The 71,916-nt window shown below is 40.0% G+C and overlaps 4 protein-coding genes and 1 long non-coding RNA gene across 8 annotated transcripts; 3 read left to right on the plus strand and 2 right to left on the minus strand.

Annotated features, from left to right (window-relative positions):
• Positions 1-14,861: 14,861 nt before the first annotated feature.
• LOC114270835 (KH domain-containing protein At4g18375-like) lies at positions 14,862-18,730 on the minus strand. 4 transcript variants are annotated; one of them, XM_082883589.1, is made up of 5 exons: positions 18,017-18,727; positions 17,343-17,423; positions 16,651-16,802; positions 15,318-15,377; positions 14,862-15,192 (listed from the first exon to the last, which is right to left on the minus strand). In XM_082883589.1, the coding sequence occupies exons 1-3, from the start codon at positions 18,233-18,235 to the stop codon at positions 16,725-16,727; spliced, it is 378 nt and encodes a 125-aa protein (XP_082739715.1). In that variant the 5' UTR covers positions 18,236-18,727; the 3' UTR covers positions 14,862-15,192; positions 15,318-15,377; positions 16,651-16,724. The 4 variants fall into 4 exon arrangements, 2 of the variants coding, with proteins under 2 accessions (XP_082739715.1, XP_082739717.1); XR_014338336.1 differs by lacking the exon at positions 17,343-17,423 and having other exon boundaries at positions 18,017-18,700; XR_014338337.1 differs by lacking the exons at positions 17,343-17,423; positions 18,017-18,727 and adding an exon at positions 17,226-17,322.
• Positions 18,731-28,738: 10,008 nt separating this feature from the next.
• LOC145798130 (protein FAR1-RELATED SEQUENCE 5-like) lies at positions 28,739-29,053 on the plus strand. Its single transcript, XM_082885610.1, has one exon. It carries the CDS (start codon positions 28,739-28,741, stop codon positions 29,051-29,053), a length of 315 nt encoding a protein of 104 aa, XP_082741736.1.
• Positions 29,054-29,059: 6 nt separating this feature from the next.
• On the plus strand, positions 29,060-31,094 carry LOC145798131 (protein FAR1-RELATED SEQUENCE 5-like). Its single transcript, XM_082885611.1, has 3 exons — positions 29,060-30,694; positions 30,781-30,912; positions 31,020-31,094. The coding sequence occupies exons 1-3, from the start codon at positions 29,060-29,062 to the stop codon at positions 31,092-31,094; spliced, it is 1,842 nt and encodes a 613-aa protein (XP_082741737.1).
• Positions 31,095-33,234: 2,140 nt separating this feature from the next.
• On the minus strand, positions 33,235-35,439 carry LOC145796693 (uncharacterized). The gene is made up of 3 exons (XR_014337183.1): positions 35,245-35,439; positions 33,634-33,785; positions 33,235-33,547 (listed from the first exon to the last, which is right to left on the minus strand). It is a non-coding gene; the product is annotated as an uncharacterized LOC145796693 (long non-coding RNA).
• A 1,834-nt stretch (positions 35,440-37,273) lies between these two features.
• On the plus strand, positions 37,274-38,757 carry LOC145798132 (uncharacterized). Its single transcript, XM_082885612.1, has 3 exons — positions 37,274-37,443; positions 37,601-37,966; positions 38,364-38,757. The coding sequence occupies exons 1-3, from the start codon at positions 37,274-37,276 to the stop codon at positions 38,755-38,757; spliced, it is 930 nt and encodes a 309-aa protein (XP_082741738.1).
• Positions 38,758-71,916: the final 33,159 nt, after the last annotated feature.

Consider the following 71,916-nt stretch of genomic DNA (forward strand, 5'->3'; position numbering starts at 1 on the left):
GAGGTAGGAAATCATGTTTTCTTAAAAATATCACCTAGGGGGGTTTGATGAAATTTGGAAAGAGTGGGAAGTTATCTCCTATATTTATTGCGCCTTTTGAGATCCTTAAGAGGATTGAAGGGGTAGCTTATCGTTTGGCCTTGCCGCGATAATTTTTCGGGGTTCATGATGTGTTTCATATTTGTATGCTTCGGAAGTATGAGCTGAATGAGCCGGATCCATCTCACGTGTTGGATTGGACCAACTTAGAGGTAGATGAAGATACCTTGTATAAGGAGAGACCAGTGAGAGTCTTAGATACTTGAGACCAAGTCTTGCGAGGCAAGACAATTCCTTTGGTAAAAGTATTGTGGCGATATCACGGTATTGGGGAAGCAACTTGGGAACGTGAGTTGAAAGTCTGTGAGAAATACCCGGACCTATTTGTTAATGTTTAAGCATGTATGAAAACGTTTGTTATGTTGATTTAATGCAAACATTATATATGTTTTGAAAATATGAATTGTATATTCAGTATTAAGAACTTGTTTATCATGTTAATCAGAATGAATGACCGGTGGATGGGTCATGGTATTAGAATTGATTGATTATCACTGTTTCAATTGGTTTAAACCTTGGTTTTAAAGTTTGATTTATAATTTCGAGGACGAAATTCCTTAAGGGGGGAGGTTATAGTGTTCCTGGTTTAGACTCGACCCGTTGATGTTTTGAATTCGGGTTTTATTTGTCTTATTTAGATATTCATACCGTGTTTCTCATTATTTTTCATTGAGTTTGAGTATTAAAGTGTCTTGATTGTGTTTGGAATAGGCTGGTTGCTAGTTAGTTCAAACTGTTGTTGTCCAGAATTTGACCTCTTCACTCGAACGAGCTTTGTGAGCTCCTAGAACTTTTGCAGGCCTATAGAGATACTAGAGAGGTAGTGTTCTTCGCTCGAGCGAGATTTCTTGCACTCGAGCGATGGTCTTTTGTCCGTAAAACTTTTAGAAGTGTGTATTCTGTGCTCGAGTGAAGCTTTCTGCGCTCGAGCAGAACAACTTATTGTGTCTGGTCGCTCGAGTGATAACTCTTGCGCTCGAGCGAGCTGTGTAACGCCCTCAAAATAATAACATTAAACCCATCAATATAAACATGCATTTATATACAAAAGATCCACATTCTTCAATTCATCAGAGTACTTCATTACAAAAGTATTACATGTTAACAACAAAAGTAAATGCCCTACGGGCTTACAGCTTTCCAAGTTAACACTTGGTTACAAAAGAGAGTACTAACTCAATTACATATTAAGCCCTTGGCTTGAATTTACATGTAATACATCAAAAAGAAATAAGACAACAAAAGTGTATCCGCCTCTAGCCTCCCAAGCTACGTCCTTGGAGGTGGCATGCTACCTGTACCTGAAAATGATGTTCCCATATAGGGTGAGCCACAGCCCAGCAGAGATATACTAAACCAACTATGAACAATGACTAAAAGATTAGCAATTGATAGATGGCCAACACTGACACATCCACATATATCACGTCACAATTTCATAACACACGAGTCTATGTCACTTTTCATTTTCCATCTTTATTTAATAGATAAGCATATTAGCTATACCAACACATCAACAGATAAGCATATTACACACCAACAGATAAGCATATTAACTGTATCCACACTTCACTAGACAAGCATATGAGTTGTATCTACACTTCTCAAAGATAAGCCTATGAGCTGTATCTTCACTTCTCTAGACAAGCATATGAGCTGTATCTACGGAGTTCATCTCCCATCTCCTCCCAACACTATCCAGTTTGGAGGTACATCCCCTATCTTCCCCTAAACCGCGGAGTACATCCCCCATCTCCTCCTCTACACACAATGCATATAAACACAAAGGTTCTATACACAATCAATCAATACATAAAATTAATGTATTCTATCCGCCGTCATGCTCCATTGCGCATTCAATCGATTAGTTTTAATTTACCTAATCATCATGTATTGTCTACAACAATCAAGACTATCCTCCACCGATAGCCCAAAACAGTTATTTCTAAACAGAACATAAATGCACAAAATGGATATTAAATCAACATTTCAATTAGGTGAGCGATAAACGATCCAACTACACCCTCTAATCCCTTCCCTTTCCAATTTCCACATTCTCATTTCAATCCCTCATTTCCAACAATTAATTGTATAAATTAATCAATCAATATAATTAGGGCATTTTCCATAATTAACATTTCAACCCTTCACGGTTTCATTTTCATCAATGTTTCAACATTTAGTTCATTCCTTCATGCCAAACATGCATTTAGGTTTTATACAATTAAAACCCTAACTTTTCTAAAATTACACAAAGGCCCAAACTCTCTCAAAATTACCCAACAACCCCCAACATATCGAAATGCCAAAATTTAAAGACAAAACTCATAAAGAGGAGTAGGATATCCCTACCTCGAAGTTAGAGCTCGGATGGAGAAGAGACCAAAACCAAAGTGCTCCAAAAGCCAAGATTTTCGGATCAAAACGACGCCCTCGACGATCAACACAACTTTTGTGAAGACCAAAGGTGAGGAAAATACCCTAGCTAGATCAAACCCTAGAGAGAAGGGAGTTTCTAGAGAGAGGGGCTATCAAAAATGGGTTTTAGAAAAAGTAGGAGACAGAAAGGAAAGTAAAAAGTGATTTAAAATCACCCAGCGGATAACTCATATACACATGACCCGCTCGAGCGGAGAACACAACGCTCAAGCGCCAAGAACAAAAATCTGGACACGCTCGAGCGCAATAAGGCCCGCTCGAGCTCTAAGACACAAGAATAAAGCACTTCCGCTCGAGCGCGAAAACCAATCCGCTCGAGCGTAGATTTCCCCTTCCCAGAACTTATACCCAGAAAGTACTACCCACTCGAGCGCCAACAAACCCGCTTGAGTGCTACCGCTCGAGCGTAAACAAACCCGCTTGAGCGTAAAAATCACATCTGCAGAAGTTTTGCAGGAACACGAAATACTGGAGGTGTGCAATCCCCGCTCGAGCGCAAGAAGACCCGTTCGAGCGGATCGCCTAAAAGCTGGACAACAAGGAATTGAAACCAAGGCCTAACCAACCTGTAACAACCTTGCTCAAAACATCCTAAAACGCAATCAAGTGGAATTAAAGGATGACAACAAGATAGATACCACTACCAACTTCACGGAACCGAGTCCGGAATACAACAGAACAGTAAAAGGGACAACCGGGATCGCTATAACCTCCCCCCCTTAAAGAATTTTGTCCTCGAAATTAAACACAAGTTTTTCAAAAACAGGTTTTCTCCATTCTCAACAATATTACAACATAATATTAAACATTTCGACCCATTACCAGTCAATTCCATCTCTTTTCAAGAGGCATTTCACAACATATATTACAAGTGCATTATCAACATGCAATTTTCTTTCATTTCCAACCATTTCCAACATACATGGTTCACAGTTCATATCATAATCAATATACATGATACAACTCCAATTCTACAATATAGCCAACATATGCAATATCATAATCAACTCCTATATCAAGGTAAGTTCTACAACATACTTCCATTAAACCAAAACATTCACAATGTTTTACAACTTAAGACATATACAATGCTCTTAAAGTTCAACAATATTATAGAATTTCATTACAAAATTACACGTCAACAAACAAGTCTGGATAATTCTCACGGACATCCGCCTCACGTTCCCAAGTGGCTTCCTCCACTCCGTGATGTTTCCACAAAACCTTTACTAAAGGGATGGTCTTGCCTCGCAGGACTTGATCCCTCCTATCTAAGACCCGAACCGGTCTCTCCTCATACGAGGCACCCTCATCTACCTCCAAGTCGGTCCAATCCAACACATGGGATGGATCCGGCTCATACTTCTGAAGCATACTAACATGAAAGACGTCATGAACCCAGGACAATTGCGGTGGCAAAGCCAAACGATAAGCAACCTCCCCAATCCTCTCAAGGATCTCAAAGGGACCAATAAACCGAGGGGATAACTTCCCACTCTTCCCGAACCTCATCAAACCTCGCCTAGGTGATATTTTCAAGAAAACATGATCACCTACCTCAAATGCCAAAGGCCTCCTCGTACGGTCGGCATAACTCTTTTGGCGACTTTGGGCTATAACAAGCCTCCTACGGATAATCTCAACTTTCTCGTCGTCTCCCTAACCAACTCCGGACCCAACAAAGGTGCATCACCCACCTCGGCCCAACAAACTGGAGACCTACACGGTCGGCCGTACAAGGCCTCAAACGGTGCCATACCGATACTAGACTGAAAGCTGTTGTTGTAGGCAAACTCTACCAATGGCAAGTGCCTCTCCTACGTCCCACTGAAGTCTAGGACACATCCTCGAAGCATATCCTCAAGGATCTGAATAGTACGCTCGGACTGCCCGTCAGTCTAAGGATGATAGGCCGTACTAAAGGTCAACTTAGTGCCCAAGGCACTCTGCAAACTCTGCCACAACCTAGTAGTAAAACGAGGATCTCTATCTGAGACGATCGTCACTGGGACCCCGTGCAATCTCACTATGTCCCGAATATACAAGTCGGCGAGATGATCCACCGAATCTCTCACGCGCATAGGAATGAAGTGCGCCGACTTAGTCAACCGGTCTACAACCACCCAAATGGCATCACTACCCTGCTGAGTCCTCGGAAGACCTACAACGAAGTCCATAGTGACATGCTCCCACTTCCACTCGGCAATCGGCAAGGGTTACAACAAACCCGCTGGCCTCTGATGCTCGGCCTTCACTTGCTGACAAGTAAGGCACTTAGACACGAAAGCTGCCACATCTCTCTTCATACCTCGCCACCAAAACTGGCGACCCAAATCCCGATACATCTTAGTACCTCCGGGACGCACCGCAAGACGTGAATGATGAAACTCTCGGAGTGCTTCCTCTCGACAAGACTTCGGCACAAACAAACGGTCTCGGTATCTCACACTTAGGTCGCGATACACCGTCAAACCCTTCTCAACCTTCCCACTGGAGATCTTCTCTCGGAGGGATTCTACCTCAAGGTCACCTCTCTGTGCCTCTAACACTCTAGTCACAAGTGTAGGCTGCGCAACAACAGAAAACAAGGTCACAGTCTCAACAGATTCGCCCAGAAGCAAATCAAACTCACCAAGCGCACCCAACATCTCCCATTCCCGGATGGCTATACAAGCTACATCAGTAATGGATTTCCTACTAAGGGCATCAGCCACAACATTGGCCTTTCCCGGGTGATAGTGCAACTCAAAATCATAGTCCTCCATGAACTCCATCCATCTCCTTTGCCTCAAATTCAAGTCTCTCTGTGTAAACAGATACTTCAAACTCTTGTGGTTCGAGAACACCTCGAACCTCTCACCATAAAGGTAGTGCCTCCAAATCTTCAAGGCAAAGATCACTGCTGCTAACTCTAAGTCGTGTGTGGGTAGTTCTTCTCGTGTATTTTCAACTAACGTGAGCTATAGGCAACTACTTTCCCCTCTTGCATCAACACACAACCCAAACCCTCTCGTGAGACGTCACAATAGACTGCATAACCCAACCCCCTCTCCGGAATAATCAAGACCGGAGCAGTGGTCAATCTAACCTTCAACTCTTGGAACGACCTTTCGCAAGTCTCACTCCACACAAACTTGACCCCTTTCCGCGTCAATCTAGTCAACGGCGAAGCTAGCCTGGAGAAATCTTTCACAAATCGACGGTAATACCCAGCTAATCCCAGAAAACTGCGGATCTCAAACACACTCTTAGGTTGTGCCCAATCTTGCACTGCCTCTACCTTGGATGTATCAACAGACACCCCTTCCTTGGATACCACATGGCCTAAGAATTTGACTTCCCTTAGCCAGAACTCACACTTCCCAAATTTGGCGTACAGTCTATGGGCTCTAAGTAACTCAAGCACCACTCGCAAGTGTTCCTCGTGCTTCTCCTCTGAAGGCGAATAGATAAGAATGTCCTCCACGAAAACGACCACAAATTGGTCTAAGAATTCCTGAAAAATCCGGTTCATCAGATCCATAAAGACTGCCGGTGCATTGGTAAGCCCGAATGGCATCACCAAAAACTCATAATGGCCATACCGCGTACGGAATGCCGTCTTAAGAATATCCTCCTCCCTGACCCTCAACTGGTGGTAACCCGATCTCAAGTCTATCTTAGAGAAACAACGGGAACCCTTCAACTGGTCAAACAAATCATCTATACGGGGCATAGGGTACTTATTCTTGACCGTAGCCCGATTCAACTTCCGGTAGTCTATACACAATCTCAAGGCACCATCTTTCTTTTTAGCAAAGAGGGCCGGTGCTCCCCACGACGAAGCACTAGGGCGAACAAAACCCTTATCTAGCAATTCCTGGAGCTGAATCTTCAACTCACTCAACTCGGCTGGGGCAAAATGATAAGGTGCCATAGAAATCGGCGTTGTGCCGAGCACTAAATCAATAGAGAACTCTATCTCTCGGTGAGGTGGCAAACTAACAAGGTCCTCGGGAAAGACATCCGAATACTCACAAACCACCCTCAGCAACACAAGCTGGGTCTCACCACACTCACCACTCTCAAAGCTAGCAAGTAGACCACTAAGCTCACTCTGCCCTCGCGAATCATACCCTGGTGGCAAAACACTACCAACCTGGTCCCCCAAGAAATGAAAACACTCCCCGCTTAAGGTACATACGGTAACCCTCTGGCGGTAGCAATCAATAACAGCTCGGTATGACGATAGCCAGTCCATACCCAAAATAACATCAAAACCCTTCATAGGCATGACAACGAAAGGAAAAGGAAGCCTATGGTTGGCGACCTCTATATCACAACCCCTAACACCTTGTTTCAAGATCAACTTACCACCAACAGGCGATACTACACATATAGGAGATGCCAATAGTGCTAACTCCAACTCCAACATAGATGCAAATGCAGCAGATACAAAAGAATGAGACACACCCGTATCAATCAACACACTAGCAATCGAGTTGCAAAACAGAAAAGTATCTCTCACTACTAATGGAGCCGGTACTAGATCTTGCGCGGTAACAGTATACACGCGCCCTGTAGGCCCCTGATCCAGCTGCTCACCTCTAGGAGCAAAAGACTGCTACATAGACTGGGATGACGAAGCTCCCAAGTTGGCCCTCGAGGCCTGTGCAGACTGAGCTGGCTGAAAACTCTGCGTCTGCCTAGAACCAGACGCTTCCGAAGTGGCACTCAACTGCGGGCAAAACCTCATCAGGTGCCCGGGCTGACCACACTGATAGCAAGACAAGGATTGGCCCCTGTCCTGACTCTGGCCCTGAGGTCTAGCTGATGAAGAAGCAGCTCGCTGACCCCCTCCCTTCTGCGGGCAAACCGAAACCTTGTGACCCAGCTGGCCACACTTGTAACAGGTGAAATCCCCTTGACTACCTCTCCCGGAACCTGCAATCGGCACTGGAAAGGTCGACCTAGCCAAACCACCCTGAGATTGCTGAGGGTTAGGACCCCTCTGTCTCCTGCCGTCACCCTGACCATCTTGGCTCCTCTTGGAGCCTCTCTGCCCCTCATCCTCCTCCTGCATAATGAGCTCCATATGAGCTGCAGCATCCACCAGCCGTCTATACTCTCGGATGAAAGATCCACCAACCCTCATCTTGAGGCCTCGCCTCAACTCCCACTCAAACTCGAAGCAACGGCGTTCCTTGGACTCCACCAGTTCTGGTGCAAACCTGGACAGACTAGTAAAAGTGGCCTCAAACTCGGCCACTAACAAGCCCTGCTGTTTAAGCTGGCAAAACTATTCCCTCAGCTTCTCCCTTGCAGCTGAAGATAAAAACTTATCCTAGAAAGCATTCACAAACGCCTCCCATGCACCACCAACACTGCCCTTCTCGTACTTCCACCATTGACCTGCATCTCCCTTCAGTTGGAAGGATGCCAAGGTCACCTTTAAAGCCCGTCCTCGATGCCAAGCATCTCGAACATCTTCTCCATTTGTTCCAACCACTCGTCAGCCTTAAGTGGCTCTTTCGGATCTCCAACAAACTCGTCCGGATTAGACCGGAAGAACTCCCTCTTCAAGAAAGAAGGCCCTGCCTCAGCTGTCTGATTCCCTGCTCTGAGAATACCCAAAGCTTCTGCTATCTCTCGGGCCAAGGCACTCATAGCCTGCTGACCCGCTGGCTCGGCCACATTGGCCTGGCCAACTCCCTCCTACACTGCCGGAATATCATCCGGTAAAGGTACTTCCTGCCTACCACGCCTACCACGTCCTCGTCCTGACATCCTAATAAAGGTAACCAAGACTATTAGCACATTCACAAATGCGCCGAAGCTATAACACTCGCGTCCTAATGCATGGACAACTGTAATTCATTCCACGTAAGCACATAAACACATAAGCACTTACGAATTTCATTTCTGGATAATGATAGTCCCGAGGCATTACTAGAGTTCCGGTTAGAAACAACATTGATCAAGTGCCTGTCCAACAAGACTCACAGAAACCCAAGGATCCAATCAACATCCTAGAAACTAAATCCCATACCCACATAGTCACATAAGCATGTTATCAATTAAGCACATAGCATATGACACTACATCTAAGTCTCTATCAAGCGAGACAAACCCATTGTGATCCTAATCACTTCCCACGTACCCAAGGTATTCGAACCCGGTATGCTCTGATACCAAGTTGTAACGCCCTCAAAATAATAACATTAAACCCATCAATATAAACATGCATTTATATACAAAAGATCCACATTCTTCAATTCATCAGAGTACTTCATTACAAAAGTATTACATGTTAACAACAAAAGTAAATGCCCTACGGGCTTACAGCTTTCCAAGTTAACACTTGGTTACAAAAGAGAGTACTAACTCAATTACATATTAAGCTCTTGGCTTGAATTTACATGTAATACATCAAAAAGAAATAAGACAACAAAAGTGTGTCCGCCTCTAGCCTCCCAAGCTACGTCCTTGGAGGTGGCATGCTACCTGTACCTGAAAATGATGTTCCCATATAGGGTGAGTCATAGCCCAGCAGAGATATACTAAACCAACTATGAACAATGACTAAAAGATTAGCAATTGATAGATGGCCAACACTGACACATCCACATATATCACGTCACAATTTCATAACATACGAGTCTATGTCACTTTTCATTTTCCATCTTTATTTAATAGATAAGCATATTAGCTATACCAACACATCAACAGATAAGCATATTACACACCAACAGATAAGCATATTAGCTGTATCCACACTTCACTAGACAAGCATATGAGCTGTATCTACACTTCTCAAAGATAAGCCTATGAGCTGTATCTTCACTTCTCTAGACAAGCATATGAGCTGTATCTACGGAGTTCATCCCCCATCTCCTCCCAACACTATCCAGTTTGGAGGTACGTCCCCTATCTTCCCCTAAACCGCGGAGTACATCCCCTATCTCCTCCTCTACACACAATGCATATAAACACAAAGGTTCTATACACAATCAATCAATACATAAAATTAATGTATTCTATCCGCCGTCATGCTTCATTGCGCATTCAATCGATTAGTTTTAATTTACCTAATCATCATGCATTGTCTACAACAATCAAGACTATCCTCCACTGATAGCCCAAAACAGTTATTTCTAAACAGAACATAAATGCACAAAATGGATATTAAATCAACATTTCAATTAGGTGAGCGATAAACGATCCAACTACACCCTCTAATCCCTTCCCTTTCTAATTTCCACATTCTCATTTCAATCCCTCATTTCCAACAATTAATTGTATAAATTAATCAATCAATATAATTAGGGCATTTTTCATAATTAACATTTCAACCCTTCACGGTTTCATTTTCATCAATGTTTCAACATTTAGTTCATTCCTTCATGCCAAACATGCATTTAGGTTTTATACAATTAAAACCCTAACTTTTCTAAAATTACACAAAGGCCCAAACTCTCTTAAAATTACCCAACAACCCCCAACATATCGAAATGCCAAAATTTAAAGACAAAACTTATAAAGAGGAGTAGGATATCCCTACCTTGAAGTTAGAGCTCGGATGGAGAAGAGACCAAAACCAAAGTGCTCCAAAAGCCAAGATTTTCGGATCAAAACGACGCCCTCGACGATCAACACAACTTTTGTAAAGACCAAAGGTGAGGAAAATACCCTAGCTAGATCAAACCCTAGAGAGAAGGGAGTTTCTAGAGAGAGGGGCTCTCAAAAATGGGTTTTAGAAAAAGTAGGAGAGAGAAAGGAAAGTAAAAAGTGATTTAAAATCACCCAGCGGATAACTCATATACGCATGACCCGCTCGAGGAGTGAACACAACGCTCAAGCGCCAAGAACAAAAATCTGGACACGCTCGAGCGCAATAAGGCCCGCTCGAGCTCCAAGACACAAGAATAAAGCACTTCCGCTCGAGCGCGAAAACCAGTCCGCTCGAGCGTAGATTTCCCCTTCCCAGAACTTATACCCAGAAAGTACTACCTGCTCGAGCGCCAACAAACCCGCTCGAGCGTAAACAAACCCGCTCGAGCTTAAAAATCATATATGCAGAAGTTTTGTAGGAACACGAAATACTGGAGGTGTGCAATCCCCGCTCGAGCGCAAGAAGACCCGCTCGAGCGGATCGCCTAAAAACTGGACAACAAGGAATTGAAACCAAGGCCTAACTAGCCTGTAACAACCCTGCTCAAAACATCCTAAAACGCAATCAAGTGGAATTAAAGGATGACAACAAGATAGATACCACTACCAACTTCACGGAACCGAGTCCGGAATACAACAGAATAGTAAAAGGGACAACCGGGATCGCTATAAGCTGTGCGTATATCAGTTCGTAGAAAGGGCATTTTACATCACTTTTTCATCTCTTTCTCTTTCTCTCTCTAAAACATTTCCAAACCCTAAATTGAGACCCTCTCTCTCTAAAACTTATCCTCTCTCTACAAATATACCAAGATCTATCCATTTCTCCACCCTACTCCATTTGTTAAAAAGTTAGAGCTCACCTAGAGCTTCGTTTTCATCCGAATAGAGTTGGGTTTCGACTTCATTTGAGTTTTATCCGTGTGTATCTCGTCTTCTAGCTTTAAGGCATGGATTCTCTACATTCTTTTATGATTTTTAACTTAGCTATTTGTTTTTATAAAACAATCTTGTGATTTTGGAGAATTTTGAACAAACCTAGGGTTTTGGTTTAAAATCAAAAGAGGGGTTTTCAATTGGATGTATTGAAAATGGCTGTGGGGTTGGAAATGAGGTTGAGTTGCGATCAAACTATTGAATTTGATACTTGGAATGGATTTTGGAAGAAAAAGGGGTTTTATCCTAAATGGCTCAAATATTTATTTTGTATAAATAAATGGAATTGATGGTGAAAATGTGCAATTGGAGGGATATTAGTATGGATAGTGGAGTTGGATATGTATTATCACTCACATCTTAAATTTTGAGAAGTTTATTGTATTGGAGATTTTATATCTGTTTAGAGATATCTGTTTTGGGCTATTGGTGGATGATAGTTATGATTGTTGTAGAAATTACATGAGGATTAGGCCAATTGAAACTAATTTCTCATCCGCGTGCATTGAATATTGTTGCTCATTTAATACATTGCAAATGTATATGAATTTGAGAAAAATGGGTGAATGTTGGAAAGATGTGTGTATCACCAAATTAAATTGGCATGTGTGTCTAGGGTAAAAGTCTCGAAAAACACGCGTATACGTAGGTGCTGATTCTAGCGGACAAAATATCCGTAAAATGGCAATAGTAGCGCTTGTATAGGCTACGTTTACATGGGTGTCGTTTGACGATTTTCCGCGGACAAAATATCCGTGAAAAGTTGTACTGGTTTCAGAATTTCCCCCTTGTTTTCTGCTGTAAAAGACATGATTTAAGAATTGTGATATAAGCTGATCATGTCATGGTTTTTGAGAAAGAAATGTAAACGTTTTGGTCATAAGCATTGCATATGCATTTCATTCTTATATCTTTGTTAAGATTCGTATATTGTGTTGGGTTATTTCTACTGAGCTTTGGCTCACCTTATATAGGAAAACCATTTTCAAGTGTTGATGAGATGCCTCCCCTAAGGCAGTAGCTTGGGAGGACTGGAGCAAAGGCTTAATTTTGTTTACTTGTTATTATTTTGTGCAAGCCTTGGGCTTTATATGTATTGGATTTAAATCCATTTGATGTAACCAAGTATAGTCTTGGAAAGTTGTAGCCTTCAAGGCATTTCTATTATTTGTTTAACTTATATTTCATATTTTTGTTGTTGACACATGTTATAGATTTAGGATTAGGATTTATGAATGTATATTCGTATGTGTCACCATTTTGTACAACTAAATCTTATGTAATAGAATGACCTTGTACTTTGATTTATATTGTTATTTACTTACTGTCATGGATGGTTTATTGTATTTGTTTCAGGGCGTTACATAAGCACACTTTTTTTTTTTTTTTTTTTTTTTTGCCCTTACTCAGCTGTGTGTGTTAGAATAGAGGCGTTGAAATAGTGCTCTATTTGTAGGAGTTTGAAGGTAGCATATTTTTATTTATTTATTTATTTTGTTTTTGGCAGACTTTTTTTTTTTTTTTGAATTGCGAAACATTATCTATAAGGCATAGGCCTTGAGTGTAAGTGGGTTTGGATGTATGCCTTAGCATGCCTCTCTGTAGCCTCCTTGGGAAGGAAGGTGGTCGAAATCCTTCGCCAAAATCTGATTTCATTTTTGTTTTTGTTTGTGTGTGTGCACAAAATAAAATCAATGTATATATGACTTATTCACTAGATGTTTTGCTTCGTACTATCCTCTGACTAACTTAGTTATTATTTATTTAACTCATTTAGTTTCTATAATTGTATTTAGATATAGAAATTTAATCAAAAAAAGATAATTAAATTTATTTAAAGGAGTTTAATATTGGTATTAATCATGATGCTATCAACATTATAATTTAATAATTTAATTATCGTTATTAATTGACTTAATTTTATTATTAAAAAATTAATTAGTTGTCTAAAAATTCAAATTCTTATAATGTTCTTCCTTCTTTCACGATTCCAGTATGGTTGGAGTTTGTTACTCTCATGATTTTAGCATGGTTGGAGTGTATTCCTCTTCTTACCTCTCGTGTGAGTGTGTTTGGATTGTATCCATTTGTTTGTTTCATTTGCATGAGACTTGCGTTACCACTTGTCATATTGCATTGCGTAGGTTAAGAAAAGAAAAACAAGAAAAAAAATTCAATTTCAATTGCATTAGCATATCATTTGCATAGTTACAACTATCATTGTCGCATCACTTGGCTGCACTCTATTCGCATCCACATTTGATTACAACCAATTTTCGTCAGTTTATGCTAGCCTCTTTCGTTTGGGTTGTAAGATTAAACCAATCGGTTTTGTACTGGCCCCTTTTCAGGATGATAAAAACTATCCCTTTCTTGGGTTGGCAGTCCTAACCTCTACTGATTGATACCTCCATTTTCTTGGATTGTTAGTTAAGACTATCCATCGGTTAATGCCTCCCTTGTTTTGGGATTATAGGTTGAAACTATTCCTTGGGTACATCTCATTCTCTTATATGAATGTGCTTGGAATGTATCCTTTGTTATGCTTCATATTACTTGTTGCATTGCATTATAGATAGTGAATTTTCAAAATTCAAACGGTTTTGTAAATCGTGTAAGTCCAGCTTTCAAAATTTTATTTCAATTGCATATCATTTGCATTCTGTCCCTGAATTACGCTGGTTTGATACCTTGTAAGGGGATATGTAGGCAACCTTCGGGTTCAATCAACCGCATTTGTATCTTGTTTGTTTGCCCAAGTTTTATGGCCTTGTCAAAAGGGTCGTCTTCGGGTTTTGACATTCAATCACATCATGAAATGATTTCGAGCTTTGTTAAAAAGGGCAACTATAAACACCTCATTTTGACTAGCCTTAAGACTTGGGCACTTTCTTTCAAAACCCGATGATGAAAATTGGAATGTACTATTTTACGAATTTCTTAGCAGAAAAGTCAGATTTAAGCTTTAATTCTAACCCTACACTCATTTTGGCCAAATTATTTTAGACCTATTCAAAATATTTTTTTTCTTTTCTAGAAAATTTAACAGTTTTCAAAAATCGGGTCTGTAGACACTCCATTTTGATCGGCCCTAAGACTTGGGCACTTTCTTTTGACCACCCGATGATGAAAATTAGAATATGCCATTTTATGAATTTCTCAGTAGAAAAATCAGATTGAAACTTTAATCCCAAATCTTACCCATTTTAGCACTACAAAAAAAATTGTTTTTTGCGACGGCAAAACGCCGTCGTAAATACCCCAAACGCCGTCTCAAAAGCTTTTTGCGACGGCAAGTGGGGGTCGCAACAAAAGGGGTTGCAAAAGGGTTTGCCGTCGCCTTTGTTTTTGCGACGGCAAACTTCTGTCGCCAACAATGGATGAAAATCTGAGTTTTTTGCGACGACAAAATTACCATCGCTAAAAGTGTATTTGAGACAGCAACCTGAGCCGTCGCTAATGACTATTGTCGACGGCAATGATACCGTCGCTAAAGGCCTTATTTTTCAATTCAATTCCGTACCTTTTGCGACAGTATAGGTACCGTCGCAAAAAGCCTGGTTCAATTTTCTTTTTGAGACGGGGTGTTCTGCCGTCTCAAAAAAAATTAAAAAAAAAAACCCTGTATTAAAATTATTAAAAATATGAAAATAACCTGTATTAAATGAAAAATAACTAAAAAAAAAATCGATAATTACATAATAATATAAATACATACATAAACAAAAGTTGACACATGATGAAAATTCATAATGTTGTTCCATTCATAACAATACATAAATAAAAATTCATAACAATAAAAATTATACCACTACATAATGTCGCATAATACATACATAATGTTGTTCACAAATTTAAATAACATAAATCAAAATCAAATTTGCAGCATGAACTGCTTCAATTTGAACTACAATCTCTCTCTCTCTCTCTCTCTCTCTCTCTCTCCAAGTAAAACATCCACCAGAAACAGAATAACAAGAAAATTCAGGAGGCAAGAAACTATTCTCCATAACTTTTAGGTGAGCTCAAAAAACTCCTGGCAGCATCAAAACTCATTTCTTCACACACCTACATGAGTCATTATTTTATATAGATAAATAATAACAAATAAAAAAAGTCCAATCAGGAAAGTAAAATATTAGCGTTTAATGGAGGACAAATTTTATGATTCTTCGATAGTAGAATATGCATACAAGTTTCTTGTGAATGCTTCGAAAAGCCTTGCAAAATTGTTCTGCCTTTGCTGCACCCACCTGTAACATGTGCACCAAAAGTTAGTTGTTATGCCCATTTTGCGTTAATATTTTCTTTTGCTATTTTCTGACAAGAGCATGCCCAGCCTCAGGTTTTATTATTTTATTTGGACACCTGGCTAATGCCAGCCCAATATCAAATAACCTCACATCCACTATAAGTAAACTTTGGGGAATATGAGCTTGCATGAATGAATTCCCAAAAATCCCTTCTGTCAGATCTCTATCCCTTGTTAGCTTAATAAGATAAAACTTTTACAAACCTCATATTAATAATAGCAGAAGCTAAAATGGCAACTAACTTAGGGCTAGGCCATGAGCAGGCCCAAGCATGATCTGAACTTAGGTTTGGGATTAATGTGAAACAAAGTGTAGCACAATTTGCAAGATGATATGTCATTGTGCCATTTAATGCTTCTACTTTTTCCAAGACGACATGTTCCGCTAAATCAAAGACCAAAATGCACTATCACTTCTCAACCCATGCCCTTTTCGGTTGTCTTCTTATTCATGTTACACCTTAGTTCTACCACATCCCCACCATCAAATTTATTGGTCTTGAATGCAGATGAGCAAATCATCCCAAATCAAGCATTCTTTCATTATGTTAAACCCACCCACTCAAAATGGTTTCATTTCTACTTTTATAGTTGTCTCAACAGTCCTCCATCTCAAATTCCCCTCCTTAAACAGGATCAATTTGTGAAAATGTTTTCTGACTACCTAACATGATATCAAATAGAATAACCTGGCATGTAGATAAATTAAATAAAAAAAAGACCCAACTAAAAGGGTGTTTCGTATAGATGCTATATCTATATGGGCAGTATCTATTCACTCTCATTACGAATAATCAACCCATACATCGAAAACAATCATTATAATTTAGCTATGTTGGTTGATTGTCTTATTTGATATTCATTATGAATATTAAATATGCTATTACGATTTTTTGAGTAAACATAGCTCCAAAGAGATGAAAAATATGAAATGGAAACTCTAACCAGAAAATTGAAGCAATAATAGTATCATCGAAAAATTATATGCTAGTTCTCCTGAGATAAGAATGCAAATTTCATATAGAATGCTTATGTTCCACACTAAAAGTATAATGAAATGTGGTTGTCAAGGAGAGTTAACTTCATAGCAAAAAAAAAAAAAAGATTGCTATTTATAATTTCCATGCACACAGTGATCACACATTAAATTTAAATACTGTGCTGTGAGTATATTTATTATGTTCATAAAGTATGACCACCACAAGCATTCTTACCTTCTTTTCTGCAGCCATCTTTAATTTCGCCCAAAATGAGGGTTATTGAAGAGTCTTTCAATATAGTAAAAAACTCATGGCCATAATAATACTAACCCTCCATACATCTTTGACGAGTATGAAGACAAAGATCCATAGCCATTGTCTCCCATCTATCAAAAGAGAAACAACCACTCAAATAAGAACCACAAGAACAGGGGTGGAGTTAAAAAATTAATTAAGTGGATAAAACAGTGAAAAAATTAAACAATAAAATACCGACATAAACACTAATGCAGGAAAAAGAGCAGACAATAAATTTATTTAGCACATAAATTTCAGTAGATACCAAACAATTTTTCAAATTAAAAAATTCAACTTTTAAAGTTTTCAGTAGTTAATTTTCAGTTTTAGGAAACAATGCCTAAGTAACAAAATTAAAAAAATATAGAAAAATAAGCAAGCACATTGCCATAAATGTACCAAAGAAAACTTGTAACTGGAAAAAAAAAAATGAATAACAAGATCTAAAAATATCAAATGACCATAACCCCAAGGAAATAACAAAGAAATTAAATGCCACAACATTGACATACTGATAAAGATTCATATCCATAAAGGCTGCCTGAAGAAAGCATGCCTAAGCCATCTCATTTATGATTGAACCACTTTTTCCAATTATACAACCAATAAACAAGAAGCCGGATAGTTACAGTGTCATCATCTTCGTCATTTATCTTCCCTTGCAACAATAAAATCGCTTGAACTGCTATAGATTTCATGTCATCCATGGACTGCCAAAAAAAGTGGTGCAAAAATATCAAGACACATGGAATGAAGAATACCCTCAACAGCAGGTTTCCCAACCCAACAACTCAAAACATGATCCAACATTAAATAAATGGATACAGACAAATGATGGTATTTAGATGCCATTACATACAGTCATCAAAATAAAAATAAATGGGGCACAATAAATGAAGTAAAAAACAATTCTTCAAAAAAATAATGCTGTTTTGCATCAAACACTCTAGAGTTGCAAGAAACACAAGTCGTGCCTCAGCAAGTTAAAGAAGTCATGACACAACCATCAAGTGTTAAATATTTGTAAACACATGTTTTATTGTAAAGGTATTTTACAAACCCATGATAGCACGTAGAGATGATCCAAATGTACATATATATATATATATATATATGTGTGTGTGTGTGTGTGTGTGTGTGTGTGTGTAGTAACTTGATCTGGGTCACAATTCCCCAATCAAAGTTAAAAAAAAGTGAGGAAATCAAGAGGCAAAGCAGTTTCTCCCTGTCCTCCTGCTACCTTTTGAGCACTTGACAAAGAACTCAGAATATAAATAAAAAGGAAGCAGAAAGAAAGCTACACCTCTGTTGAGGTGATGGAGATGATACATTCATCACGATCAGCCTTATCATCAACCTCAATACGAGCACCACTGGCCTGTCTCATACTTTTGATTGAACCCCCTCCCTTGCCAATAACGCGACCAATCATGTCAGAGGGGCACAACACTCTCACAATTAACTCCTCTGAAATTGCAAACAATGCTCTCTTCCTTTGTAGTTTGTATTGACATTTATTCATTGGTAATGGCAAAATTTACATCACAGTAAACAATAACCCATACAAAAAAAAAAAAAAAAAATCCAGGCTACCAACAAACCAAAAGAAAAAAAACAAAACAACACAAAAAAATTGGTTACAACACATTAAACAAAACAAGAATTCTTGAGAGAGACAGAAAGAAAACTGTGAGAAGACAACAGTTTCAGACAAACAAGGTTACAACACATAAAAAAATTTTAAAAATAAAAAAAAAAAAAAATCTAGCAAATAGTTTATCGGATACAAATCCAAAGAGCGAAGAGTCTTTCAATAAACAAAAAATACAAATTGTAAGAACTTAATATAAACCTAATTCGCGAACGCTGATATACTGTTGGAAAACCTAGGAAACGATCGTACTTGCAGATGAGAGAATCCAATTGAACAAAAACCCTAGGCGAAGGGAACACAAAGATGCAAAACCAGAGAGTGAGATTGATGAGATGAGAGAGCGAGGGAGACAGATCAGATCAGAGAGATATTTGATATATATATATATAAAACAAAAAAAAACAACGATCGGGGCGAGAGAGAGAGAGAAAGACAGAGATTGAGAGAGAGAGTTTACCTGTGAGTAGATCGACAGTGCGATGATTGGTGCGATGAGATGAACAACGAGAGAGTCAGAGAGTGATCAGTGCAGATATGAAGAACAACGAAACGAGAGAGTGAGAGAGAGAGAGATATTTGGTAGAAATTAGGGATTTTGGTTCTAAGAGATTGGGGATTTTGAGGGGCCCGGGAATGGAAAAAAACGGGGGAACCGAGCGGGCGGGATTGGGAAAAATAATAATAATAATAATAATTTTCATCATAAATGAATATTTAATGAATGAAAAATTATTATTATTATTTTTTATTTGGTAGAAGTAAATATAATATTTTAATGAAAAATATTTTCTATTAAGAGTGATGAGTGAGAGAGAGAGAGACGGAGAGAGAGAGAGAAACAAACAGACAAAGAGAGAGAGATAGAGAGAGAGGCAGAAAAAGAGAGAGAAACAAGAGATGAGCGAGAGATAAAAATTATTATTATTTGTTTCATATTTATTTTAATGAATAAAAATTATTATTATTATTTTATTTGGTAGAAGTAGTGATAATATTTTCCATTAAAATAAAGTTAATTTTTTGTGGTCAATGTGGCATTTGCAGTAGTAGTAATGGTAATAATGGAATGGCATTTGCAGTAGTGGTGAATGTGGTAGAGAAGATGGGTGGTGAGAGAGAGATGAGTGAGAGACAGATAGAGAAGAGAGATAGAGAGAGAGAAAGAGAGAGAGACAAACAGACAGAGACAAAGTGATGAGCGAGAGAGAGACAAAGACTGACAGACAGAGAAGAGTGATGAGTGAGAGAGAGAAGAAAGGTAATATTTTGTGGTAGAGAAGAGGAACCGACAGTAGTGGTAAAGGTGGTGGATAAGAGATGATGGTGGTGGTGGTGGTGGTGATGGCGAAGGAGATTAGTGGTGAAGTTGTGGTAGTAGTAGAGTAGATGGAGTAGCAGGGGTGAAAGAGAGGTAACTGTAGTAGTAGTAGTGGCAATAGTGGTAGTGGTGGTAGTGGAGTGGTGGCGATGGTAGTAGTAATGGTAGTCATAGAGGTGAAATGGCGACCGTGGTAGTAGTAGTGGTAGTGAAATGACGTTTGCAATAGTGGTGAAGGTGGTAGAGGAGATGAGTGGTGAGAGAGAGAGATGAGTGAGAGGCACACATAGAGAGAGAGAGAGAGAGAGAGAGAGAGAGAGAGAGAGAGAATAGATGAGAGAAGAGATAGATGAATGAGAGACAGAGAGAGAGAGAGAGACAAATAGACAGTCAGAGAGAGAAAAGTGATAAATGAGAGAGAGAAAGAAAAAAGAGAGAAAAAGATGAAAAAATGGGTGAAAAGATATAGACAGAGAGAGACACAGAGAGAAAGAGAAAAAAAAAGAGCGAAAATAGATAAACGAGAGAGAGATAGAAAGAGATGAGTGAGAAAGCGAGAGAGAAAAAAAGAAGAGAGAGAGAAGAGAGATAGAGAGAGAAGATAGATAAAAGAGATAGAGAGAAGAGAGATGGACGAGAGACACAGAGAAAAAGAGAGAGAGAGAGAGAGATAGACAGAAAGAGAAGAGTGATGAGTGAGAGAGAGAAAGAGAAGAGAGACAGAGACACAGAGAGAAAGAGAGACACGGACAGACAGAGAAGAGTGATGAGTGAGAGAAAGACAGAGAGAGACAGAGACACATAGAGAAAGGGAGAGACAGACAGACAGAGAAGAGTGATGAGTAAGAGAGGGAAAGAGAAGAGAGACAGAGACAGAGACAGAGAGATAGGAAGATGAAAAAATGGGTGAAAAGAGAAATGTTCAAAAGAGTAAGACGACGTCGTTTATAGTGGATCGATAAATCGAGAAGGAGCTCGATGAATAGAGAAGATTGGAGTAAGAGAGTGAGCAAGGCGAACATAGTGAGGGAGTGTAGACATCTCCGAACGCCCCGGGAGGATGAGTCTCGTTCTGTTCATATTGGGTTCACTACAGTTCAGGACTCTCAAATTTGTCGCGGTTCTTAATCTGAACCAAAGAGTCCAAATCCGGAAAATTGTTTTGAGAAAAACAGATTTTTAGAAAAGAAGTGCCAAACATGGACTGCTTTGCCGGATACAGAATCGCCACCTAAATATTTTATTTTGGGAAATTTAGGAAACCCTGACTCGGTGCCGAAGGCCACATGTCCGTCATCACCAAAGTTGCCTTGGCTCGGGAACTTGGGTATGATTGGGGAAGGTCAGCTATGAGCACCTCCTCTCGCCCGATCCGAAGATCGGCCTCTACTAACCATGATATCTTGTTTTGAAAGCATTATGTGTTCTTATTCCGGTTATTAACCTAGAATTACTATGTTATGCGCACAGCAAACAAGTATAGACTAAGTCGCCTAAATTGGAACAAAACATTTCATGTTTGTTTATTTGAGAATGATTTGATGGTGCTACCCGTGAGTAGGCTAAGACATGGATTTTGCCACCCTCGAGTGGGCTTAGAAAATATGGTTTTGCCACTCTCAAGTGGGCTTAAAATTCGCATCCAATGCATTGTTCCAATTTAAGTAACCCAACCTTCACCCACAGGCATTCAGGCAGTTATAACACGTAAGCACGTAGCCTTATGGTAAGCATACTGTCATGGCAAACACTCACACTCATGCAAGATGCTAAAGCATAAAAGCGTACCTAGTATTCCGAGCCAAAACAAGGAACTAGTTAGTAATCATGCATGATCCTAGTTCATGTTAAAATGGCTAATGCATCATATACAGAATGTCACTAGAATAGGCTCTGCTAATCTATGGATGGCATGTTAAATGCACAGACAACATGTATTCAAGTTAGATTTGAGGTACTATGCAATTAGTATGATGCGCCGAGCCCGGTGCATACAATACAAATGAATGGATGCACACATGCATAGCATAAGGATGCTAATTGAAATGTGACCTAATACTAACCATTGAAAGTAGGTAAGTAGAAAAGAGAAAGAAGTGGGGGTTGGAAGACATGCACACACGCACCCAAACTTATTACAAATACGCCCTCACTCAAAGGGACCGAAAGAATAATACAATTAATTAACCTACAAGCTAATTAAAATGTTACAGACCAATTAAACTAATTAAACTAGTTAAGCAAATTAACTAATCTAAGAAAGCAGTAAACAGCCTCGGGAGGTGGGCCCAATGCAATGCGTGTTCGACTCCGCTCGGAAAGCCACTGCCATGCACAAGTTGCCTCTGCTTTGACTGTTATCCTCCTCTGAAAACTGTACAAGTCCCAGGGTTGCTTCTTTGAGTGCTGTGGAACACCACCGGCCAAAAGAATATGCTACCGGCCATGGGAATACTCTCATCGGCTAAATATTGTTCTCTCGGCCAAACATTCTTGGTCGGTCGGCACTTAACACTGTCGGCCGGCCAAATCTTCCTGCTGAAACCTGCAGTTGACAGCAGCAGAGGGCAAGTAGTGTATGGCATGGAATTTTCAAGCAAATGTATGCATGGACACACTCCCTATCATGCAATGAACTCCAGGGAGCATGGCCCTCGACCCTCGAACCACCAATCGCGCATTTCAATGCGTGATGGCCCAAGAAACCAAGTATGCGTTTTGATATGGAATGCAATGCAAATAATCAAACAAAGGGGCTCTACCTCTATCATACTCAACTCAAGAGGTGAAGCATGCATGCAAATGGAATGCAACCTAGATATGGAGGCTAAAGATGCAAAATGAGCATGCAAGGCATGTGACAACTATGCTAGTGGCAAACATGTAACAACATGTAAGGTGGACTAAGCATAGGAACAATGCAAAGCAACTTAACCAATGAAATACATGCCAAATGCATCATGATTTCAAGCAAGCAATAACATGTAATAGGCCAAGTATGCAACAATGCACAAGGCAAGCATGCTATAACACATGAAGGATGGACTTAAACTAATTTAGGCAGCCCTCAAACAAGCCTAAAACAGTGGCCATCATGCTTAAGAATGGAAGCCAAAACACATACAAATAGGCATGCATGCAAGGTCCAACACTTAGGCACATAGAGACAACTTTTAAGCACACTTAAAAGAGGAACAACATGGGCATATGGCATGGAATGTAAGCTCTGAAAATCATGTTAATGATGGTGCCAAAACAAGCAAACAAGACAAGCATAGCATACAACAAATGATCTATAGCCTAAGGCTCACCAAAGAAGCATTGAACTACACTTAGTGCAACCACACATGGCATGAATTAAGTGATTGAAAACAGAGACGTGACATGCTAAAATGAGCCTCAAAACCCACCTAAATGGCATCTAAATGGCTTAAGTATGGAAGCATGCACAAGGGCCCAAACAAGGAGCATAAGACAACAACCTTTTAACACATTAAAGGGATATCAAATGCAAGCATATAGGCATGCCACAAGGACTGAAATAACGTGGTAAGTGGTTCCAAACCACTGAAATGATGCAAGTAATGCATGCTCATGGTTCATGCACTTAAGGCTCACAAGCTAAGAATGCAAAAAGGCTATGCAATGCATGTCATGGTCGACCAAAACAACCAAAAATAGAACTTTAGCATGCTGAAACAAGCACAAAAATTTCACAAAGCTTGGCCAAAAACATGCTAGAATAAGGGTCAAAAACCTAAAGCATATTAAGGCTAAAACATGGCATTACAAGACATGTATGCAAAGCGTGCAAGGTGTGTCTACACCAACTTAACACAATGCTATATCATGGCAATATAAGCACAAAAATCAGTTAAGGCATGATCAACATGAACCTAAACTAGGTGCTCACACATGAGGCAAAAATGTTCCTTTTCAAGGACAACAAGGAGAGGGGGTGGCCCTCTCCTTCTTAGGACCTCAAGGCAGTGGTGAGGAGGCCCAAGCACAATGGTCCCGGAGCTCACCAAAAATGCACAAAAATGGAGCCTAACAAGGCTTAAGAGGGGTCAAACAACCTCAAAGCTCAAAACACTCTTAAACAAATATTCAGAGTAGACAAAAACAAGACTTTTATATGTTATACACCAAGTCTAAAAAACAGTTGCAAGGTAGTCGAAAAAGCTATGCAAAAATGGGGTAAAAAAAGCAAGAATGTTACCCTTGAAGACCCTCTTCACAAATGGTGGACCAGCTGCTTCTTTGAGCTCAAAACCACCCAAGAACACCAAAAACAGACCTCTGGCCCCTCAGCAACCAAGAAAAAGTGTAAGACTAGGTGTTTGTGTGCAATAGTAAGACTAAAACACACACAAGGCAAAGAAAGAGAGAGATATAGAGATAGAATGGATACAAACCCTAACCCTAATACCAGAGGTCTCTCTGGAATCTTTTGTCTACCCTAAAAGAGGGAGAAGAGGCCTCCTCTTATAGAAGATTCAACCTTGTAAAGCTTCCAAGGCAAGCTAACAAGGTTGAGATCCCTCTATACACGTGTATGGAGGGGAGCAAAGGTGGGTGTCAGCTATTACAGCTGGCACAAAAATATCTGCAAAAGCAGGTGAACAGTGGTCGACCAGCAAAAAATCCAATTTGACCAAAATAGATGATCGGCCGGCCACAAAAAGTGCCGGCCGGCTAAACATTTGGCTGGTGGCAACAAAACAATGGCCGGTGGCCCCAAGCCATGGCCGGTGATGTGTGGGGATGGCCAATAAGCCATTCCTAGCCCCCTTCAAGGCAAAACACAAGTGTTTGGTGCAAAACCAAACACAAAACAGTCGAGTTGAGAGATCCTGAGGTAAGGCGCGTAGCCGAGACCTCCGGGAACTCAAGACGAACACAAACAAGGATGATCACCGAGTGTTCAAACGGTGACGCCCAAGTCTTGAGGACGGTCAAAAATGGGGTGTCTATAGGGAGAAATAGACAAATAGACAAGCAGAGAGAGAGAGAAGAGTGATGAGTGAGAGAGAGACAAGGAGAGAGAGATAGACAGAAAATGAGATAGAGAGAGAAAGAGAGAGAGAGAGAGATAGAGATAGAGATAGAGATAAAGTGAAAGATAGAAAAAGAGAGAGAAACAAGAGATGAGCGAGAGATAGACAAAAAGAGAGAGAAATAGAGCGAAAAGAGATGAGTGAGAGAGAGACACAGAAAAGAGAGAGACAGAGAGAGAAGAGAAATTGGCGAGAGAGATAGAGAGAGATAGAAAGATAAAAGAGAGAGAGAAAAGAAATGAGAGAGATAGAGAGAAGAGAGATGAGCGAGAGAGACAGAGAGAGAAAACAGATGAGAGAGATAGAGAGAACAGAGATAGGCGAGAGACACAGAGAGAAAATGAGAAAGAGAAACAGATAGACAGAGAAAGAAGAGTGATGAGTGAAAGAGATAAGGAGATAAAGATAAGAGAGAGAGATAGAGACAGAGAGACATGAAGATGAAAAAATGAATGAAAAGAGAAATGTTATATCGAAAGAGTAAGAAGACATTATTTTTTTAAATTTTTTTTGCGACAGAAAAAAGTACTAGAATTTATTCAAACCATTTTGTGACAGTATATATATGAAGCTGTCTTAAAACCACAATCACTATGCTAGGTTAGAGTTTTTCAAAAACTCTTTTGAGAAAATTATACTTTCTTGTTTGCCGTGTTATATTGTTTTTACTAAATTTTTTTAATATTTTAAGTATTTTTTTTTAATTTTTAAACACACCTAACATAAATACACCTAAAAATTAAAAAAAATTATAAAAAAAATCTTTTAAAATTCACTAAATACCAAAAATATAATAATTCAATACATTTTTTTTTGTATTTTTATGTATTTATTAATTTTTAAAAATATTTTTTCATACTTTTTTTAGATACATCTAAGTAAGGTGCATCTAAAAAAAATATTTAAAATTTTAAAAATATTCACTAAAAATTAAAAAAAAACACGAAAGTCACTTTTTGCGACGGCAGAAAATGCCGTCTCAAAAAAGCAGAGTATTTGCGACGGCACCATTTGCCGTCTCAAAAAAGCAGAGCATTTGCGACGGCACAATTTGCCGTCTAAAAAAAGCAGAGTATTTGCGACGGCAAAAAATACCGTCGCAAATGCTAGACTTTTTTGAGACGGCAAATGGTACCGTCGTAAATACTCTAATTTTTTGAGACGGCATTTTCTGCCGTCGCAAAAAGTCACTTTCTGCCGTCGCAAATAGTTCCGTCTCATATACCCACTTTTCTTGTAGTGTAGCCAAATTATTTTATATCACTAATATTTTATTAATTTGTAGTATTTTATAGTTTTATATATTTTTGTATAATTTCATGTGTGTGTACATATTGTTAGGTGTTTTTTTATATAAATTAGTATAAATAATCTATTTTAGATATTTTATAAATAACAAAATAATAAAAAAATAAAAAATAATAAAACAAAAAAAGATGTCGGTGGTTGGATCCAATTCAATTTTTATATATATATATGTTTATATAATATAATATATAGGATATTTGGTCAGGATAGGTTTGGTATAATGATAACGTGTGGGGGCGTTGGAATAAATGATAGAGAAATTATAATGAGTGTGTGTGGTGTGAGTGTTAAAGTGTATTCGGTTAAAGGGTGCTCGGTGGGTGGAAAATGAGTTTTTTTGGGCGAGCGGATCCTCTAGAGTAACTCTCTAGAGTGATCTCCTAAAGTGGATGATCAGACGGTTCAGAATACTCCTCACCAAAACGACGTCGTTTTGGTGAGGACTTTCAAAAAAAAAAAAAAAAAAAACTTTTTTTGCCGATTTCAAAATTCCCCCCAGGCTGAAGAATATCATTCCAGCGGGAAGAAGCAGACCTGCGAAAGAAGGAGAGAGAGAAGAAAAGTTATAGAACAGGTCGCCCCCGCCGTGCATCCCGTCGGAAAATTACAGGTCGCCCCTGCCGTGCATCCCGTCGGAATATCATTCCAGCAGGAAGAAGCAAACCTCCTTTTATCTCTCTGTTTTTGTCTCTCAATTTTCTTTCCAGTTTCTCGGAAAATTACAGAAAATAGAGAGATTTTCATGGAAATTCGATGAGATTTAGTAACTAAAATGTTGAACTCACTCTTCTGTTAGAAGATCTGGAGCTCGCGATTGAGGTTTGTAAATTGTTGTCTGACTTCGATTTTCTATCTTTTTTTTGTTTGGTTCTCTGAATATACTGTTTTTTTTTTTGGTTTACAGATACATTTGAAGTGGTTTGCTTGCGACGATTGGTTTGAAGATGAGGTCCGTAATTGAGGGATAATTGTTTGATTTGTATTGCTTTTTCTGTGATTATTTATATAAAAATGACTTGTGTTTGTGTTCGATTTTGCTCTACAGATACATTTAAATAGGTTCGAAGGTATTTCGAGAAGGATTTGAACTGGATTTGGCTTTGATTTCTCTACTTCTTGGTGAAGATTTGTTTGTTTCATTTCCATATTACAGAGAAAAGGCTTGTTCAGAGCTCTGTAATCGGGACAAATTCTTATTTTTTTTACCATCTTTTGATTATCAATCCTCGTAATTAACTCAATTTTTGTTGGACAGGTACATTTCCAGGAGATGTTGAAGCAGTTTTTAGAGCATCTCCAACGGTAGTAGGCATTTTACCTATCTAAATATTTCTATAAAGTATATATATTTTATTTTGCCTATCAACTGTTTTATGTTTTTACTCCAACCATACTCTTTATTTTAGCTATTTATCCAAATACTATTAATTTTATAGAATGACACGTCAACAACAAAGATGGAGGGAAATGATCTTAATGATTGAATACATTTTGCCTAGCGTTGAAGGCTAGCTACATGTAGCTAGTGAATATGAATTGAGCCAAAATGCCTAATCATATGCCTAGTGCATTGGAATTGAAAAAAGTGAATCACACTAGGCATTTTAACTAACAAGTATTATATGCCTAGTGCATTGGAGATGCTCAGTTTCTGGGTTTGATTATCAATCCGCTCGCAATCTGAAGACCCAAGTATAAAAAGGTATTTGAAAAAATCAGAATAAAATCAAGTTCGATTTTGCAATTTAGCTGATGATTTGATGTTCTCTGCTATTGCAGTTTCAGAGAATTTGGAATCAGTTTCAGAGAATTTGGAATCAGTTATTTTTCTTCAAGCAAGTTGCATCTTGTTTTTCTGTTTCAGGTATAGTTGTTTCAAAAATTGATTTTCATTTTGTAATGTTTTTGGGTTCGTTGTTGGTTTAATTTTTTTGGATTCCTATCTATGTTGTTGGTTTAACTAAGCATATGATCAGTCTTTTTAGTTTTGTTGCACTTATTTTCCTTTGAACTCTTAGTTAGCAAACATGGGATTTCAGATTATAGAAAATGACCAGTTAGAAATATGGAAAGGTAGCTGATGCTTTACTAGTGAATTTATCTGCTTCATTTCTTATTTGGCCTGATATGGTCTAGTAATTATTGATCATAAGAGTGTAAAAATTATTAAGTAGTAGAATTGTTCCTTGTTTGTTTATATATATTCAGGTGGTACGTTTGTTATTCGTTAATTATCTTATTCAGTTTGTATACAGTTTTTATGCTAATATTGAGCACTTTTTTTATTTTTAAGTGACTTGGCACATTGATATGGAACCTAACAATCATGAGAATGACGGGGGTGAGTGTGATTGGAAGCCTAGAGTTCACATGACATTTGATACAGAACAAGAAGCATATGATTTCTATAATACTTATGGAGGAAGGTTGGGCTTTAGTATTAGAAGGGGTTATGTAAACAAGAGCAAAGATGGGCAAATCACTTCAAGGCAATTTGTTTGTAATAAGGAAGGATTTCGGGTTGTCGACAAGCGAGATCCATTAACAAAAAATCCTAGGCAGGAAGTGAGGACTGGTTGTCAAGCCCGACTTGTCATTAAGTGGGATAGGAATATTTAGAAATTTTTTGTTAGTGATTTTGTTGAACAACATAATCATATCTTCGTACCAGCAGAATGTACGCATATGTTACCATCCCAAAGGAAGATATCTGCATCACAGGCAACCGAAATAGATTTAGCTGAAAAATCTGGAATCCGTCTTAATGCTGCATTTGAGCTCATGGGTAATGAAGTTGGTGGAAGGGAGTCGCTTGGGTTTACAAAACTTGGCCAAAAAAATTATTTGAGAACGAAGAGGCAAAACAGTTTAGCATATGGGGAGGCAGGTAGCATTTTGCAATATTTTCGTGACAAATCATTGGAGAATCCATCTTTTTTTTACTCGGTCCAATTAGATAACGAGGAGCAGATTACGAACATATTTTGGGCCGATGCTTAGATGATCATGGATTATGGGCAATTTGGTGATGTTGTCACTTTCGACACTACTTACAAGTTAAATAGTGCACATAGACCATTTGCGTCTTTTGTTGGATTAAACCATCATAGGGAAACTGTGGTATTTGGTGCAGCTTTGATGTATGATGAGACTGCCGATTCTTTCGTATGGCTTTTTAGAAGATTCTTGGAGGCAATGTCAAGTAAGGCTCCAAAAACAATTTTTACGGATCAGGATGCTGCAATGGCTAAGGCCATACCTATTGTCATGCCTAACACAACCCACCGCCTTTGCACTTGGCATTTGATGCAAAATGCATTAAGGCATGCAAATTCTATCTTCAAGGATAAGGCGATGAAGGATAAGGGGATGAAGAGTGTTTTATACACGTTTATGTACGACATTGAGGATGAGGAAGAGTTTCTGTTAAAATGGGAGGAAATGCTTGACAAGTATGAAGTAACAGATAATCATTGGTTGAAGTTAACATTTGGGGTCAAGGAAAAATGGGGTTGGCCATATGTTAGAAATGCATGGGGTGCGGGCATGAGTAGCACCCAACTTAGTGAATCCTTTAATGCTTTCTTGAAGGATTTCATTCAGTCTGATCATAACTTAATGCAATTTTTGATGCATTTTGATCGAGTTCTGTTTGAGAAAAGGTACAAAGAGTTACAAGCTGAATATGCTCTATGTCAAAAGTTGCCCAGGGTGAATATTAAAGTGAAGATTATGGAGCAAGCTGCAGCTGTTTACACAAATAAAATTTTTGAAGAATTTCAGGATGAGTATGTCAAGTCCCTTGAAGTCAACATTGAAGAAATTGAAAATGATGGTGAGAGTACCGTTTATACGGTTCTTGATAGTGATGGTATAAAGGTGAGGAAGGTGAGGCAGGAGTGTGATGATTCGGTCACTTGCAATTGTAGGAAGTTTGAAATGAAGGGCATTTTGTGTAGTCATTGTTTGAAGATCCTTAGAGAAAGACTCAATTTGAAAGAGATTCCTTCACAATATATTCTGAAGAGATGGACTAAAAAAGCAAGATCTGAGAATGTGAAAGATAGGTGTGGGCATGATATTCAGGTTGATGCAAGATTGCATCAAACTTCACGTTATAGGTCATTGATGGCAATATTCAGATCAGTAGCGTGTAGAGCTTCTGAAAGTGAGGAAACATATAATTTGACGGTCGAGAAAGCGGATGAATTAATTGCAGACATTGAAACCATGTTAAGCGCAAAATTCAATATGCCTTGTTCAGATACTATTCAACAAGAAAGCCCCCCCAACACATGCCCCGAAAGCTTTGAAGTGGATGGTGTAGCGGATAAAAATGTAGTCCAAGCAAAAGGACTCAAGAGAAAAGAGTGCACTAGCAAGGGACGAAGGCAGACAAAAGGTGGTTTGGAGCTTGCGTTGGCAAAGAAAAATAAAACAAGTTCACATAATGCTTCTCAAACTTCCATGTCTGTTACTCCTCAAACTCCTCCCTTATTTTCGGCAAGTGCTCCTGAAGCACCTCCCTTAATTCCTCAGTCGGCTCCTTTATTTTCAAGTGTTCCTCAACTTCCTCCATTCTCGCTGAGTGTTCCTCAAGTTAGAGCTTCTCCGTCTCAATTTATGTATCCCGCCTATGATGTAAGTTAGTTTAATAAAAAGTTTTAGTATGGATTTGTAGCTGACTATTATCATTTTAGATTGATATGTGTTTGTTATTGTTGCAGCCAAGTTTTCTTCATCACAATATGCATTTTTCAATGCCATCGATGTATTCCGTCCATGGAACCTATCAAGCATTGCTTAACAATGCAAGTAGTTATCACTCGCAAGCTTCAAATAGTCCCGCATGTAGTGAAGTAATTTAGTTTTCACCTTTCCTCATTGATTTTGTCATTAATTCATTTAAAGTTCCATTTTAATTTATGGTTCCTTTGATGTAATATTAATATCTTGTTTTTTGTAGGTACTATATGGTCGTGGTCGTGGTTGTGGCTGTGGTCGTGGGCATGGGGATGTCGATCATAAGCGAACATCTTAGCGTTATTTTGTTTTCGGAATTTTTGGCTTTTAGCATGTGATAAATTGATAAACATAGATATTAGCTTCTGGATGGACAGAGAACCTGTGTTGAGCAGCAGCATATGTAATCTGTTGATATATTTCTCATTAGCAACTATTTATTACATAAAGGTTCTATCTGAAAATTGTAAGCGAAGTATAGCTTTCAGCTGTCATTTAACAGAATCTTATTGAATCTAGTGTCATTGAAGCAAACAAACACAGTACCAGCTTCATTTTTGTTATGCATATATCTTAGTTATGCATATATATGAAGCATACAAACAACATGGATTCAACAGCCACTGGTGTCAGGTTGTTCCTGGTGGCAGCATTCTAGGAAATGTGGAATAATGAATTCACTCTGCTTACTGTTGCCTCATGCAAATTGTGAAGTACCTGTCTTGGGCACAAGATAATGTGTAAGTGTGGAATAGCACACTGACCTGTTGTTGGTTTTTGTTTTAGTGGCATTCTATGGCAGCATTCCTTGGGTGCAGTATGTTGGGTGTGGTTGGGTGAAAAATGATATGCCCTATGGCAGCATGCATCAGCTGCAGCTGCTGGTGTAAGGGCACAACAGCAGCATAGGTTCACAACAACAGCAGCATGATCTGTTGCTTTTGAAGCAGTGTGTTGAGGACTACAATGTACCTCCTGAGCACAGGTTCTCCTTGCTAACCAGAATCAGATATGCTCATGCCTTTCGTTCTCCTAGAGTATGCAGGTTGTACAGTCGGGTTTGTCTTCTTGTATTCATTGTGCTCGTGCAGTCTAGTGATGCTCATGATGAACTAGTATCCTTTTTTGCTAATGAGCCAGAGTATACAAATGAGCTAATTAGGATTGTGAGGTCTGAAGAAACAGTTCCTAGAACCATTAGAACACTTGCAATGCATGCCTTGGGGGCTCAATTAGGTGCATATTCATCATCTGTACGCATTATTCTCGCCTAGAGTAGATCAAACCCATAGGGGAGCACATGGAGATGTAAAATTAGCACGTGTGCTACCTCATGAGATTGACATGTGGCCCTTGTGTATCCAAAAGGAGCTGACATGGTGATGATGTAACTTATGCTCCACAAGTATCATAAATCTAAACTATGGACAATTAAACGGGTAAGAGATTCAAACAGTTTCAGAAGACAGGCTCAAGTTCATGTATAAAGTTGTATTATGCAACTGGTTCTCCAAGAGCTTTAGTGCCGGTAATTGTTAGGAAGTGTGCATGTTAGAAACTTAAGTCGTAAAGTTTATCCCAAGGATGGGTTCTCCAACAGCTTTTGGAAACTGGTAGGAAGTCCAAATGTTAGCTATTGGCACCCTTAAGCTTTGTTCCAACTTCATAACTTCTTTGAGTAGGCAATTTGGATATTGGCCCTCCCTTCCACCTAGCTACAACCCGCATTATTTCAACTCTATTTGACATAAACATATCATTGTTCTTTTTATACAACTATGGCTAGCTCCTAATATACTGTCATTTCTTCCTACCATCTCCTTGACTCAATCTGTTTAAGTTAACCAGCAGTTTATTTGAAGTAAATTCAAGGAATCAAAATTGGTAATCTTGCACAATATTGAAACATGACAAAGCTTAAGAGAGTGAAAATTGAATGCATACATTACAGTAACCTATCCTTTTTTGCTAATGAGCCAGAGTGAATCCTGTTTGAAGAGTTTTCAATCACAAACCTGTTTGAATCCTATTTGAAGAGTTTTCAATCACAAACCTGTTTGAATCCTGTTTCAATCACAAACCTGCTTGAATCCTGTTTCAATCACAAACCAGAAGCAGAGTGAACCATTCTAACTTCATATACACTTTCAATCCTGTTTGAAGAGTTTTCATATACACTTGCAATTCAACATGTTCAACCATTCAACATGTTCAACCATTGTCCAAAAAAATACACTGTTAAGTACCTGTTCATTCAACACACTGTTAATCAATGTACCTGTTTTTTTCAAACCATCACATATAATACACACTGTTAAGCAACCAACATAACTCAATAGATTTCACAAACTGTTCATTCAACACATTTCATCTCAAACAAACCGGTTATAACAAGTACAAAAGTAGATTACATAACAAGTACAAAAGTACAAAAAAAATATTACATAACAAGTACAAAAGTAGATTACATTCATAGCATCTTCGAAAACCTAACAACTGAGTCATTTACATGATAAAGTACAAAAATACACAAAATACAATGACATAAGTCATTGCCTTGAACATCTTCTCCATCTTTTGAAGCCTTCTATCATGCTCACCAACCCTTCTCCTCAGATCATTAATTTCTTCTGTTGTTGAATCTGTCCGAGGTCCAGCATTGGTTGAAGTTGATGCGGTAATGTCGTCGTCGTCGTCATCGTCGTCGTCGTCTGTGAACCACCTGAAGTAATTGCAGTGGTCGTTCGTAGCCTACAATGGAGAAGAATCAGTTAATCAATAAAGGACAAATGAAATTTGTAAAAAGTTACAGATTCATTTATATAACAGGTACTTACATATTTTCTTGGGCAAACAAAATAGACACGTCCTTTATTTCCATTTGCATTGGTTTGTACAATACGCACGGAAGCTGTTCTTCCACAATTACAAAACCTTGGCTTTAATCTTAAGTTCGTATTATTAGTGGAAGATGAAGCCATTTGTTTATCTGCATAAAAAATACCAACAGATTGAACTACCAATTAGTAGAAGATGACGTTCTCTTCAGGATTTGTGCTTCTGACAATTATTCTTCCTAAGTGTAATTTTGTAACTATCAATCTACCTTTGTTAGTGTAGCAAGCAATAGGCTTTTGCAATGTTTAATCTGTCCATTACCTTTACTTGTTTTCATCTTTAATTTCATTTTATGTTTAGGTGTGGAACAATACTTAGGATATTGGGTTTGTAGAGGGGGGGGGGGGAATGGAAAAGAAAATTGAAAAAAGAAAAAAGAAAAAAGAATAAAAAACTTCTTCAATTATTTGTACATAAAGCAATAAGCATTTACAAGAAAGAATGCCCTTCCAACAGTTTATGGACTCAAAATCCTTGGGAAATTTAAGCAGCAATAAAATTGAAAACAAATGGGAAATTGTGAGAGCAACTATATTAGTACTTGTTGAAAATGTGCATTACTGTTTTGCAGCAAATTTAATGGTATTTGAACACACCCATAAGAACTAAGGGAAGCACTCAGCCAATCTTCATACAACTTACCTGACTAAGCAACAATATTGCTATAGTGCGATCAAACATGCATTTCATGTAAAACACAAGCATAGGAGAAATGTCCCTAGTGTGATTCTTGAATGAGTATCTGAAGTTACCAGAGTAGATGACAGTGCAGGATGTTTCTTCAGTGGGCTAAGCAAAAGTTGTGTATGAAACTAATCTTATTGAGAAGAACCTAATGAAGAATGGATAGTACAGGATACAAGGGAGGTTTTTTTCTTATGGAAGAGGTAGCTCAGAGAGTTAAAATCTTGGAAGGAAACTGACAATTCAAAAACAGTGTGCAAGCAGGGCTGGTTGGTATGACTTGGGTTTGGTTTAAAAAAAAAAATAAACTCAATTACATTTCTCTTACATTCCTCTGTCTTCCAAACTGAGAATGCCCATTTTATGATCAACCAGAGAAATACTAAATTTAAATTACACACAGATTAAATTATACAAATAGAGGGTTACATACTGTTATCTACACACAGATGCATATATATATATACATATATATATAAATATATAAATATATTCATAAATTTCTTTCATAAATATATATATATATATATATAAATAAATATATATTCATAAATTTTTGTTACATACTCACTGTTATCTACACACAGATGCATATATATATAAATATATAAATATATTCATAAATTTCTTTGATAAATATATATATATATATATATAAATATATATTCATAAATTTTTGTTACATACTCACTGTTATCTACACACAGATGCATATATATATATATACAGTTCGGTTCCTCTAAGCATAGATTTGAAATAAATCATGTAAAAAGTCTCAAATCAAACCGTATGATCATATTTTTTGATTTTTTCCCTAATTTTTGGAATCAAAGCCCTAATATTTGAAGGTTAGAGGATGAACGAACCTGTGGTTTTTTCTTTCAATCTGTTGGAGGATGGTGACCCAGCGGTGTGGCAGCGACAGCGGCAACGGTGGCGAGTGGCAGCGGCGACGGTGGCGAGTCGGAAACTCTCAGCTTTTCTCTCTCTCTCTCTCTAATTTCAGATCTGCATTTCCATAGAGTAATCGTTGTTTTCAAATCCCTAAATCTGTTTTTTTTTTTTTTTTTTTTTTTTTTTTTTTTTTTCTTTCTGAAATTCCTCACCAAAACGACGTCGTTTTGGTGAGGAGTATTTTGAGCCGTCCGATCATCCACTTTAGGAGATCACTCTAGAGAGTTACTCTAGAGGATCCGGACGCTTTTTTTGAGGGGGGGGAAAAGATTTTTTTTGGGGGGAGGTGTGTGTGTGGGTGGAGAATTATTATGTTAGAGAGAGAGAGAGGGAGACAGAGTTGGTGGACTATGCACTGAGAGAACAAAAAAAGGAATAAAAAAAATTGGTTTTGTGTAATGGGGTGACGGCCAGGTCTTTTTTTTGGCAAAGAGCATATTTGAGAGGAAAAAAAAAAAAAGGTTAGAGCAAGGAGGAGGCTCGGTTAAGAGCATTTTTCTGGGGGAGAGAGAAAAGGTGACCAAAAAAACAAGTTCACAGAGAGAGATAGAGAGGCTCTTCGGGGCAAAAAAAGAAAAAAAGAAAAAAAAAAGAGAAATGTCAGGGATCATGAAAGACTTTTTATAAAAATGATCATGCCTTCGTTTGGAAAGTGGGTTGGCTTTTTGGCTTTTTAGATTTTTTGACTATTTTAGCCTGGGTTTAAAAGCTTAGTTTGGGAAAGGTTTTTTGACTTTTTGGTTTTTTTGAGTTTTTTTTGTGAGAGAAGAATGTAATGATCATGGGTTAGATGTGATGTTTTGTTTGTTATGACTAAAATAGCCTATTTTGTTTTTTGTGGCTAAAATAGCCAAAAAAGCCTGCAAACCCACTTGCCAAACATAGGCATGAAAGATTTGTGACTTTTAGATTATTTTAATTAGTATGTAGTGTTTTATTTTAAGTGTAATCTAAAAATCACAAATCTTTCATAATTATTTTTATAAAAGTATTTTCATGATACTTAACATGGCTGAAAAAAAAAACTGATACAAGACCACCCCCGGCTAGCTTCTCCAGGTGGAACGACACACACACACAGCAGCGGCTCTAACCAACGTCTCTCTCTCGGGCACTATCTCTCTCTCAAATCTGCGCTTTGGTCTCCATTGTTGCAGGAAATCATGGGCAAAGGTCCTGGTCTTTACACTGATATTGGCAAGAAAGCTCGAGATCTTCTCTACAAGCACTACCAGTTCAACCTATTGCTCCAATACCCATAATTCCTCCAATAATTACACCTTCAGTTGTGCCTCCTATAGCTCCAATACCCACAGTTAACCCCTCGATTCCCCGTCCATTGGCATCTCTCCCTGTCCGTCCACCCATCCTAAAGCCACCCCAGCCCCAAAATGGTGAGGTTAGGCCCAGTGACTCTGACTCTGACCATGATGATTCAGGCCCCAATCGGACTACTGCAGGTTTGGCTGCAGAATACGAGATTTCAGAACAGAGCAAGCAGGTGAGAGAGAGGCAGGAAAAAGCCATGCAAGAATTACTTATGAAGCGGCGTGCTGCTGCCCTCGCAGCGCCTACAAATGACTTGGCTGTAAGGACTCGTCTCCGTCGTCTTGGTGAACCCATAACTCTTTTTTGGAGAAAGAGAAATGGAAAGAAGGGATCGTTTGCGGATGCTTATGGCAAAGCTGGATTCTGAAGGGCATTGGACAGGTTGATGAAAGCGCACGAGCAGGCTGCAGCTTCTGTGACGAAGGAGGAAGCTGAGGATGACATTCAGTACCCGTTTTTCACTGAAGGATCAAAAGCACTTTTATAGGCCCGATGAGAGATTGCCGAGTATTCTGTTGTGAGGGCAGCTTTGCGTCTTCAGCGTGCAAGGAGAAGGGATGACCCAGATGAAGATTTGGATGCAGAGGTTGATTAGGCTCTGAGGCTGTTCCCATGACGGTTCATGAGAATGTTGAGGCAAGGAATGATGAGAACAATGGGTCAAGTAATGATGCAACTAATGAAGTGAGGAATGACTTGAATAATGAGGTAATATGTGATGTGTTGGTTGAAGGATTTACAAAGACAGCATTGAACTCAAAATCAGAGGTGGAGGTGGTGAAGTGTTAGGGATTGGTGGCTGCTGATAGTGGTGAGAACGAAACAATTACGAATGTTGAGGTGAATGAAAGTGGTGGTGTTTGAATGGAGTCACGCTGGCTCTCTCTAAATCAATGAGCGATCTGAAAGAATTTTAGACAGCCTGTGGACATGTGATAGATTTGATCACCACACACCACACTTGAAGGAGAGAAAGATTTGTCGAAGTATTCATTGCCTCTTTACCATCGGATTGTTCAGTACAAAACTGCTTACTAATTTTACCTGCCAGTGGCATGTGCACTGCTTATGGCAGGTGAGAATCTTTGAAGCTTTTGGGCCCGTAGAGCTTGTGCAACTACCTACTGACCCTGAGACAGGACACTGCAAAGGTTTTGGGTGTATTCAGTTGGCTCAACTGGAACATGCAAAGGCAGCTCAGAGTTTGAATGGAAAATTGGAGATTGCAGGCCGAATTATCAAGGTTTCATCAGTTGCAGATCATGTTGGAGTGCAAGATTCAGGAGCCAAAGCAGCTGACTTTGATGATGATGATCAGGGCCGGCCCTGGCTAAGGTGAGTAAGGCCTGTGCCTAGGGCCCCCAAAATTTGGCCCCAAATTTTGAAGATCCATTATACTATCAAGTTTTAAATAAAGTCCAATTATTGTTAGAAGTCCTCAAAAACAAAACAATCCACTAAAATAGAAGCCCTCCAAAATAAAATAGCCCACTATAAAAGGCCCAAATAAAAACATGTTGCAGGCCTATATTAAAAACAAATAAAAAAATTAGTCCAATTGAAAAAACAAACAAAGGGCCCAAATTTACTCAAGCAAACTTGAGTGGCCACTAGCAAATATATATATATTTTTTTCGGCGTATGTACAAGGGGTCCAAATTTATAAGCTCGCCTAGGACCCCTGAATTTTAAGGGCCGGCCCTGATGATGATGGGGGTGGTTTGTCTCTAAATGCTCAATCAAGAGCATTGCTTATGCTGAAGCTAGATCGCAGTGGTACTGCCACCAGTGTTGCGGGGTCTCTTGGAGTGCCAGTGCTTAATGGTGCAACTTCAAATCAACAAGCCATCACCTTCCCTATCAATGGGCAATCTGCAGTTCTTGCTCCAGCTCTTCCTGCACTTGTAACTTCTTTGGCCTCAGAGCCTATCGAGGACGTGCAAGAAGGATGTTCGAATTATGATCGGGTGAAGCATATCTATGCCGACAAGAACAGTGCTGGTAATGTGTATCTGTGGTTCGAAACTGTTGAAGCAGCAACAAGTGCCCAACGAGCTTGCGTTGGGCCTCCCGTGTTTCCGGGACTAGTTAACTAATTTAATTATTAATTAGTTAGTCATAGTTGAATTGTGACTAATTAAAGTGTTATAGTTATTTAATTAGATTAGTTATTTTATTAGTTAATTCATGTTGTAATTAATTAGTTAACTGATTTAATTAGTTATTCTGTAATTAATTAGTTACTGTATTTAGCCAATTAACTTTGAATTGTACTTATTTAATTAGCTTAAAGTAGTTATTTAAATTAGTTCATTATTATAATTACTTAATTAATTAGATTAGCATAATTAATTATTTACTTGTTGTAATAATTAAGTAGCATAGATAACTAGCTTATTTATTCAAGTTTTGTAATAATTAGTTAAGTAGTTTAGTTAGCTAGTTAGTTCATTCAGACCCTCCTGCGTAAGGGCGCAAACTTGTAATAATGTGTATGTCTTCCAACTCCACGTCTTTCTCCCTTTTATTTACTAGCTTATAATGGTTAGATTAGGGACATCATGTTTAATTTAGCATACTCATGTTTGCATCCACTTGTATTGCATGCACCAAGGCTCGGCGCATCATTCCAATTCGCATTGTCGTTTTAATACTTCTTTGAATACATGCTTAGGCCGCATGCGATCAAATCATTTCATTTGCCATATTAGTCATCGAGCCTAGTAATTGCATATCACATGTGTTACATTTGTCATCTTGCATAATTAGGAATCATGCATATTTTTCTAATTTTGTTTTGTAGCTTGTTTGCAGGACGTTGGTAAATATGTGAGTTGTTATGCTTTAGCATCCCGCTTATACATAATTTTCTTATTATGTTTAGTATCCTACTATGAGGCTAAATGCTTACTTGATATACTTATTTGAATGCCTGTGGATGAAGGCTATTCACTGAAATTGGGATACTTTGATTAATGTATATATATGAGATCACTTTTTCAAGTGGTACATATTCAAAACACTTTTTCAAAACAAACATGAAATTAAACGTTCCAACTTCTAGTGAAATTAGTCTATACTTGTATATTAAAAATACAATTTTAAGCCCACTTTGTAGTGACAAATTTACAAACTTTAAGCCCACTTGAGGTGGCAAATTCAAACCATTTGCAAAACAAACATGAAATTGAAATTGTTCTAATTCTTGCAAAATTAGTCTATACTTGTATGCTTTACATAATAAATTTTGAAGATTTATTAAATAATCAGAATAAGAAAATATATTGTACATAAGAATCATATCGTGATTAGTAGAGGCCGATCTTTGATCGGGTGAGTGGGGTGCTCAATTAATGACCTTCCCCTCTCATACCTAAGTTCCCGAACCAAGACACTTTGGTAATGACAGACTAATGGCCTTTGGCACGAGTCACGAGTTTCCTAAATTTTTCAAAATAAATATTTAGGTGGCGACTCTGATATCTGGTAAAGTAGTTCATTTTTGCCATTTGATTCAAAATATCGATTTTTCAAAAGAAATTCCCGAATTTGGACTCTCTTTTTGTGTTTCCACCGTTTCATGTTGCACTTGTGAAATCAGATTCAGAACCAGACTAGTGTAGTCCGAATTATATGGGCTTATTCGTCCTTCCGAAAGGGAGCACAAAAAGCCGAGCTACAGGCTTTCATACCACATGGCAAGCCATGTGTTTTTGATGTTTTGGAAGTCTATAAATATAACCTCATTTTTTTGAAGAGAAAAAAGACAAAAAGAAAAGAAAATTTTGGAAATTAAAGTCTTAAGAAAAGAAAATTTTGGAAAAATAATTTTTATTTCAACAAATCTTAAACCTTTCTATCCACTGATATATACCACCCAAAAATTCCATTAAAGCTTAAACTTGTAATTTTTTGCTGAGAGCTCAAAGCATACTCTATAACTATGAGGGTGTTAGGAAGAAAGTTTGGTAATTAGAAAATACATCTTTTCCTCCAAATGTGAGTTTTTCACACTTTGCTCATTTATTTTCTTTTTTAATTCTCTTGTCTTTAAATATATAATACAACATGGTATAAATGATTGGTTAATTTATCTAATGTAATTTCTTTATTTTCTTACATTTTTTTTATTGTTTTAAATATGTAGTTTTTATTTTATTTTAATAATAATGTAAATGGTATAATAATATATTAATTATATTATATTGTATATTATTATATTATTATTCTATAATAATAATATTTTTTTTTTGTGTGGTGGTGGGTGAAATTGTCACACACATACTTCTCTCAAATATATGCATTATTATTATTATTATTATTATTAGTAGGGTGAATTATGCTAACGGTCCTTATAGTTTGAGACTTGTGTCATTTTGATCTTTGACTTTTCATTTGTGACACATTTGATCCTGAATTTTGAATCTTGATCCAAATAAAGACAATTGAAGATATCATTTGATTTTTCAAGGGCAAAACCGTCAATTTGATAAAATATAACAAATTTGACAAAAATAAATGTCAAAAAAATATTTTGAAATTTTTAAAAATTATTTCTACCCACTAAAGATAAAATTATGTAAAATTGATAAATCTTTTAGACATTGATTTATTTATTTATTTTACCAAATTAATTTTATTATGTATTTGGATGATAATCATGTAATGGGTGGTTGTTTTTGTTTTCATTAAATTAGTTTCTATTTTTGCAAAAGTCAAATATGGCGACAACTTTGATATCATTATTAAATTAATCCATTAAATAAAAAAAAATCCAAAACTAAAAATATTTCATATATTGAATGTATCGATTACACATTAAAAGTTTAACAACTACCCATTACATAATCATCATCTAAACATATAATAAAAATTAATTTAGTAAAATAAATAAATGTCTAAAAGATTTATCAATTTTACATAAATTTATCTTTGAAGTGTAGAAATAATTTTAAAAAATTTAAAAATATTTTTTTGACATTTATTTTTGTCAAATTAGTTTATATTTTATCAAATTGATGATTTTACCCTTGAAATTAAGTAATGGTATCTTCAATTGTCCTTATTTGGAACAAGATTTAAAATTCAGGGTCAAATGTGTCACAATTGAAAAGTTAAGGATCAAAATGACACAAGCCCCAAACTATAGGGACTATTAGTGTAATTTATCCTTATTATTATTATTATGTTGTTGTTGTTGTTAGATTTTTCAATTGATAATTTTTATATACATTATATCGTTTTTTTTGGAAAGGTTTTGTTTGCTTTGTTTTGGTCTTGTTGCATGAAAAACAGGAATTCTCAAATGATTTTCCAAAGGCAAAATAAAGTAGCAAACAAATTTTCGATGGATGATCTCCAAGGCATATGAAGTTTTTTTTTTTTTTTTTTTTAATTTATTATTATTATTATTATTATTATTATTATTATTATTATTATTTATTTATTTTAAGTGTTTTGTGAGGTTTTATTTATGTTGTAATATTCTCCTCCTCCTTTTTTTATTTGGTTTGTAATAATTTGTTCAAGTGTTGTAATAATTCCCCACTCCGCTTATTTCTATCTTGTTCTTTTATTTGCTTTCTAGTCTTTCTATTCTGTTCTTTTACTTACTTTCTTTATTTGTGTTTAAGTATTATATTCATGCTTTGCATTCATGTTTCATGTATCTTGATTCGGCTGAATTTACATCTATGGATTTAATCAATTCTTATGCGATTATGTCTGTTACCTCATATTCTTGAGATGATTCACATGCCATATAGTAGAAGCCGAATCTGTAGTTGCATTTCATGAGTGAATTGTATTAGGATTTTGTATATAAGATCATACATGTTTTGCTAACTTTGTTTTGTAACTGTTCGCGGGACGTTAATAAATATGTACGTTTTTATACTTTAGCATCCCGTTTGTGTGTACTTTTCTATGTTTAGCATTCTACCATGTGCTTGCTTGCTTACTTGATATAACTGTATGAATGTTGGTGGATGAAGGTTGTGTCGCTTAATTTGGAATGATGTTGATTTTCTTGTTTGTAAATTCAATTTTTTTCAGTTATACATCTTCAAAACTCTTTCAAAATACATGAAATCAAGTTGTTCCAAAATAAATGACATAGTCTATACTTTTTTGTTTCACATAGTAAATTTTATAATTTATTAAATAATCATAACATCAACATATAAAGAAAATAAAACTCATAATATAGCGATTTTGGTTTAGACCCGACCCATTTGATGTTTTGGATTCGGATTTCATTTCCTTTGTCTTGTTCTCCCTTATTTCCCTTTGAGTTTGGCTATTGGGATGTGTTGGTTATGTTTGGAATAGGTTGGTAGCTTGTTTTTCAAACTGTTGTTCTCTAAAATTTTGTTCCTTCGCTCGAGCGCCAATTCTTGCACTTGAGCAGTCTTTTTGAACTCTTAGTACTTTTGCAGGTCTGCAAAACTACTGGGAAGTGGAATTCTTCTCTCGAGTGAAGCTTCTTATGTTTGAGCGGTGTTGGCTCGAGCAGCTATTCTTGCACTTGAGCTTTGTTCTTCTGTTAGTAAAACTTCTAGGAGTTTGTATTCTTCACTCGAGCGAAGCTTCTTGCACTCGAGCGGTGAAACTTTTGTGTTTGGTCGCTTGAGTGACACTTCTTGCGCTCAAGCGATCTGTGCGTATATCAGTTCGTGAAAAGCCGCTTTTGAGTCACTTTTTCATATCTCTTTCTTTCTCTCTCTAAATTTTCCAAAACCCTAGATCTACACCCTCTCTCTCTAAAACTCTATTTCTCTCTACCAATACATCTAGATTCGTCGAGTTCTTCACCCGTGTCCCTTTGTTAAAAAGGTAGAGCATGTCGTGGGGTTCTGTAGACACCCCATTTTTGACAGCCCTTAAGACTTGGGCACTATTGATGATTTACTTGATGAAGAAAGGTGTGCAGGGCAAATGTTCAGTTTCTTCGGCAAGGAGAGAGTCAAATCTCAACTTCATACCCTTTTTTTTGGACCAAGACAATCTTGATCAAAAGATTTTAGACTTGAAACCCTCTCTTTCAAAATGTTTTGAAAATAAAGTTCTACGATGTTCTGATGCTCGCATTTTGTTAAATGTCGTGCTTTTCGGTAAACCGAGCAAGGACAAAGTGGAAATGAATGAATGAGAGATGAAATCTTTGAAAAATCTTTCAAAACACCTTGTTTAGGGGTTTGGAGTTGAAGAAAAGAAGAGTGGAGAGAAGAAACCTAGTTGAGGAAGAGGATGGGCATGAATCGCTAAGAGAGAGTCGAGCGGTCCTCGCTAAATCAGGCTTATCTGTCTATACACTTGGATTTAAGCTATGAGGCCACCACCGTTGGAAAGGAGACTTCCGGGGCTTCATTTTTCACTCAAGAATCTCCTAAAACCAAGTCCGGACAGGGGAGATATGGTTGGTTGAAGTAGGGCATCAATCTAGTTGGACCGAATCTGCGTGGCTTCACCAAAACAGGCATAACTTTTTGCACAGATGGAATTTTAATGCAAGGTTTGCACCATTGGAAAGCTAACTTCTGGGGATTCATCCTAGGGGGTGGCCTACCACCTTGACCCTTTTGACCTGGTCGGCCGACCAGGTCAAGTGGTCGGCCGACCACTTGAATTGGTCGACCAGCTCCCATCCTGTTTGTCTCAGTGAGTGTGTTCCAGCTATGCGAGCTGGGAGGCATTTGCTGCATATGGAGGATCTTGGCCCTTGGTTTGAAGCTTCTTTGAGAAGCTTTAGACCTTTTGTTCTATAAGAGAAACCATATCCCTCACTTGAAAGGGTTCAGAAAATTGCTAGGGCTAAACAATATATCTCTCTTTATATCTCTCCCTTTTGAGCTCTAAATTGCTTGGTTCTTGGCCCCTTTGCACCACCTCTCATAGCCTAACACTTCCATCATCAACCTAAGGTCCTTGGAGGGTATTTTCAGAGGTTCAAGGTTTGGTTTTTGGGTCCAGAGGCTGCTGGTTTCTGCTGGTCTTCAAGGGTAACCGTTTTTTTCCCTTTTTGAGCATTATTTTGATCCATCTTTTAGCTACTTTGCAAGCATTTTCGAGCTTTGACATAAACTTAAAAGAGTCTTATTTTGAGTCCCTCTTGAAGTTTGTTTAAGGACATTTTTCTGTTGGAGGTCATCTACCCCCTTGTATGCTCCATCCCTCTTTTAAGGCTTATTTTACTTCATATCTTAGCCTTACTTGCAAGCATTTTCGAGCCTTGACATAAACTGAAAAAAGTATTATTTTGAGCTCCTCTTGAAGTTTGTTTAAGGTCATTTTTATGTTGGCGGTCATCTGCCCCCTTGCATGCTTGTTTGCATCTTATTTTGAGCCTTGCATCTAGGCCTTGGTTTTGTGCTTTGTTTGGCCTTCTAGCCATTGAAATCCAGTGGATTTTCAGTGGCTAGCATACTTTTTTGAGAACCAAAATCAGAGGGGGGTGACCCCATCTCTTCTTGCCTTGCTTGTTGGCCCTTTTGGCCTTACAAAGGAGCTCCACTTTGCATGTTTTGAAGCCATGTTTTAGGCCCTATTTGGTGAGCTTTACGGTCTACATGAACTCTATCCAGAGCCCATTTTTCCATATAAAGTGTCTATTATGCATGTGTAAAGCAATCATATTCAAGGCCTTTCAAAGGGGCTTTCACTTGCATGCTTCCTAGACTAATTTCAGGACTTTTTTGGTGAGTTTTAGGGTCCTCATAACCTCTGTCTAGAGGTGATTTTTCCATTTTGTATGTCTATCTTATATGTGGTTGTTCCCCTTGCATGGCCTTCTAAAGGAGCACGTCATTCTTGCATGCATTGACTGAGTTTCAGTGGGTTTTTGGGCATTATTTGGCATGGAATACTTCTATTTTTGGCTGGTTTGGTGAGCTCTCATGTGCTTCATATAGCTGTAGTGCAAATCATGGTTCACTAGCATACTTCGCATGCTTTGTTGACCCTTGATTTTAGCTCTTTTTGGCCTTGCCTTAAACTGATTTTGTGCATATTTTGGATTGCCCTAGCTCTATTTTTGGGTCTCATGGTCGAATGATGTTTGTTTTGCATGCTTGTAGTTCAATACACTTGCCTAGTTTTGAGTTTCGAGGTCCATTACATGTATATGCTGAGGCATTTTCTTATTTTGGGGCCATTATACATCATATTTTAGAGCTTATGTGAATGCCATATTCCCATGTTTCATACTCTTTAAATGCGTTTGGGAGTCGGGCTTGTATGCCTCATTTACCGACCATTGAATGAGCTCTATTTCTTTGCATTCCGATCCATCATTTTAGGCCATTTCCCCACTATGTCAGACCTGCCTAGGGTCTGTTTGGGGTTGGTTTTGCCATTGGTGCATTGCTTTGGGTACCTCTAGTGTAACGCACTTCACTAGTTTCGGTACCCGGGCCATCTAGCATGCATTGGGTGACATATTTGCATGTTTCGGGACCATCTTTTATGCCATTTTAGAGCTGTATCATGTGCCATTCTATGCCATATTTCATCCTTTGCCATGCTTAGTTAGAGTTGCATGTTGTGCCTTAGGATCGGTCCTTTGCATTCGTGCATATTTGCATGTATCTCGGTTGTCTCATTTCCATCATATGGCCACTGATGTGAGTGTGGCTGAGGTCCACTCATATCGGTGTAAGTCCATCTTGCATTGTATATGCCATTTTAGTCCATAGCATTGCGTATGCTAGGTTGCATGTTAGTGCATTGTGCATGCCATGTTGTGTCTTGCATTGTGTATGCCATTTTAGTCCATAGCATTGCGTATGCTAGGTTACATGTTAGTTGCATTGTGTATGCCATCTCATTTGCATTGTGTTTGGGATAGGAGTTAGCCCAAGCATGGAAAACGAGGGACGTTTCGTACTCCAAGTGACGGAACGTGTCTCAATTCCCGGTCGCCGACACTCCGGATCATCCATGATGGAGTCTAGGTCTTGTTGTGTTTTCATGTGTATTCATTTCACATCGAGTCGTGCAATTCGACTCCTCGGCCATCGTGCATCGAGATGCGTGATTGGTGGCACGAGGATCGAGGTGTGCATACATATGTGAAAATACTTTGCCATGCCCCTTTCTTGCTCTCTGTTGCAGCAAACTAGAAATCAGTAGCCTTCTGGAGCTTTGCACAGCATTCCGGGATTAATCGCAAACAGAGGCAAATCGGGGCATCGCGAGGAATTTCCCGACGAGGCGACTCGAGCATGCATGCATCTTTCATCATTCGGAACAGAGCTGAGGCGGTCCATTTAGCTTGCATGCTAATTTATTTGCTTTCCTAGTTAATTTGTTAATTAATTAGGGTTTTGTAATATTTGATTATTTATTCGGACTGTAATTATTTATTCGGACTGTATTATTTATTTGGACCCTCCGAGCGAGGGCACAATTGTAATAAGTGTGCATTTGTGTGATGTATGTCTTCCAACCCCACGTCTTTCTCCCTTTTAGTTACCAGCTTATGATGGTTAGTTTAGGGCATGTTTCAATTAGCATACTTATGATAGCATGTTTGCATTCATTCATCTGTCTTGCATGCACCGGGCTCGGCGCATCATAATAACTGCATTGTATTTCAATTCCGAGTTGAATACTTGTTAGTTGTAGCATTTCACATGCCATCCTTAGGATAGCTGAGCCTATTTCTAGTTACATTTTGCATGTGTTGCATTAGCCATCTTAATATAAACTAGGATCATGCATTGATTACTAACTAGTTTCTGTTTTGGCTCGGAGTACTCAGTAAGTGTTTATGCTTTAGCATCCTTGCATGCGTGTGAGTGACTGCCATGATAGCATGCTTACCATGAGGCTATTTGCTTATGTGATATAACTGCCTGAATGCCTGTGGGTAGAGGTTGGGTTATTTGAATCGGAACAATGCATTGAATGAGAGTTTTAAGCCCACTTGAGAGTGGCAAAATCATGTTTTCTAAGCCCGCCCGAGGGTGGCAAAATCTACGTCTTAGCCTACTTGCGAGTAGCACCTTCAAACTGTTTTTCAAAGCAAACATGAGATGTTTTGTTCTAATTCAGGCGACCCAGTCTATACTTGTATGCTATGCGCATCACATAGTAATTCTAGGCTAATAACCAGAATAAGAACGCATAATGTTTTCAAAACTCGATATCATGGTTAGTAGAGGCCGATCTTTGATCGGGCGAGCGGGGGTGCTCACGAAGTGACCTTCCCCAATCGTACCTAAGTTCCTGAGTTGAGGCAACTTTGGTGAAGACGGACACGTGGCCTTAGGCAACAAGTCAGGGTTTCCTAAATTTCCCCAAAAATAAAATATTTAGGCAGCGACTCTGTATCTGGCAAAGCAGTCCATGTTCTGCACTTCTTTCAAAAAAATCTGTTTTCAAAAACGATTTGCCGGATTTGGACTCTTTGATGATTCATCGGTCTTGCGTTGCACTCTGCGAGATTAGATACAGGACCATGGCATTTGAGTCCGAACTGTAGTGAGCCCAAAGAACAAAACGGGATTTCCCTCCCGGGACGTTCGGAGACGTCTACAAGTTCTCTTTGATTTGAACAAAGTTGATTTTCGGCGTCTTTGAGTTCCTACTCTCTTTCTCCCGTCTGCTAAACTTGAGGTAGGGATTCTTCGCACTTTCTATGAGCTTTAACTTAGTCGTATGCTCTTTCTAGACAACATGGTGACTTTGGGGATTTTTTTGAAACAAACCTAGGGTTTTGGATTAAAAATCAAAAGAAGGGTTTTCAAATGGATTCTTGGAAATGATTGTGGTATTGAAAATAAAGTTGAGTTGTGATGAAATGGTTAATTTTGTTACTTGGAATTGATTTTGTAAGAAAAATGGATTTTGCCTAAATGTCTTAAATGTTGATTTTATATAAATAACGGAATTGATGTTGAAATTGTGAGATTGGATTGATATTGATAAGGATGGTGGAGTTGGATATGTATTATTACTCATACCTTGAAATTTGGAAAGTTAATCTTTATTGATAATTGTTTATCTGTTTAGAAATATCTGTTTTGGGCTATTGGTGGAGGATAGTTATGATTGTTGTAGAAATTGTATGAGAGTTAGGAGAATTGAAACCATTTTCTCATTCATTGCATTGAACATTATCTCACACTTATACATTGGAAATGTTTATTGTTTTGAGAAAATGGGTGAATCTGGGAAGTATATGTTGGCTCATTGAAATAAGTTGGCCTGATTGTCTATGGTGAAAGTCTTAAAAACCGCGCATATACATGGGTACCGATATAGCCGAAATTTTTTTCATGAAATGGCAATACTAGTGCTTGTATAGCCTACGTTTACATGGGTGTCGGTTTATGGTTTTCCACGGATGAAATTTTCGTGAAATGATAATAGTAGTGCTTGTATGGCCTACGTTTACATGGGTGCTGGTTTACGGTTTCCCGCAAACGAAATTTTCATGAAAGTTTGTAATTGTTTTGAGATTCCCAAAGAGTAATTCATTGCCTTGTTTTCTATTGCAAAGGAAATGATTTATGAACTATGATATTAATTGGTATTGCATGGTTTTGGAAAGAGATATAAAATGTTTAGGCATGAGCATTGCATATGCATTCACCTTATATCTTTGTTAAGATTCATATACTGTGTTGGATTATTTTTATTGGGCTTTGACTTACCTTATGTGGGAAAAACATTTTTAGGTGCTAATGACATGCCTCCGCCAAGGCAATAGCTTGGGAGGACTTGGAGCAAGAGCTTCATTTTGTGTATTTGTTTATGTTTACTTTTGTACAAGCCGAGGGCTTTATTTGTATTGAATTTAAACTCACTTTTGTTGTAACCTAGTATCGTCTTCGAAAGTTGTAAGTCTTTAAGGCATTTATTATCTATTTTACTTTCATATCTTACCTCTTGTTGTAACATATGCTGTAAATTCAGGGTTAGACTTGTGAATATATATCTGCATTGTTACCCTTTTGTACAAGTAATTGGGATAAATGAAAGATAATGATCTCATCATGTTTTGTTATGTAATTAATATTGTGAATGGGTTAAAGAAATTATTTCGGAGTGTTAAAACTTAGTATCAGAGCGTATCGGGTTTGAATACTTTGGGTACGTGGGAAGTGGTTCTTACTATAATAGGTTTATTTTGCTTGATAGAGATATTTGTATGTATGGAATGCTTACGTGATAACATGCTTATGTGATTATATGGGTATGAGATTTAATTTCTAAGATATTGATTGGGTCTACGAGTTTCTAAAAGTCCTGTTAGAAGAACACTTGATCATTGCTATTTCTAACTAGAACTCTGGCAACATCGTGGGATGATCATTATTTATAAATGAAATTCATATATGTTTATGTGATTATGTGCTTATGTGGAGTGAACTACTGTTGTCCATCGCAGTAGGACACAAGTGAGTTGGCTTCGACACATTTGTAAATGTTGCTAATCTCTAGTGTTACCTTTATTAGGATGTCAAGACATGGACGTGGTGGTGGTAGGTGCAGTAAGTCTAGTCGGCATGAGGTGCTGTTACTAGATGAAATTCTGGCGCAAGAAGAAGGGGTTGGTTAGGCCAATGTGGCTGAATTGGTTGGTTAGCAGGCCATGAGCGCTTTGGCTTGTGAAATGATCGGAGCTTTACGGGAATCCATATTCTTAGGGTTGAGAATCAAGTTCAGGCCCAAGTTGCTGAAGCGGGGCTGTCATTCTTGAAGAGAGAGTTTTTCTGGTCTAATCCAGATGAATTTTTGGATGATCCGAATGAGCCATTGAAGGTGGATAAGTGGTTAGAGCAGATGGTGAAGACATTTAAGATGCTTGGCATCGAAGATGATGGGTTGAGAGTGACCTTGGCATCCTTCCAATTGAAGGGAGATGCGGGTCATTGATAGAAGTATGCGCATGGGTGCGTTGGAGTAACTTGGGAGGCCTTTGTCAATGCCTTCTAGGACAACTTCTTGCCTCCCACTGTTAGAGAGAAGTTGAGAGATCAATTTCTGAAGCTTAAGCAGCTTAGTTTGCCAGTAGCCGAGTTTGAGGTAAATTTTACTAGCCTCTTTAGATTTGCACCGGAACTTCTGGGGACAGAGGAGCGCCGTTATATAGAGTTCAAGAGGAGGTTGAGGATCGGGCTTCTTTTCAAGGTAGCTAGGTCGATGATTAGGGACTATGGACGCCTTGTAGAGGTGGCGGCTCAACTTGAGACCGTAGTTCAGGCGGAGGAAGAGCGGATAAAGGGCTTCAGGAGGAGTCATGAGGTTTAGGGGGAGAATCGGGACAGTAAGAAGAAGAGGGGTTCCATCCCATAGTAGTTCCGGGCTGCATAGTCTAGATTCACCTTTCCTGTGCCAAGTTCAAGTTTAGGGAGAGGTAATCAGGGAGGCTTCTCTTATTTTAAGTGTGGCCAGTTAGGTCACAAGTCTCTAGCTTGCCCACAGAAAGAAAAATGGCAACAGTTTGACGCTCGAGCGTCACTTCTTGCGATCGAGCGGACTGTGCGTATTTCAGTCCGTAAAAGTGACATTTTACATCACTTTTTCACATCTCACTCTCTCTCTACTTTCCAAAAACCCTAGATCTAGAGTGTCTCTCTCTAAAACTCACTATCTCTCTACATTTTCACCTAGGTTTAGTAGTTACTTTACCCTACTCTCTTTGATAAAAAGATAGAGTACTCTGAGGGCTCTTATTTGATCCGAATAGAGTTGTGTTTAAGCATCTTTGAAGTTTCCTCCTTGCCTTGCTCGACTTCTTGCTTTGAGGTAGGGACTTTCTACACTCTTTTATGATTTTTAACTTAGCTATTTGTTATTGTGTAAATAGTGTTGGGATTTGGAGGATTTTAGACAAACCTAGAGTTTTGGCTTAAAATCAAAAAAGGGGTTCTCAAATAAAAGTATTGAAAATGGTTATGGGTATAGATATGAGGATGTATTGTGCTGAATTTGTTGGTTTTGACATTTGGAATGGGTTTTGGAGAAAATAGAGTTTTGCCCTAAAAAGACTCAAATTGTTATTTTGTATGAATAAATGAAATTGACATTGGAAATATGAAATTCGATGAATGTTTATATAAATGGTGGAGTTGGATAAATATTACTTCTCACCTATGAAAATTTAGATAATTTATCTGTGTTAAAGATTGTATATCTGTTTAGAAATATCTGCTTTGGGCTATCAGTGGAGAATAGCTATGATTGTTGTAGATATTACATAAGGATTAGGTGAATTTAAACTATTCTCTTATCCGTTGTCATTGAATATGACTATGTTTTTAATACATTGTAAATGTATGGTATTTGGGAGAAGAAAGGAGATGTACTCCATGTTTAGGAGGAGAAAGTGGATGGACTCCATTGAATTAAGTTAGCCTGTGTGTCTAGGGTGAAAGTCCCGAAAATCGTGCGTATACATAGTAACCGATTCTCGTAAACGAAATTTTAGAGACACATTGAGTTGTGTCATCAGTTTGGTTGATTAAATGAAATGGATATGATTAATGAATTGAGATGAAATAGATATGATTAATGAATTGAGATGAAATAGATTTAGATATAAAGGTTGGCATAGTATGGTCTTTGGAAAAAGAGTTGTAAATGATTTATCACGGGCATTGTACATGCATATCATACTTATATCTCTGTTAAGATTCATATATTGTGCTAGATTATTTATACTGAGCTTTGGCTCACCCTACTTGGGAAAAACCATTTTCAGGTGCTGGTGATATGCCTCTGCCAAGGACTTAGAGGACTGTGTGGAGCCGAAGGCTCAATTTTGTTTACTTTGCATCTATCTTTTGTACAAGCCTAGGGCTTAATTTGTATTGAGCTTATGACTCGTTTGGTTGTAACCAAGCATGGTCTTGGAAAAATGTATTTCTGTTTAGCTTTCATTCTTTATCACTACTTGTAACACATGTTGTAGATTCAGGATGAATTTTTTATGAATATATATCGCATGTGTCACCTTTTGTGTACTAATTGTGATTAATGAAAGCTTCTTATTTTATTTATATCACTTTGTACTAGTGTTTGCAGTTGGATTATTGTACTTATTTTGAGGGTGTTAGAACTTGGTATCAGAGTTTACCGGGTTTGAATACTTTGGGTATATAGGAAGTGGTTATTTCAGAGCATACCTGAAAAACATTTTCAGCTACGTAGGGTGAGCATAAAGCCCAGTAGGAAATATTTCAAAAACTAAATATGTTCTACTAGTGCAAATGATCATAAATGCAATATATACGTATATAATATGCTTGGATGCATTATCAAATCCACTCACTTTCTCAATAAAATCCTTTCTTCCCAGTTTCCAAACCATTTGTTTATTCAAAATGTTTTTTGAATTCAAAACATTAGTCTGATATAAAATCTATTTCCAAAGCCAATCCAGGTATTTCAATACCAACCAGCAAATGTATTGCCAATTCCAATACGAATACATCGTTAACCAATAGTAATTACATTGCTAAAACCGTTTTAAAATCATTTCTTTCTAAAACGAAAATGATAATAAATAAAATGCATAAGTATCCAAAACCAATATAACCTTTCATGAAAATTTTGCTCGCAGGAAACCGTTAACCGAGTCCAATATAAATGTAGGCTATACAAGCACTACCATTGCCATTTTACAAATATTTCGTCCGCGGGAACTGGCATTCATGTATATGCGTGTTTTTTGGGACTTTTGCCCTGGACACACAGGCCAACTTGTTTAATGTAACAACAACCATTTATCATATTTACCATTTTATTTACCCTTTCCAAATAGCATAATGCATGTGATCCAAAATATGACTTTCAAAATAAAACAAATGGTCTTAAAACATAGCACAAGGATCTCTTTCCAAAATATATAATTTCAATTTCCAAAATCAGCTACACATTACAAGAAAAAACACATTCGGCGACTAAATTTCCCGACTAAAAACAATTTGGTCGCTGAAAGTATAGCTTTCAGCGACTAAAAAAGCATTAGTAGCCAATTGTGAAGCTTTTTGGCGACTAAATTAATTTAGTACCCAAAAGTCTACAATTGGCGACTAAAACTAAGCTTGGTCGCCAATTATATGGGTTTTACCGACTAAAACATTTTTAGTAGCCAAAAGTATAGTTTTTGCCGACTAAAAAAAATTTTGTAGCCAAAAAGTCAACAATTGGCGACTAATTATAATTTTGGTCGCCAATTATGTGGGTTTTACCAACTAAAACATTTTTAGTAGCCAAAAGTACAGTTTCTGCCGACTAAAAAAAATTTAGTAGCCAAAAAGTCTACAATTGGTGACTAATTGTAAGTTTGGTCGCCAATTATGTGGGTTTTATAGACTAAAACATTTTTTAGTAGCCAAAAGTAAGTTTTTTGGCGACTAAAAAAAATTTAGTAGCCAAAAATTCTATGTGGAGAAGTGATTTGGAAATACTCTTCAGATCCTAGGAGACGCTAGTAATCCTCAGCTGGTCACCTGAAAAGATGCAAACACTGTGGTCGGGGGTGCCGGAATTAGCACTCCGACGGACAAGTCAGTTCAAACACTCAGGATAGCTTGTTTTCTAAGTTAAGTGAAGTGATTCTTACATACCTTTCTCAATCCATTGTTCCTGTATTTGTACCTGTTTCTTTTGATCCTCAGGGCCAGGGCCTACTTTTTAATCATTGTCCTTTCTCTTATTCGGCTATATGGATCTACACTTATTCGGCACATATATTATATTCGGCTTCCCATTCTCGTAGGATACAGCCTATTAATATCAGTCTTCTAAGGTACCTTCTGATTTTGCCATTATTCGGCTTCCACAATTGCCCTCCGAACTCCCCATTGACGGTAGTTAATCGGCGTGTTTGGTCTTGAATTGGAAAAGTCAAAATAAGTCAGGCGGCTTCGCGTACCCCAATACAGATGTCAGAATGTGCACACTTTTCGGTCATCATTACACTTTCCCGCCTCATTCGTGCGTCTCGCATTTATTGCGATTTGAAATTTCAGTCCTTTCGAGTGCACATTTCGTCGAGTATTCGAGACTCTTGGATCGCTAGCAGGTATCCCTTCTCTGACTCGCATTTTCTGCAGCTCCTCTCCATCTACCCTCGTCCCTCTTACTCCTCGTAAGTCTTCTTCTCTTTTCTTTGCAATCCTACTTTCTGTTTGTTATTTTAATTTTGGCGAACCCTTGATTCCCCGCGAAAATGGCTAAACACTTGAAAGACCTCCTTTCTGAGGGTCGTGTTTCCGGATTCTGGCGTCACTTTTCCATCCCCGACGATGTTCATCTGTCTCTAGTGACGGACAATACTTTGGATATGGAGAGAGAGGATCGAAATTCAATTGTCTTTCTTCTCCTATCCATTGCAGAGGGCGGGGTCCGTTTTCCCCTACATCCATTCCTTAGGGCCGTCCTTCGCCATTGGGGTCTGATTCCTTCTCAGCCCAACGTGAACTTTTTTCGAATCGTAATGGGGATTGTAGAGTTGAATCGGCGCCTCAGGATCGATCTTGGCATTCCGGCCATTCGGCACTGCTATGCTTTAGCCAAATCTTCCGGTCGACTTGGACGGTATTTTCTTAGGGCCAAGGATACTGACCATCATTTGGTAACCATGCTTGCCAGTTCTGGTAAGCGTGTGGACGACGTAATGGTCAATGTCTGAGGGAATTGGAAATTTGGCGAAGGCGAGGGTCGCCTAGACCCTATTCCCAGACGGAGGGGTGAACCAGGTTGCTGTGTGTCTCCTTGCGTTTATTGAACTTTTCTTTCACTCGGCCTTCTCTCCATGTTTAACCCTTTGTCTTTGCAGGCAGTAAATTGAAGAAGATTCTGGTTTCTACTGACGACACAGTCCTTGCGCAGATTGCGACTGCACTCGGATACTTCGGCCGTCCAAACGTACAGAAGCAAAGGAGATCGGCCCATATACTTCTTCGATACGAGCCTACTTATACTACTTTTTTAGGTGTTGACAACATTCCGATTCCATCCGGCGATCAACACCTTGCAGCTCTCATTTTTCCTAGCTTCAGGAGCCTTAGGCAAGTTGGTCTCGAAGCTTCTGATTCGCGGCAAGACGTGGAGCCGGTGGTAGAGGTAGTCGCCAAACCAGCCAGAGAGTTCGCTGAGGAGGCCAAAGAGGTTGACGAGGCCCTAAACTCGGCGTTTGAGGCAGCCAGACTTGTCAGCCTACCTCGCCGTCCACTTCAGGTCGGGTGGAGTTTTCTTCTGGAGATATTTTTGGAAGTTTGAGAGACCTACCTGGTGATTTTTTTGAAGGTATGGCTGCGGAAAACCTCACGCAGATGGCTCGAAAGAAAAATGCCGAGCGAATGGTCGCCCGAAAAAAGGCTGAGGCCTCCCGTTCTGGACCTGCCTTGATTGAGTCTTTCGAACCCGTTATTGAAGAGCTGGCTCAAATTGTTGCGGCCGAAACGGCGAAAGAGATTGAACAACCGGTCATTGAAGAACGGTTGATTCCGGAAGAGCGGGGCAAGAAGCGTAGCGCCGAGGGATGGGTCGGTTCGGAAGATAGTCTTGCTGACAAAAGGCCTCGCTTAGAAGAGTCAGACGTGGTTGTTCCTTTCATTGTTTAGCCAAAGATCAGAGACACGCCGATTTCCTTTGACGCATCCATCATTACCGACCTAGCGGTAGCTTTGAGCCTGGCGGCTTCAGTCTCCCTACCGATAAGGCATCCTTTCATGCCGTGCTAGATTTGGTGGCCGTAGCCCTATTTGCGCAGTCGGCCCTTTTGGTAGGTGAACTTGACTTGTTTTGATTTTGGTTGCCTATGGCATCTAACGATCCCAACTCGTTTTGCAGACGGTCGGCAGGATCGCCGACTTGGGTTGTCGACTTGGGTTGTCGCCTACTCGATGCCCTTGAGAGGATTGACCGTTTGTAGTTAGAATTGGGTGATCAAAAGAGCAGGGCTGAGTTTGAGATGATAAGAGCCGCAATGGAGACTGCGCGAGCCGAAGCCGAAGTAGAAAGGGCTCGGACTACTGATCATCTCTGTTCTGATGCCGAAGATAGGGCAAACGCGAGCAAAGAATCGTTTAGGCTAGCCGAGGAGGCGCTTAACAAGGTGGAGACTGAGTTAGCAGAGTTGAAGGCGGCCAAGGAAAAGGCAGAATCTGAGGCTTCTGCCGCATTCGAAGCAGGAAAAGGCGCCGCCTTCGAGGAATACGTAGATGAAGTCCCCAAGTTTGAGAATCAGGGATTCAAACATGGGTGGCTTAAGGCCCTTGATGCCGCTGGGGTTACATTGGCCTTGCCAATTCCTTATGAGCAGGTGGACGTTGAGCCACTTGAGTTTGACCCCGAGGATTGATCTGGGAGTCATTCGAATTTTATGAAATGCTTTCCCTTTTGATGTATGTTTTTGTTTTAAGGACTTTTGTTGGTTCCGAGTAGTTTTCATGTATAAATTGGTTACTGTCTGCGCTCAATTTATTAATGAAAATTACCTTGTCGTTTCACTACTACTTATGCGCAGTTTGTGATGTTATGTTGGTGAAGAATTTTTGCCTTTCACTACTTTAGATAAAATGATTACTCTGTTGAGCTTTCTACGATTGAATATCTTGGCAATATTGACTTATCATTTGTATGCCGAATAGTTCATGGGTATTATGCTGGTGAACCGATTCATGGGCCGGCTGGGGCACTTAATCCGAATAGATTGATTAATCTGCACTTGCCCCAGGTGGTGCATGATCATTCGGGCGCCGGATGAGAAGAACTCAGGAGTTTTGAAATCGATTCATGGGCTGGCTGGATCAACTAAGCCGAATATATTGATAAATCTATCTGCCCTTGCCCTAGGAGGTGCATGATCACTCAAGAGTTTTGAAGTCGATTCATGGGCCGGCTGGAGCACTTGAGCTGAATATATTGATAATCTATCTGCCCTTGCCCCAGGAGGTGCATGATCACTCAAGAGTTTTGAAGTCGATTCATGGGCCGGCTGGATCACTTAAGCTGAATATATTCGATCACTTAAGCCGAGTATATTGATAAATCTATCTGCCCTTGCCCTAGGCAGTGCATGATCACTCAGGAGTTTTGAAGTCGATTCATGGGTCGGCTGGAGCACTTGAGCCGAATATATTTGATCACTTAAGCCGAATATATTTGATCACTTAAGCCGAATATATTGATAAATCTATCTGCCCTTGCCGCAGGCAGTGCATGATCACTCAGGAGTTTTGAAGTCGATTCATGGGCCGGCTGGATCACTTAAGCTAAATATATTCGATCACTTAAGCCGAATATATTGATAAATCTATCTGCCCTTGCCCCAGGTGGTGCATGATCACTCAGGAGTTTTGAAGTCGATTCATGGGTCAGCTGGAGCACTTGAGCCGAATATATTTGATCACTTAAGCTGAATATATTGATAAATCTATCTGCCTTTGCCCCAGGCGGTGCATGATCACTCAGGAGTTTTGAAGTTGATTCGTGGGCCGGCTGGAGCACTTGAGCCGAATATATTGATAAATCTATCTGCCCTTGCCCCAAGCGGTGCATGATCACTCAGGAGTTTTGAAGTCGATTCATGGGCCGGCTGGATTACTTAAGCCGAATATATTCGATCACTTAAGCCGAATATATTGATAAATCTATCTGCCCTTGCCCCAGGCGGTGCATGATCACTCAGGAGTTTTGAAGTCGATTCATGGGCCGGCTGGAGCACTTGAGCCGAATATATTGATAAATCTATCTGCCCTTGCCCCAGACGGGTCGATCCAGTCGGCGCCAGGCGATTGAGGTTTTCACAATTAATGAGATTGCCTCGAGGGTGCTGCCTCTGTAAAGGATAAATGATTAAAGGTACAACTTTTATGAGCATAGTAAGCAACTGACTCCAGCTTTTGAAGGTATCGCGTGAATGTCGAACAGACTCTTCTTTAACAGCAAAGGGGAAGCGAGGAAGCTAGCCGAGCTGGGTGGAGACATAAATAGAGGTGGTGACCCTTCGCGCATAGGGAGTAGGAGTTCCAGGGATCGAGAGAGGCGTCAGTCTCCTCGATGTCGAAGCAGGTCGCCCAGGCGGGACAAGCAGTCGCAGGGCAGATCTCCTCAACCTCGAGTCGAGAGGGGATCTAACGCGAATCCGTGCCCATTCAGCTTTGCGGTATTTGTGGGGAATAGACCCATGACAGAGGCGGACTTGATCGTTCGAGACCCAAATGTAGCGGTCGAGTTTGCTCGACAAATTTTTTCTCTTAAGGTTCAGCAATCGATGGTAGGTCGACAGGACTACGAAGTATTTCGTGAAGGCATTCACGAGGCGGTGAAGGGGCTTTACACTGCCTATGAAATTGGCATGCGGCTGCCCGCCGAGAAATGGAGAAGAATGAGGAACGTATTCGAAGTTTGGAGGCTTGCGTGAAGGCGGCTGAGCGCGAGTTAAGGAAGACCAAGGCGGCTCAGGCACAACTCGCCGGGCAGGGAAACCCAATCGTGGAAGAAAGGGTTACCCGTCGGCTTATCAGTACTGCGCTCGTCGATTGTGAGACGGCGAGTATGTTCGCAATGGAGACCGTGAAGGGGAGGGACTATGAAAAAGGTTTTCATGAAGGCCGAAAAGTTAGAATCGAAAAGACCAAGGAGAAACTTGCCGAAGAAGTTTGTCGATGTGAAAATCGTGGATTTAGGCACGGTTGGATCAAGGCATCTCAAGCCGCGGAACTCTTCAAGCGTCGAGCATTGATTCGGCATCGCTATTCTACCATAGTAAACATTTTTCGTTTTCCGCTTTTGAAGTCGAGAAGGGTGAGGATGAGGGTGACGCTGTATAAATATACCTATTGTAAGGTTGAAACGCAGATCACGTTCAAAACTATGTAATTTATTGTTTGTTTGATTGAATAGAAACGTTCTATTATAAATATTTCGTTGCAGTTCGTATTCGGTATGTACATGTTTCGTTTTATTGTATACATGTTTGAATGAATATATAAATATTGATCGGTCCGAGTATCTGTTAAGTGTCCAGTGATACGCCGGTTTATAGGCAGGGTCGACCCATACGTGATAGCCGTTTATTCCTGAATGAGGCCATTGTAACTTGAGGAAGCCAAAAACCAGTGAGTAGAGTGGCTGCGTCAAATTTGACTCGGCTCGGGGCCTAGATTTTTGGCCAGTGCATGTGCTTCAAAAAGTCGTTTGGATAACTAGGCCGTGGCGAATGTCAACCGACGTTTGTCTCATAGAGTTTAGCGTTAATGAAATCGCCTCAGGATTGGGGCCTCGAGATCGCTGCTAGTATTGAAAATAAAAGGAGTGAGCGCTTCGCGCAGATAAACAATCACTTATTATGTGAGGTGAGATAAGTGGGGATGTATAGACGCGCCCGCGTGGGGCCCCGCTACTACAGTTCGGACTCAATTTGTGTCACGGTTCTTAATCTGAACCAAAGAGTCCAAATCCGGCAAATCGTTTTGAGAAACAGATTTTTTTGAAAAGAAGTGCCAAACATGGACTGTTTTGCCAGATACAGAGTCGCCACCTAAATATTTTAAAATGGGGGAATTTAGGAAACCCTGACTCGGTGCCAAAGGCCACGTGTCCGTCATCACCAAAGTTGCCTCGGCTTGAGAACTTGGGTACGATCGGGGAAGGTCAGCTATGAGCACCCCCTTTCGCCCGATCCAAAGATCGGCCTCTACTAACCATGATATCCGTTTTTGAAAACGTTATGTGTTCTTATTCCGGTTATTAGCCTAGAATTACTATGTTATGCGCACGGCAAACAAGCATAGACTAGATTGCCTAATTTGGAAATAAGCATTGCATATCCGTTTGTCTTAAAAAGTACTTTGGAATTTGCTACTCGCAAGTAGGCTAAAATACGAATTTCAACGAGTTTTTCCAACTCAGACAATCCAATCCAACCTTCACCCATAGGCATTCAAACAGTTTATCACATAAGCATCTAGCCACATGGTAAGCATGCTGTCATGATAGCATTCACACGCATGCGATATGCTAAAGCATGAAAATACTTACATCGTACACCATGCCAAAAGAATAAACTAGTTAGCCAACATGCATGGTCCTAGTTCATGTCAAATTGACTAATGCAACACATGCAGGATGCAATTAGAGTAGGCTCGGTTAACCTAAACATGGCATGTGAAATGCAATCAATTGATGCACGTATTCAATTTGGAATTGAAGTACAAATGCAGTTAGCATGATATACCGAGTCCGGTGCATGCAAGACAAATGTATGGATGCATGCATGCATAGCATAAGGTATGCTAAATTAAACATGACCTATTACTAACCATCAAAGCAGGTAAGTAAAAGGGAGAAAGAAGTGGGGGTTGGAAGACATGCACACACTCACCCACACTTATTACAAATTCGCCCTCGCTCGGAGGAACCGAAAGAATAATACAAATTAACTAACTCGCAAGCTAATTAGTTATTACAAATCACCTAATTAATTAACAAATTAACTAAGTATAAGAAAAGCAATAAAAGGGGCCTCGGGAAGAGGGTTCGATGCGCGCGTGGTCGGGTCTTGCTCGGGAGTGCACTGCCATGCATAGGTTGCCTCTGTTTTCCCTGATCTGCCTCTTTGAAGACTGCCAAAGTCTCAGAATTGCTTCCCTGGACATTGGGAGACACCACCGGCTGAGTAGAATCATCACCGGCTGTGGTGTGTAATCATTGGCTGTTTATGAAGCTATCGGCCCAGGAAGGATTGCCGGTCGGTACTAAACACTGCCGGTCGGCAGAAAGTTCCTGCAGAATCTGTAATTGACAGCAACAGAGGGCAAGGCATAGCATGGCAATGCAATTCAAGCAATGTATGCACCATTCCTATCCCTTATCATGTGTGTGACTCAAAGGGACATGGTTCTTGGTTCTCGGACCATCAAGCGCGCATTTCCATGCGTGATGGCCCAAAGAATCAAGTGTGCATTTTGATATGGAATGCAATGCACATAAACAAACCAATGGGACTCAACCTCCATCACAAGCATTTCAAGAGGCCAAGCATGCATGCAAATAGAATGCAATCCTAAGCATGTGAACTAAGGATGCGACATAGGAATGCATGGATGCTACCAACACGCATGCAATGTGTAGTGCCAATGTGCACACATGTGAGGCATACAACAAGTTAGACAACTTGGCAAGGGATGCATGCTAAATGTACTACCACCTAAGAATGTAACAACATACCAAAGGGGCCAAATGTATTACAACATGCAAGGTAAGCATGCTACAACATATAAGAGTGGTCTTAGACTAAGTTAGGTAGCCCTAACTAGGCCCAAAAACAGTGGCCACAGTGCCCAAAAATGAAGGACTAATGGCATGCAAACATGCATGTATACAAGGACCAACACTTAGGCATAAAGGGACAATTCTCAAGCACACTTAGGAGGATGCAAACATGGACAAATAGCATGCAACAAAAGCTCTGAAATTGTGTTAAAAAAAAATGGTGCCATACCAATTAAACAAAGACAAGCCAAGCATGCAACACGGTCCAAAACTTAAGGCTAACAAGCCAAAATGCAAAGGGGCTATACAATGCATGCCAAAGTCGACCAAAGTGGCTAAGGAAAGACCTCAAACATGGCAAAATAAGCACAAAAGCTTCACAAAGTTAGGCCCAAAACATGCTAGAACAATGGTTTACAACCTAAGGCATGTTAAGGCCTACACATGGCATTACAAGGTAGGTATGCCAAGCATGCATGGTGTACCAAAACCAATTAAAAACAGAAGCATATTATGACATAATAAGCACAAAAATCAGCTAAGGCATGGTCAACAAGAGCCTAAGCTAGGTGCTCCCTCAAGAGGCCAAAAATGGTCCATTTCAAGGACAACAAGGAGAGGGGGTGACTCTCTCCTTCTTGGGACCTCAAGGCACCATCCTCACCTCTGAAATCCCTCAAAATTTCAGTGGTGAGGAGGCCCAAACACCAAGGTCTTGAAGCTTACACAAAATAGCACAAAATGGAGCCTCTCAAGGCTTAGGAGGGGTCAAACACCTCCAAACCACAAAACACTCTAAACAAACTATTTAGAGGGCCTAAAAATAAAACTTTTTTATATCATACACTAAGCTCAAAAATAGTTCTAAGATAGGCAAAAATATAATGCAAAAATGGGGAATAAAGGGACAAACTTCTTACCCTTGAAGACCTTCTTCACAAATGAAGCTCCAGCTGGTTCTTCAAGCTCAAAACCACCCAAGAACCTCAAGAACAACCTCTGGTCCTTCAAGAAACCAAGAAAAGGTGTAACACTATGTGTTTGTGTGCAATAATAAGACACAAATACACTTAAACACGCACAAGAGAGAGATATAGAGATAGGATATGTATGAAACCCTAACCCTAGAACTCAAACCCTAAAATGGCTGTCTAAAATGTCTAACCTCTTTTTTTCTAACCCTAAAGCCAAGAGGGGAGGGCTCCTCTTATAGAGGAGCCAATCTTGTAAAGCTTACAAGGTAAGCTAACAAAAAGGCCATCCCTCCATACACGTGTATGGAGGGGAACAAAATGCAAGCCAGCTGTATTAAAATATCTGCAAAAGCAGATGACCAGTAGTCGGCTGCTCAAAATTGCCATTTTGACAAAATGTACTGCCGACCGGCAACAAAGAATGCCGACCGGCAATATACATTGCCGATGGCAACAAAACACCAGCCGGTGGCCTCTGGCCATGGCCGGTGATGTGTGGGGATACCTCACAAGGCATTCCCTGCCCCTCCAAGGTAAAACACAAGTGTTTGGTGCAAAACCAGACACTAAACAGTCGAGTTCGGAGATCCTGAGGCAAGGCGCGTAGCTGAGACTTCCGGGAACTCCAAATGAACACAAACATGGATGATCACCGGGTGTTCAAACGATGACGTCCAAGTCTTGAGGACGGTCAAAAATGGGGTGTCTACAGGATGTTAGTTAGAGAGGCTCGGAGTTCAACTGAGCTTGGTGTTGCAATGGAGCACGGCAGAGGACCCATCCGTATGGGAGGTAGGGCGTCCAAAAGTTGGCATGAGTCTTCAAGTCATCGAAGCAGATCACCCCGAAAGGAAAGGCCACGACCATTGGGTTTATCCTTCCTTGTCCTGGATCATTGCCTTGACATTGTCAATGGTATTAGGGGAAGTTTGGCAATGCGCAAGTCATGGGCTTGGGCACAGTTAGCTCGAGGCATTGCAAACCGTGGAGGACTTCCGGGTGATGGGAGTTGATTTGGCGCTACCGCTTTACCAATGCGTCTTTTCCCCTTTTTAGCTTTTGAGGTTGAAAATGGGTATTGTAATGCTCAAATGCGGGTTGCGTTTATGTAACAACTGTTTGATCAAATAAAATGTTTTATTTCAAACATTTGTGTCTTATTCTGAATTTTTTATATGCTTAGTTAAGCACCTTATTTTGGATGTTGGCGTGTTTTGTTTTGTTTTGTTTTGTTCGTGCCGAAGGGTACTCCGAATACGGAGGTATGATCTGCCCTAAGGTGTCATGCACCAAAGGGGGCTCCGAATCCGGAGACTTAATCGGCCCTAAGGCATCATGCACCAAAGGGGGCTCCGAATCCGGCGACTTAATGTGGCCAATCGTGATACCCACGAAGGGCGCTCCGAATCCAGAGTCTTAATCCTCCCTAAGGTGTCATGCACCAAAGGGGGCTCCGAATTTGGAGTCTTAATCGGCCCTAAGGTGTCATGCACCAAAGGGGGCTCCGAATTTGGAGTCTTAATCGGCCCTAAGGTGTCATGCACCAAAGGGGACTCCAAATCGGGAGACTTAATCGGCCCTAAGGTGTCATGCACCAAAGGGGGCTCCGAATCCGGAGACTTAATCGGCCCTAAGGTGTCATGCACCAAAGGGGGCTCCAAATCGGGAGACTTAATCGGCCCTAAGGTGTCATGCACCAAAGGGGGCTCCGAATTCGGAGACTTAATGTGGCCAATCGTGATATCCATGAAGGGCGCTCCGAATCCGGAGTCTTAATCGGCCCTAAGGTGTCATGTACCAAAGGGGGCTCCGAATCCGAAGACTTAATGTGGCCAATTGTGATATCCACGAAGGGTGCTTCGAATCTGGAGTCTTAATTGGCCCTAAAGTGTCATGCACCAAAGGGGGCTCCGAATCCAAAGACTTAATGCGGCCAATCGTGATTTCCACGAAGGGCGCTCCGAATCGGGAGACTTAATCGTCCTTACGGTGTCATGCACCAAAGAGGGCTCCAAATCGGGAGACTTAATCGGCCCTAAGGTGTCATACACCAAAGGGGGCTCTGAATCCGGAGACTTAATGTGGCCAATCGTGATATCTACGAAGGGCGCTCTGAATCTGGAGTCTTAATCGGCCCTAAGGTGTCATGCACCAAAGGGGGCTCCGAATCCGGAGACTTAATGTGGCCAATCATGATATCCATGAAGGGCGCTCCGAATCCGGAGACTTAATCAGCCCTAAGGTGTCATGCACCAAAGGGGGCTCCGAATCCGGAGACTTAATGTGGCCAGTCGTGATATCCACGAAGGGCGCTCCGAATCCGGAGTCTTAGTCGGCCCTAAGGTGTCATGCACCAAATGGGGGCTTTGAATCGTCGACTTGACGAGCGCTACAATGGGGTTTGAGAAATGAATTGAGCGACGAAGAAAAATGGTTTGCATTGCAGAAGTGATAGATATACAAGTATCAAAACCCACAGGTCGGGTCAGTGATAGGGTTTTCATAAAATCTCTACTTGTGCCAATTGCGGGGAGCCACAGATTTCTTCAATGCCATGGGCTGTCGGGAAGCGCACAAGCTGATGATAAGTGCTTGGAACGGCCTTCATAATATGTAACCAGGTTCGCCCCATGATGACATTATATGGCGAAGGGAGCTTTACGACCAGGAATTCTACTTGGACCGTTGTGGAGCCCGCTCGCACAGGTAGTATGATCTTCCCTAACGGGTACTCAGGATTCGTATTAAAGCCGAACAATGGGTGAGGCGCCGGAGACAGATCTGACTCGTTGAAGCCGAGTTTGATGAAAGTTTTGTAATACATAACCTTTGAAGTACTCCCTGGGTCTATGAGAATGCGTTCAATGGTGAACCGATTTACGCGTAATTTGATGACCAACGGATCGATGTGGGAGGCTGTTGTGCCGCTAAGATCAGAGTCATTGAAAGTAATTGTCGGAACTTCTCTGGGCCATTCGGTTGGAATACGCTGCTTTTGGGGTATTGGATGTAATTGAATTGTGTCCACGGTTGGGGATGCAGGCAGGCTGTAGATTATATGGATCACGCCAAGTGGAGGTGAGTCCTGTTTCAAGGCTAATGCCTTGATTGGCTTTCCCTGTCTCACGTACTGTTGCAGTCGGCCGTCTTACACCAGTTCTTCCAGGTGATCCTTTAATGCGTAACAACTCTTGGTTTCGTGGCCGTGATCTTTGTGATACCCGCACCGCCTATCCCTTCTTCGCGTGTCAGGTGGCCCCACCATCTTTGACGGCCATTTGAAGAATGGAAGGTGTTGGACTTTGGTCATTATTGCAGTGATTGGTTTTGACAACTCTGTGTACTTCTTGTCGGCACGCCTCGAGCACCTACTATCGACTTGCAGTTGTTCATTCGTCCGGTGGGAGCATTGATCGATTGATCTGCGAGAGTCCCGCCTTTTGTCTCGTTTAGCGCATTGTTGTGGCTTAGGGCTCGGAGGTGGCATGAAACTTATTGGTTGAGCAATTTCAAGGGGGGCCGTTTTGTTGGACATTTGTTTGGCTTTTATTCTCAAGGCATCATCTTCCACTTTGTAATACTCTTCAACTTTCTTCATCAACGCCCAGACTGTTTTGGGGGGTCTTCTGGTCAGGGAATTACGAAGAGCACTGTCAGGATGTAGTCCCATTTTGAAGGTGGTGATGGCCATGGAGTCGTTGCAAGCGTCGTCAACGAGGTTGAAGCACTCCCAATAGCACACCGAATACGCTCTGAGCATTTCTCCTGACTGGATCTGCATAGCCCAGAGAGAGTCGGCCTGTTTCGACTGTACCTCGTTGGTGATGAACTTGGCCCTGAAGGATTTCTGTAATTGATGGAAGCTTTTGATCGAAGCCAGCTTGTAGACGTCCCCGAACGCCCCGGGAGGAACGAGCTCCCGTTCCGTTCATTTGGGGTCACTACAGCTCAGGACTCTCAAATTGTCACGGTTCTAAGTCTGAACCAAAGAGTCCAAATCCGGCAAATCGTTTTGAGAAACAAATTATTGAAAAGAAGTGCCAAACATGGACTGCTTTGCCAGATACAGAGTCGCCACCTAAATGTTTTTTTAATGGGAAATTTAGGAAACCCTGACTCGGTGCCAAAGGCCACGTGTCCGTCATCACCAAAGTTGCCTCGGCTCGGGAACTTGGGTACGATTGGGGAAGGTCATTTCGTGAGCACCCCCGCTCGCCCGATCAAAGATCGGCCTCTACTAACCATGATATCTATTTTTGAAAACTTTGTGTGTCCTTATTCCGGTTATTAGCCTAGGTTACTATGTGATGCACACAGCATATAAGTATAGACTGGGTCGCCCGAATTGAAACAAAACATTTCATGTTTGTTTTTGAAAGATGGTTTGCTACTCGCAAGTAGGCTTAAAATACAGATTTTGCCACCCTCGGGTGGGCTTAGAAAAGATGGTTTTGCCACTATCTAGTGGGCTTAAAACTCACAGTCAATGATTTGTTCCAATTTAAACAACCCAACCTTCACCCACAAGCATTCAGGCAGTTATATCACACAAGCAAATAGCCTCATGGTAACCATGCTATCATGGCGGTCACTCACACGCATGCAAGGATGCTAAAGCATAAAACTTACCGAGTACTCCAAGCCAAAACAGAAGTTTACATTAGAAATCATGCATGATCCTAAGTATACAAAAATGCCTAATGCAACACATGCAAAAATGCAACTATAGCAAGCTCGGCTATTCTAAACATGGCATATGAAATGCTACAACTAACATGTATTCAATTTGGAATTGAAAGTACGATGCAGTTAGTATGGTGCGCCGAGCCCAGTGCATGCAAAACAGATGAATGAATGCAAACATGCTATCATACTGTATGCTAATTGAAATATGCCCTAATCTAAACACCATAAGCAGATAAATAAAAGGGAGGAAGACGTGGGGTTGGAAGACATACAACACACGCACGCACACTTATTACAATTATGCCCTCGCGCAGAGGGTTCGAATAAATAATACAGTCCCAAATAAAAGAATATTACAGTCCAAATATTACAGTCTGAATAATATACAAATTCCTAATTAATTAACAAATTAACTAAGGAAAACTGTAAAACTGGCGTGCAAGCCGGGGACTGCCTTGCTTCTGATGAATGATGCATGTCTGGGCTGCCTTGCGCGGAAATCCACCGGGATGCCCCGATTAGCCTCTGTTTACACCTGTTCTTGAAATGCGTGCCAAGCTCTGAAAAGTTGCTGATTCTTCATTTTGCTGCAACAGAGAGCAGGAAAGGGGCATAGCAATGTATTTCACAAATATATGCATGCCTCGATCCTCGTGCCACCAATCACGCATACCGAGGCATGATGGCCGAGGAGTCGAAATGCACAATTCAATATAGGATGAATGCACATAAAAACACAGCTAAAACCTAACTCCATCATGGATAATCCGGAGTGTCGGTGACTGGGGAATTGAGACGCGTTCCGTCACTCGGAGTACGAAACGCACCTCGTTTCCCGTGCCCGGGCTAACTCCTATTCCGAACACGATGCAATATGCATGACATGCATGAAATGCAACTAAGATACAATCCTAACATACACAATGCTGTGAAAATGAGATGCCTCAAAATACGTGCACACGGGCATGCAAACCGAGGCAATAACATATGCAATGCAATATGGCAAAAATGGCATATAGAATGCAACATGGACTTATACTAACATGAGAGAGCCTCAGCCACACTCACATAAGAAGCCGGTAGATGAAAATGAGGTGCCTCGAAATGCGTGCACACGGGCATGCAAACCGAGGCAATGGCATACGCAATGCAAATGACATGAAAACATGATATGGGCTTATACCAACATGAGAGAGCCTCAGCCACACTCACATAGGATGCCGGTAAATGAAAATGAGGTGCCTCGAAATGCGTGCACACGGGCACGCAAACTGAGGCAATGGCATACGCAATGCAAATGACATGAAAACATGATATGGGCTTATACCAACATGAGAGAGCCTCAGCCACACTCACATAGGATGCCTGTAGATGAAAATGAGGTGCCTCGAAATGCGTGCACACGGGCGCGCAAACCGAGGCAGTGGCATACGCAATGCAAATGAAAATGGAAAGCAATCATTCTAATGGAATTTCAGCACTAAAATATGGGGGAAAACAGTCCCGAAATGAGGCGAAATGATACCAAATGCATGGAATAGTCCCGAAATGCGAATTTAGGCACCCGAAATGGCCTATAGCTATGCAATGCGTGCACAATATGGACATGAAGTGCAAATACAGAAGCTAGGAAGTCCCTAAATAGGCATTTTTTCAGTTATGAACATGGTCAAACAGCAAGCATAGGTAGAGCAACAATGGTATGCAAAAAAATGAGGGTCAAGAGAGGGGTATGAAGCAAGTGGTATATGCAAAAGCCAAACTGAAAAATTCCCTTCTACAACACTGAAGAGGGACCAAAAATATGCACATTTACAGTTTATGGAAGCCTCAAAATCAGTATACAAACATGCTAGAAATGCAATGCAAAATGAGGCTCAAAAGTGGCTATAACATGAGGTATACAAAGCATTCATCAAACAGAAAAATATTGTTAATGAAACATGACAAGGGGGTCAAAATATGGCCACTTTCAGTTCTGATCATGGTCGAAAAGTGAAAACACAATAGGCTAAAAAAACATGCAAAAATGAGGGGGAAAGAGGGCTATAATGGTAGGTGGCATATAGAAACATCAAATGGTGATGGGCCCTTCAAAAATGTTGAAAAAGGGCCCAAAATAAGCACATTTACAGTTTATAGAATGCTCAAAAACATATCACACATGGGCTAGAAATATCATGCAAAAAGGATGGCATACAAGAGGGTTGTGAAGCAAGTGCCAAAAATAAAACTCAAACAGAGAAATATCCTTAATGAAAGATGAAAATGAGCTCAAAATAACACTAATTTCAGTTATGGCCGAAACTCAAATGTACAAGAAAGAGAGGCTAAGAAATGTTGCAAGAAATGAGTTAAAAAGAGAAAAATGGCAACTCACCCTTGTAGACCAAACTCTAGCAACTTCTTGGACCAAATTTGTTGCCTCTAAGCTGCTGGAATTCCTCTCCTTGCTGCTGAGATGGAGTGGTGGTGGTAGAGCTTGGTGGTGATGAAGAAAACAAGGTGTAGGACTTGGAGTTTTCAAGCAAAATGAGAGGGATGGAGGGAGAATTATGTATCTAGCCTTGAAGAGCAAATTTTCTAACCCCTAAATGTGATGCCACCAGCTGGTTATATGGACAAGAAAAGGGGAGTAAAGGAGGGGCAAAAGGTGGGGGAAAATAGGCAAGTTTTCCCCCACAAAATATCCCCCGGATTGGGATATTTTCTGGGGGAAAGGGCTACACAGCTGTAAAGTGGAAGGAGAGAGGAACATGGCCGGCCACCTATTGGGCTTGGAAGTGGCCGGCCGGCCACCCCCCCTAGCCGGCCAGCTAGGGGTCAAAAGGGTCAACTTGAAATAGTGGCCGGCCACCACATATTGGTGGCCTCCCAGGTCTCCTCTTCACAACCCTGTGGTTCGAATTTGGAAACTCTAAAACAGGAGAGAGAACAAGCCATTTTGAGGAGGGGTTCAAAAGGTTCAAATGGAATTAATGGCCGGCCATAAACTTTTAGGGTCCTCTCATGTGTGTACAACACAAATATGTGGTTCAAAGTTCAAGAAAGTGGCCCAAGGGTGTTCAACATTGGCTCGGAAGGAGGGGGCCAAAAGGGTCAAGAAGCATTAGTGGCCGGCCATGAACTTTTAGGGTCCTCCCATGTGTGTACATCACAAATATGTGGTTTGGGTTTGAAGAAAGTGGGCCCAAGGTGTTCAACATTAGCCCGGAAGTGAGAAAAACGGGCGTCGGAGGGCGCCGGAGGAGTAAAAACAGGTTGTTGAAACAATTGCTGGCCTCCCACCCTTCTAAGGCCTTCCTGGTGATAAAACAGAGGTACCTGCCAAAAATGAACGAAAACCGATGCAAAACGAATGTTCGGGGGCCAAAACGCGCAGTTCGGGGTCCCGAAAATGGGCTGTTTAAACATCGAAAGTGGTATTCGACCACGAAGTGGGTCTCTCAGACCTCAGTGTCCCTCAAAAGGGAGAAAATAAGATGTATGCCAAAAATCAGAGCAAATGGAGATGGTTAAGCGGTCCCGAACCGAGGCATACGGCCTGACGGCTCCGAAAATCGGGAACCGGGCCCCGAAATGGGCAAAATGGCCTATAGCCAAAAAATGTAGCCCACGGCCACTGAGAGATGGTCTACGGGACCTCTCCCACCCCTCAGGAAAATAAACAGAGAAAACCGAGTCTGGTTCGCAAACCGAGACAAGGCAAAGAAGAGGGTTCGGAAGTCCGGAGACAGGGCTCACGACCGCGACTCTGAAACTTCTGAACGAGCACATTATGCAACATCACCAAGCGCTCAATCGGTGACATCTGAGTCTTAAGATCGGTCAAAAATGGGGTGTCTACACAGCTCCAACTTGTAATACCACCTGACAGCTAATGGCCCCAAGCTACTGGGGATTATTCGGCACATGAGGGCTTCGTTGTCTGCATGCAAGGTCATGGCCTGCTTGTAGTGACGGATATGATTAGTGGGGTCTGATTTTCCGTCGTAAAGAGTGAATGACGGAGCTTTGAAGTTCTTGGGCAGGGCCGCCCTTGCAATCCGTCGGACAAAAGGATCGTGCTGGTCCTCTTCGTCTGAACTGCTTCTTCTGCGCTTGTTCCTTGTATGTGGACTCTTTTCAGAGGATCTGGAAGTTTCAGATCGTCCCTTCTTGTTGAGCTCCGTGGGTAATGAGTTGGAGTCGCTATCGGTATCCTTTGGTCGGGCTCAAGGTCGTTGTCCACCTGCCCTCGGAGGTCGTTCGGGATCTTGGCGCACGGCTTCTCTGGATTTTGCTATTTCCAGTGCCAAGTCTTGACGGAGACGTTCATTTTCAGCGATCATGTTCTCCAGCCTTTGTTCATTCTGCTTT

This window comes from Camellia sinensis, chromosome 8, assembly GCF_055761805.1.
Source record: "Camellia sinensis isolate YWXY chromosome 8, ASM5576180v1, whole genome shotgun sequence".
Lineage (NCBI taxonomy): Eukaryota > Viridiplantae > Streptophyta > Magnoliopsida > Ericales > Theaceae > Camellia > Camellia sinensis.

Excerpts from the sequence above, each read along its gene's own strand:
- LOC145798131 (XM_082885611.1), top strand. The coding sequence starts at position 29,060 with ATGGATTATGGGCAATTTGGTGATGTTGTCACTTTCGACACTACTTAC. Across the intron at positions 30,695-30,780 it reads TTATGTATCCCGCCTATGAT|CCAAGTTTTCTTCATCACAA; the intron begins GTAAGTTAGTTT and ends TTATTGTTGCAG. Across the intron at positions 30,913-31,019 it reads ATAGTCCCGCATGTAGTGAA|GTACTATATGGTCGTGGTCG; the intron begins GTAATTTAGTTT and ends TGTTTTTTGTAG.
- LOC145798132 (XM_082885612.1), top strand. The coding sequence starts at position 37,274 with ATGACGGTTCATGAGAATGTTGAGGCAAGGAATGATGAGAACAATGGG. Across the intron at positions 37,444-37,600 it reads TCAGAGGTGGAGGTGGTGAA|ATTTGATCACCACACACCAC; the intron begins GTGTTAGGGATT and ends GACATGTGATAG. Across the intron at positions 37,967-38,363 it reads GCCAAAGCAGCTGACTTTGA|TGATGATGATGGGGGTGGTT; the intron begins TGATGATGATCA and ends AAGGGCCGGCCC.
- LOC145798130 (XM_082885610.1), top strand. The coding sequence starts at position 28,739 with ATGTTACCATCCCAAAGGAAGATATCTGCATCACAGGCAACCGAAATA.
- LOC114270835 (XM_082883591.1), bottom strand. The coding sequence starts at position 18,235 with ATGAATAAATGTCAATACAAACTACAAAGGAAGAGAGCATTGTTTGCA. Across the intron at positions 17,424-18,016 it reads TCTCCATCACCTCAACAGAG|TCCATGGATGACATGAAATC; the intron begins GTGTAGCTTTCT and ends TTTTTTTGGCAG. Across the intron at positions 16,803-17,342 it reads ATGACGAAGATGATGACACT|ATGGGAGACAATGGCTATGG; the intron begins GTAACTATCCGG and ends CTCTTTTGATAG.